The following is a 72,089-nucleotide window of genomic DNA, read 5'->3' on the forward strand; positions in this document are numbered from 1 at the left end:
AGGAATAAGATCCCGGGAATATAGGATCTGGTAAAGATACCCAACGAAAATGGGATGTTCGGCCGTAATGGAAAAGAATCCTAAAAGGACTCTTTTCCATAAAACTGATAAAAGAAACGAGAATCCTTGATATCCTGGGTTGAGTTAGGAATCCTATGGTAACAGGAATGCTTGGGCAACAAGCATTCGAAAATCTATAAATATGAGGTAAACCTAGAGGAAAAAGGTACGCAATACACTGCATTCTTGCTTTCCTACTGATAATTAGGGTTTTGACTGCTGGTATGTGATACTAACTTTGGCATCGGAGGGCCTTTGCCACGAGAGGCAAAGGTGCGCCCACCCCTTGTCTATTTTGCAGATTAGGGTTCCGACGACGAATTAGGGTTCCGGTGAAAAGGCACGAGAGAGCCGTTGCAGTCCAATTGATCCGAAGCATCAATTGTTTTCATCCCCCTACAGTACCAAATCACCCATACGGTACAATACCGTACCAAAATACCCACTCGGTACCATACCGCACCGAAACGGTACAATAGCGTACCAAAAGATAACAAAGCATTCGTACGGTACAATACCGTACCAAAACACCGATACGGTACCCTACCACACCAAAATGGTAGAATACCGTATCGAAGCACCCATATGGTACAATACCATTCAAAAACACCCATACGAAACTATTGCACAACAAAACGTTACAAAATCGTACCAAAACGTATCAAAGCACCCATATTGTACAATACCGTAACAAAACACCCATACGGTACTACATTTTGGTACGATAAAGTACCGTTTTGTTGTGGTATGATATCGTTTGGGTGTTTTGGTACGGTATTATATCATATGGGTGCTTTGGTACGTTTTGGTACGATATTGTACCGTATGGATGCTTTGGTATGGTATTGTACCGTTTTGTTGTGATACGGTACCATGTGGGTGTTTTGATACGGTATTGTACCGTATGGGTGCTTCTATACGTTTTGGTACGGTATTGGACCCTATGGGTGCTTTTGTACATTTTGCTATGGTATTATACCGTATGGGTACTTTGGTATGTTTTGATACGATGTTGTACCGTATGTGTGCTTCGGTACGGTATTGTACAGTTTTGATATGGTGTGGTACCGTATGGGTGTTTTGATACGGGATTGTACCGTACGGGTGCTTTTGTATGTTTTGGTACAGTATTGCATTATTTTGGAGTGGTATGGTGCCGTATGAGTGTTTTGGTATGGTACCGTATGGGTGCTTTGGTACGTTTTGGTTCGGTATTGTACTGTTTAGGTGTGGTATGGTATCGTATGGGTGTTTTTGGTATGGTATTCTACTGTATGGGTGCATTGGTACAATATTTTACCATTTTGGTGTTGTATGGTATCGAATGGGTGTTTGGTACATTTGTATGGGTGCTTTTGGTACGGTATTTACTGTTTTGATGTGATATGGTACCATATGTTGTTTTGGTATAGTATTTTATCGTATGGGTGCTTTGGTACGTTTTGGTACAGTATTGTATCATTTTCGTGTGGTGTGGTGTGGTATGGTATGGGTGTTTTGATACAGTATTGAACTGTATGGGTGCTTAGGTACATTTTGGTACGGAATTATACCGTTTTGGATTAGTATGGTACCGTATGGATGTTTTCGTATGGGTGCTTTGGTACGTTTTGGTACAGTAAATTACCGTTTTTGTGTGGTATGGTACCGTATGGGTGCTTTGGTACATTTTGGTACGGTATTGTACCGTATTGGTGAAGTATGGTACGATATTGTACCATTTTTTTGTGGTATGGTTTCGTATGGGGGTTTTAGTACATTTGTTTGGGTTCTTTTGTAAGGTATTGTACCATTTTGGTGTGGTACAGTACCGTATGGGTGTTTCGATACGATATGGTACCGTATGGGTGCTTTAGAATGTTTAAGTGTGGTATTGTACTGTTTTGGTGTGTTATGGTGTTGTATGTTGTTTTGGTACGGTATGATGCTGTATGGGTACTTTGGTACGGTATTGTACCATTTTGGTTTGGTATGTTACCATATGGGTCTTTTGGTACAGTATTGTACCGTATGAGTGCATTTGTACGTTTTGATATGGTATTGTATCGTTTTGGAGTGCTATGGTACCGTATGGGTGTTTTTGTACAATATTGTACTATATGGGTGCTTCGTTACGTTTGGGTACGCTGTTATACCATTTTGGTTTGGTACGGTACGGTACGGGTATTTCGGTGCGGTATTGTACCGTATGGGTGCTTTGGTACGTTTTGGTAGGGAATTGTACCATTTTGGATTAGTGTAGTGCTGTACGAATGTTTTGGTATGGTATTGTACCATTTTAGTGTGGTACGATACCGTATGGGTGTTTTGGTACAGTATTGTACCGTATGGGTGATTTGGTACGGTAGTGTACCGTTTTGGTGTGGTATGGTACCATATCAGTGTTTTGGTACGGTATTGGACCGTATGGGTGCTTTGTATGGTATTGTATTATTTTGGTGTGGTACAGTACCGTATGGGTATTTTGGTACGGTATTGTACTGTATGGTTGCTTTGGTATGTTTTGATACGGTACTGTACTGTTTTGGTGTGGTATGGTACCGTATGGGTGTTTTGGTATGGTATTGTACTGTATGGGTGCTTCAGTATCATATTGTACCGTTTTGGTGTGATATGGTACCGTATGGATGTATTGGTACGGTATTTTACCGTATGGCTGCTTTGGTACTGTATTGTACCGTTTTGGAATGGTATGGTACCGTATGGGTGTTTTTGGTATGTTTTGGTATGGAATTGTACTGTTTTGGTGTGGTATGGTGCTGTATGGGTGTTTTGGTGCGGTATTTTACCGTATGGGTGCTTTGGGACGGTATTGTACCATTTTGGTGTGGTATGGTATCGTATGGGTGCTTTCGTAGGTTTGTATGGGTGCTTTGGTACGGTATTGTACCGTTTTGGTGTGGTATGGTACTATATGTATGTTTTGGTATAATATTGGATTGTATGGGTGCTTTGTTATGTTTTGGTACGGTATATTACCATTTTGGTGTGGTATGGTATTGTATAGATTTTTTGGTACGATATTGTATTGTATGGGTGCTTCGGTACGTTTTGGTACGGTATTATACCATTTTTGTGTGTTACGGTACGGTATGGGTGTTTTGATTTAGTATTGTACCGTATGGGCGTGCTTTGGTACGTTATGGAACGGAATTGTACCGTTTTGGATTAGTATGGTGCCGTACGGATTTTTTGGTACGGTATTGTACCGTATGGATGCTTTGGTACGTTTTGGTATAGTATTGTACTGTTTTTGTGTTTTACGGGGTGTTTTGGTACGATCACGGAAACACCTGAACTTCACTTTATTTCAATTAAACACCTGGACTTTCAAAATCCCCAAAAAAAATTGAGGCACTTGCTGTTAGCCTCCATCCATTTCCTTTACAAATCGGCTGATGTGGCTCTTTTTTGGCGTTAAAGGGCCCCACTAGACATGATAGGAAGTGAACTCAATACACACAATCTCGACCCATGCCGACCCTACTTCATTTTTAAAGTTTGGGTATGAAATTGGTGTGAAAGTTCAGGTGCTATCTAAGTATATCAAGTCCTCACTCAAATTCAGTATAAAGTGACATAGGCATGAGTCCTCTATTCATATAGAAGGTTTTCCCCCAACATAACTATAACAACTTGCGCCAACTAACCTGCTAACCTAGTGACCCTTAGCCTAAACACACGGCTCAAAAGGTTAACCTCGGATTATACAGTAGCTGGTCAGGTTTCGTTATATACTTTGTAGAGACTCATATTTTAGGGCCGTATTTTTTTTAAGAAATATTATAATTATCGAGTAAGGGCGTAATTTGTGGAAATTCGAATAATGGCGTAGTTACTTGATGTTGGGGGTTAATGTGATAGAATGTAGATGTTTGGGTGTGAGGGTAATATGTGTGTGTGCATGTAGATATTTGTGTGGCTAGTGGCAGGGGAAAATAATTTCCTCTTTCTTGTTTTCATCTGCTGACACCCCACACCTACACACATCACAACCCCCCCCTCTCTCCTGCGTCTCTCGCTCTCTCTGCTCTCCATCCGAAAACCCCCCCTTACCTTTTCTCCTATATTTCATCTACTTGGGGCGTGATTCCAAACAAAGTCCAAGAATTAAAGTAGTTCTACGGAACAAGGGCTACTTATCCATCCAAGAAAAATTACAATCGGGCCACGTGGGAACTCAGTTGACTTGGTCAACTGGTCGAGTTTTGCTCAAAACTCATGAGGTAGGGATTTCTTACTTTGTTATGCGTTTATACGGTGTTTATGTACCTAGATCGTGCCTTGTTTCGTGGTTTGAGATTGCTTCTTTCATTCCCAAATTTCTGCAGAACAGGTCACTGTTTTTGGGAGGTTTTCGTTTTCTTAAACTTATAATTGAATTTTGGTCTCTTCATATGAAATAGAGTAGACTTGAAGCCCGTTCTAATGCCGCTAGAATAACCCGAAACCGTTGGGAACTGAATTGATGGTGGATTTTAGAAATTGGTCACAAATCTGTCATGTCGTCGTTCGACAGATCTGTATTGCATCTTTAAATGCTCGTTTAGCCATATTTCGAGTGCGAATTTGACTAGGGTTCCTTCGTATCTTTTGTACTTCGTTCAATCGCGCAACTATCGGGACTGGAATCACTCAAAAATGTTAAGAACTCGATTTGTAATGATTTTTAGAAGATTGCCCTGCAATCTGAAAATCTGGGCAGCTTACAGAGATGCGTTTTTCATCGCTTGTTATGCTTAAACGATCCTATTGGTTGTGGGTCCTTGTGGGTTTTAAAGTTTGGTAAGTTGGTGATATTTTGGCGTTGGAATCATTGAAAAATATTAAGTATGTGATTTTTAATGAATTTTCGAATACGGACTGCTTTGTTGAAAATCAGGATGTGCTAATGTGTCGATTTTCGATGATTACGGTACCCGTTCATTATCTATGTATTCGGGTGATTATGTGGGCGTTGTGGCATGTTGTGATGAATGTTATGAACTTGTTATGTATTGAGTATGATGTCATTAAGTAATGTGAGAGGTAAAATATAATTGAGACGATAGAACAAATACGAGGAAAGTCACGGATCCACTGTAAGGTGTGATGCCGGAAATGGGAAGCATGGGTTCCTAAAGGCCCGAAATTGAATGAAAAGATCTTAGTGGACGCACGGGGTTCCAAATGCCTGGAATTGAATGGAAAAGATTTTAGTGGACGCACGGGGTCCCAAATGCCCAAAATTGAATGTGAAAGATTTTAGTGGATGCAGGGGGTCTCAAATGCCCGGAATTGTATTAAAAGGGAAAAATGGTTAATACTTGAGAAATACAAGACATAACGATTATGTTCAAAAAGGAAATTGAATGATATGTTTGTATTCTGCTGATAGATATACTCATTGTCATTAGCATATTGGGGTTCGCTGTACATACATAATGTTGCTCACATATTACTATTGTGGTCTAATTAGAATAATTCGAGTCGGTTTTTGCTTCTAGTTTGACGTGTGAGCTATTAGGGTTATCTTTATGAAATCATGATCCCTTGGTTATAGTATGTGTTTTTTTTTTTTGGTGGTATCTCGTCGTATTCACACACTCTAGGTGCATGATTCATCTCATTTTCATATAGTTTGTGTATAGATTTTCCTACTGGGCTAGTGTAGCTCACCCTATTATTTTCAGGTATGATTCAAGGAAGTTGGCATCGCGTACATTTCGTGCTTGTTGATCATGTCTTTCAAAGGTTAAAAAAAGAAGAAGAGGCGATTGTTTGCATTCGAATCGAAAGAAGTATTTTGGAAAGACATTTGTTACAACTGTAATATTATTTTCTTTGGATTTGGCATTTCGATAACTTGGGGCCATTGAGTCAAAAATGTAATATTTGAATCTTATTTGAGAATAGGGGAAAGGGAGATCTTTTGGGTATTAATTGTATTACTGCAAAGACTTTATTTATCAAAAGAATATTCATTATTTATGTTAAAAATCGAAGGCGTGACATACTAAACCATTTTCAATTGTTGAGCACATGAAAACACTAAACCACAGTGCATACAACTAAGAAAGAGCGATATCGGTATATACCACACACGGTAGTGAACAAGTGATTGATGCACGCAGCATGACAAACATAGTTGAGCAAAACCATTCTCGTGCTCGGGGCTCTAGGCAGATTCCACATTCATATTCTCTCTCCAAAACCTTCTCTCCTCTCATCTCTTCTGACCAATCGATACGAAGCCATAAGCTCCATATGGGCTGAGAAAACCTGAAGAATGAAGGGAATCAAGTCATCAACTAGTTTAAACTATCGTTTGTTTTCTCGACTTTGGAAACACATGAGAACCCCACGTCCAAACGAAGAAAACGAAAGTTCTCGTGTTGTTATACAATGAAGAACACAAAACAAAAGCCATCAAAAGGTCACATAGAAAGGAAGCAGAAAAATCAGTCAAGTACAGAATCTCACAAATCCAATAGAAATGTGGGATTGCTGACACTTTGAACCTACTCGAGTAAGAGTGAGAACCTACACATGGCATTAACACCAGATTTACTGACTTAATAGTTGGGTGGGGTTCAGGTCCTTTCTGTAACTTCTTATCAATTTCCGTGCATTTTCGGACGTTGGATCACTAAAAAAAATCTTCGGTGTTAAGATTTTCACGTGCCGAAAAATGGACAGAACTTTGAACGTGCCCAATAATGGACAGAACTTTGAGTACAAACAAGCCTTCATACATTGAAGGCTGCCATTTACTAGGTCCCTCCAACTACTTCTTGGTTGTTATCTACCAAAGTCATTATTCTCACCTCCCTCATTTACTCCAGCAGCTGCAAATGTGGACCCTCCCAGTACATCAGCTTAATTATTTCTGAGGTTTCCTGCATACTCACATGGATGAGCTTAGATTAAATTTTGATCTCCTTAATCGCTCACAAGATTTTTAAGTTCATGTGTCTTTTAGCAATCATATGGTACCATGAGCAAGTGGTAAGTAGGAAAAACTTCCACATGAATAACCATATTTTGAATAAGTAAACTAAAGGGGAGTGATTTTCGCACCCCAAATTGTTAACCGCCCCCCAAATTGTTAACCGCGGGAGTGCGAAAATCAACTCATATTGATTCTCGCCCTCACCAAAAGAACAATCAACTAGCCTTGCTCATATTGATTTTCGCACTACCCTTGGGAATAGAGTACGGTTCGTGTGGAGGCTTCGGTCATGGTCTCGGTAATCTAACCGGACCACCATTAACCGAGGCCTCATATTAACACGGGCCAGTGTATACCTTTCTGTTTACTCGCTCGGCGTCAGGTCTCCTGTTGACACTTCGGTAATTACTGAGGTGTGCATTCCGTTTGGGCCTCTTGGCAGAATGCAGCATAGCAGGAGGGGACCATGAGCGACACGTGGCGAAAAGGATCATCTGGGCCAGGCCTGCCCATGTGCTTCGTAACTGTCTTATCCCGTGCGTCATCTATGATGTCAATGAGGGCGGTTACCTAAGCGTGACCTCCACGCACTGGCTTGGAGCCCAAGTTAACCTAGGTCTATAAATACAAAGGGATATTGATCTTTGAGAGGTATGCCATCTTACCCTAACCCTAGACCTAAAAGCATCTCTCCTGACATCTAACTTGATCGTCGGAGGGTCACAAGGCGATTCCAGCCTTAGTGACTTGTTGCAGGGTCAGCGGCGGAGGAACGGAGTAACGGAAGTGAAGTACTAGTTCAGGCGAAGGTCCCTCCTCCTAAATCGAACCCCCACAATTGGCGACTCTGCTGGGGACCTAGCCATCCTTTCAACTTTCACCTCCCCCCTTCTGCTCCGTTAAAACATCCAGAATCAAACATGATGGAGATCGATGACGTACATCACGGTGGTACCGCCCATGGGCTCGGTTCCCTCGTGGACCACAGCCTGGCTTCCGGCGGAGCGGCGGCCCTTGGAAAGACCCACATATCCATCGGAGTTGGCGCCGGAGCGTCAGCTCCAGACGCAGGCCCATCCTCCGAGCTCCACTCCTACATTCGCCATCTCGAGCGCAAAATCGACGATCTCACGACGGTTGTGGACCGCGACAGACACGTCCGAGACGAGTTGGCGGAGATCAAACACCTCCTCATCTCCCCATCTCATTCCTCCGGGAGCCGCGGCGGAAGAACAAACCGTCGCACCCCCCCACGCAGTCACGAAGCCGGTCACCTGCTAGAGCACAGACCCCGCCCTTCAGTCAAGGATCGTCTTGAGTCACCAAGAGCGGTGGACACACGAGCCCCAAAAGAAACATCGCGCAGGGACCGTTCTCGCTCTCCTGCGCAACTTTGAAGGAGACCATCGGCCTTTGACAGGCTCGGTGGTGGGAGCGTCTCTGCCTCCTCCACCCACTCCGTCCTTGTGGGCAGGACAGGCCGGGAATCTACCCCTAGCCTCACAAGGGCATCCAGGGGAGATGACAGCCTTGTCGAGATCCAGACTAGAGGATACCGCGAGCGCCTGAAGGGCCCCCGAGCCAGAAGTCCCATCGTCTCGCACCCCGGCGGCGCAAACAGCAGGAGCCCGGTCACCGAGCGCCTCGAGGCTTCCGCTCGGGATAGCTACCGACATCATCGCCAGGAGCGTTTTCCCAGAAAATCGGTTAGTATCGATCCAAAGAGAAAGGAGCACGAACGATTGGACAAACTCGTCCCCAAGAAGCGTACAACGACTGGGCGTCCAGACGGCCCCGACCGTTCGATCCGACCTCATCGCGATGCGCGACTTGCGCGACTCACGACCTCTCCCTTCACAAGAGAGATCGACTCGGTTACCCCCCCCCAAAGGATTCTCCCAACCCAAGTTTGCCAAATATGACGGCAAGACCGAGGCGTACACTCATCTGGTCCAATATAAAACCGTCATGTCTCTGTTTCTTCGGAATGAACCCTCGGACGACGCTTTCCTGTGCAAAGTGTTTCCAGCAAGCCTCGGCAACCTGGGCCTCACCTGGTTCAATCAACTCCCGGCTCGGTCAATCTCCTCGTTCGACTCCCTCTGTGACGCCTTCATGGCACGGTTCGTAACGAGCAACAAGCACGAGAAGGAAATCGACTCCCTCTTAGCCCTCCGTAAGAGGAACGACGAAATGCTTCGGCAGTACGCCGGCCGTTATTGGGAGTTGTTCAATGAGATAGAAGGTTGCGACGGTGTCATCTCTGCCCGAGGATTCAAGCTCGGTCTCACCTCCCAGGACGGGCAAGTCTACGACGACCTCGCTCGCCATAAGCCGAACTCTATGAAGGACCTTATGACTCGAATTGAGGGCTGGTGTCAGCTCATCGAATCCAAGGCAGAGAGAGGCATCGGGAAGCCTACAAGTTCAAAAGCGTTGAACACCTCGGTATCCATACCGGCCCCCGCACCTGTCTCAACACCGAAGAAACAGGTCAACACAATCAAGCAGTCGCCGAGGAGGGGACCGAAGCCAAGTGACTTCAACGCCGAAAAGACCGTCTTCACCATTCCCATTTACCGGATCATTGATCAAGTGAAGGATCAGCCCTTTTTCTCCTTCCCCAATCAAAAGCTCGGAACCGAAAATGGGAAAATCAAGAATCCCATCGTTCGATGCAGCTACCATAGCGAGCAAGGTCACTTCACCACAGCATGCAAGCCCTTCAAGGCCTACTTGGAACAGCTTGTTGCTGGTGGCTACCTCGGCAACTTCATCGATCACGAGAAGACTACGGCTCGGACACAGCGGACCGAATCACATACCGAGGAAGAGGTACAGACAATCCACGTCATACACGGTCCATTGATCCCCGAGGCCGCTCGAGTCATTCGGGCAGAGTTGAATGAAGCCTCCTCCTCCAAGCAGGTCATGTTAGTTGGCCCCGAACCAAAGCGCCCCAGAACCGACGACGGCTCCAAATGGACGATAACGTTTACCGAGAAGGATCTCGACCGCGTCCAGCTTCCCCACAACGACGCCCTCGTGGTCACGCTACGCATCGGCAATTTCAACGTCCGTCGCGTCCTCGTAGACCAGGGTAGCTCGGCCGAAGTCATGTACTACTCTCTTTTCAAGGATCTGAAGATTCCCGAGACCGACCTCCGTCCCTCCGAAGTTCCCCTTATCGGCTTCAACGGAGCTCCTGTCTGGCCCATCGGTATGATCACTCTTCCTGTCCGTGCCGGCTCGGTAACGCTCGAAATAGACTTTGTGGTGGTCGACGTCCCTGGCCCTTACAACGCCATTGTCGGTCGAACCTGGCTGCATAGGCTTAAAGCGATTGCCTCCACTTATCACCAAGTGGTACGTTTCATTGGCACTCACGGGCACCAGGAAGACTTATACGGAGACCAGACCGCGGCCAAGCAGTGCTACGTCAACGCCGTCCGAAGCACCAAACAGACCCCCTGGGTGAATCTCATTGAAGCCCCCGAAGCCCCAGTTTTGGAGGACGTCGGCAGATCCCCCGACGACAAAACCGTTGAAGATGTGGCCACAATCCGAATCACCGAGGACGGCTCCCGCTTCTTCCTTGTCAGTTTCTCACTTAGTGATACTGATCGGAACGAGACGGTAGCTTTTCTCAACCGAAACATTGAAGTGTTCGCCTGGACCCCCTATGAGATGCCGGGGCTCGACCCCTCTTTCATCTGCCACGAGCTCAACATCGACAAAGCCAAGCGACCGGTAGTACAGAAGGCACGACGGTCCTCTCCTATTCACTCCGAGGCCGTCATTGAAGAAGTCAACCGACTCCTAAACGCTGGGGCAATCAGAGAGGTCCAGTACCCCAAGTGGTTGGCTAACACCGTCGTAGTCAAGAAGAAGAATGGCAAATGGCGTGTCTGCGTCGACTACTCCAACCTCAAAGACGCTTGCCCGAAGGACTTCTTTCCTCTTCCCCGTATCGACCAGCTCGTCGACGCCACCTCCGGACACGAGCGACTCAGCTTTTTGGATGCGTACCGGGGCTACCACCAGATCGCCATGAGCGAAGGCGATATCGAGAACACCGCCTTCATTACCCCCCACGGGATCTTCGGTTACCTTGTCATGCCCTTCGGTTTAAAAAATGCCGGAGCAACCTTCCAGCGAATGATAACCAAGATGTTCGAGCGATTACTGGGCGACACTATGCTGGCATACATTGACGACATGGTGGTTAAAAGTCTTCGCGCTGGTGATCATCTAACTCACCTCGCCGAAGTCTTTGAGATACTCAAGAGCCACAAACTCCGCCTCAATGCCGAGAAATGCGTCTTCGGCGTCAACTCCGGCAAATTTCTTAGCCACCTTGTCTCCCGACGCGATATTGAGGCCGATCCTTCCCAAATTCGCGCTATTGATCAGCTCTCGCCTCCCCACAACAAGCGCGATGTTCAGCGTCTAACCGGTATGGCTGCTGCTCTGAATCGGTTTATAAGTCGCTCCTCGGACAAATGTCAGCCATTCTTCGCACTACTAAAGGGCAGCCGACAAAGCTTCAACTGGACAGAAGACTGTGACCGAGCCCTCCAGCGACTAAAGGAGTATCTTTCCACGGCTCCACTCCTCGTCACTCCTAGGGACCAGGAAGACTTGTTCCTCTATCTAGCTGTCTCTCCGCACGCCGTAAGCTCGGTGCTCGTCCGACAGGAGGGTCGGGAGCACCAGCCAATCTACTACTCCAGCAAAACCATGACTCCCGTCGAGACGCGTTACCTCCCCATGGAGAAGCTCGTGCTTGCCCTCATCTCAGCCTCCCGAAAGCTTGCCCCGTACTTCCAGTCTCATCGCATCATCATCCTGACCGAGTTCCCCCTCAAATCTCTTCTCCGGAAGGCCGATCTCTCCAACCGAATCTCACAATGGGCCGTTAAGATTGCCAATTTCGAAATCCACTTTCAGCCTCGGACAGCAATAAAGGCTCAGGTGCTGGCTAACTTCATCGCAGAGCTTACACCGCCCAACGTATCTGCTTCGGCACCCACACCGAGCATCGAAGCAGTACTCCAGGCCAACCCTAGCACAGCATGGCAGCTCTTTCACGGAGATGTTTGGAAAATGTACGTCGATGGCGCATCCAACAGCCGAGGCGCAGGTGCAGGCGTCGTTCTTCTCTCACCTTCCGGTGTCTTGCACGAAAGCTCCTTCTCCATCAATTTCCCAGCCTCTAACAACGAGGTCGAATACGAGGCGTTGATCTCCGGACTCAAGACTGCCGAAGCCATTGGCATCGAAGAGCTCGTCGTTTACAGCGACTCCCAGTTGGTGGTTAACCAACTCTCTGAAGAATACGAAGCTCGGGATGACCGCATGCGTACCTACCTCAACGCCGCAGTCCAGCTCATTCAACGCTTTAAAGCAATCAGAGTCGAGCATATTTCAAGGGAACAGAACGCCCACGCCGACGCCCTGGCAGGGCTCGCTTCGGCATTCTCATGTACCGGGCACCGATCCATTTCCTTCAATTCTATTGACAAGCCCAGTTTTGAGCTCGAAGACCTACAGAAGGAAGTACTCAACATAGAGCTCGGTCCGAGCTGGATGGATGAAATCGTCCTTTACCTGAGGGAAAACACCATTCCCACTGACAAAAAGGAGGCTCACCGACTCCGAAACAAAGCTGCTCTCTTCTGGCTCAATCCCAACGGCAAGCTTTACCGAAGATCATTTACCGGGCCGTACTTATTGGTTGCGCACCCACATCAAGTTCCGGGCATCATCGAAGAGCTTCATGCCGGTGACAGCGGTTGTCACTCCGGTGGACGATCGCTCGCCCACCGAGCCCTCACTCAGGGGTATTGGTGGCCGACAATGAAAAAGGATTCTGAAGAGTTCGTCAAGCGTTGCAAGAAGTGTCAGATGTTCGCTCCCATTATCCATCAGCCAGCCCGGAACCTTAGCCCTCTTACCAGCCCCCGGCCCTTCTCCCAATGGGGCATGGATATCGTTGGAAAGCTCCCTGTCGCTCCGGGTGGATTCAAGTTCCTCTTGACCGCAACCGATTATTTCTCAAAATGGGTCGAAGCCGAGCCCCTGGTCACCATTGAAGAAACAGACGTCATCCGTTTCGTATGGCGAAACTTAATCTCTCGCTTCGGTGTGCCGTTCGCCATAATTACAGACAATGGAAGGCAGTTTACAGGGCAAAAGTACCGGGCCCTGCTTGACGAATACGGTATCAAATGGGATACATCCACCCCGGCTTACCCCCAGGGCAACGGACAAGCCGAGGCGGCAAACAAAGCAATTTCATCCGGACTAAAGCGACGACTCGAGTCACGGCGAGGAAAGTGGGCCGAAGAGCTGCCCAGGGTACTCTGGGGCTACCGTACGACGCCTCGGCGATCAACCGGTCGCACACCTTTCTCCTTGGCATTCGGAATGGAGGCGGTCATCCCACTCCAAGTCGGACTCCCAACAATGAGAACAGAAAATTTTGATGAGTCGGTCAATAATAACACCATTGCTTCAGACCTCGATTTAGCCGAAGAAGAACGGGACAACGCAAGGATCAAGCTCGCTTCATACCAACAGGAGATTGCAAAGGGTTACAACCGGAGCGTGCGCCTCAGGTCGTTCAAGCCTGACAATCTTGTTTGGAAAAAGGTGGTGGAGAAGTCCAAAAAGCGAAAGCTAATGCCCAATTGGGAGGGTCCTTACCGAGTTCTCAAGCACCTCGGTTCGGGTAATTACCAATTGGAGAAACTGGATGGTTCCCCCATTGCTAAGTCATGGAATGCAAACAACTTGAAGAAGTTCTACGGATAGTGCTCGGTTACCGAAGCCTGTTTGGTCCTTATTACGTTGCATTTTCTTTTGAGAAAGTTTTGAAGGCAATCTGCTTATGTATTGACAATACTCCGAGTTTTAATGAGAATTCTCTTTGGCACTGTTCGTACACTGATTGTTTAAATTACTTATACTTGGTCTATTGTTGCCCGGACCATTTTATACCGACTTCAGGGATATTGTTCTCCCATAGGTGATACCCTCGGACAAAATTTCCACCAAGTCGCCCAGGCCTCTTCGGTCGTCTGAATTTCTGGTCACTCGCTGTAAGGATACTCGGCCTTTCTCTCCGAGCCCCTTACACCGACCCACCAGAAATTTCTCACTGTTCGGACTCGCTGCGTCACGAACCTATGGCAAAAGCCATACCCCTTCGTGACCCCGGCCTACGTCCCTAGCAGTAATACCATCCCGCGTCTGCTCGATAAGCTCATTTCTATTAATAAGCAGGGGCGTGCAATGTCAAAAATTCATTAAAACAGGTGCTTCTGATTCGGTCCCTACCGGCCCTCAAACTAGCTGGGGCTTCGGAACGAGTCACCTTTTCTTGATTAATCTTTTTTATGCTTGGCAAAACGATTCGGTTAACGCTTCGGTTTAAGTTGTTTCTACAAACTTTTCAAGTCCCACCGAAGCAGGGGCATCATAACCTAAGGAGCAAACCAATCAAACAAGCATTTCAAAGATAAAAACATTCAAGAAAAGAAGAGCATTCATTCACGAACAATAAACAAAAGGGTGCTGCTTCAGTATCAAACAATTACAATCCCTGAAACGGCAAATTCCAAATGTCCGGAGCCGTCCAGTAAACCGACCATTTAAGCAAAAAATTAAAGTACTTTTCAGAGCTGCGAAATATAAAGTTCCTATGCTTCATCAGGAAACAGGGGCGCTAAGGTCAGCTGGCTCCTCGGTCGCTTGGGGCTCTTGGTTCGGCACCTGCTCGCTTTCCTCCTCTGGTAGCACGAGCTCTTCAGGAGGGGGCTCAGGCACGGTTCGAAGCTCCGAACCCTCTGGCAGAGTAAGCTTGCTTATCAAGGCCTCGTGCCCGTACCGAAGTCCGTCCAAGAACCGATCTCTGAAGAGCTCGGCTTCTATCTCCCGGACCTGCTTCTTATATTCTACTCCGGCAGCATCCCAGCCTTCATCGTAGCCTTTGTTCCTTGCAAACTCGACCTCCCGGGCTCCAGCAACCCTCAATGTGTCAGCGTCCTCCTCAGCTTTTGTGGCCCTCCCTTCAGCAATTACCCGCTCCCGGTCGCACCTCTGAAAGTCGGCCAAGTAGAGGTCACAAGTCTCCCTCGCCACTTTCAGGTCGTCCTCTCTCTGAGCAAGGGTTTTCCTCAGCAGCTCCATCTCCTGCTCTCGCGCCTTGCATTGTTCATTCACAGCAAGCACCCGAGCGCCGGTCTACCAACACAATTAAAATTGATCAAAATTCCAACAATCGATCAAGGGGGTAAGAAAAGAAACTTTCAGAAGTAACTTACTTTCAAAAGTGCCTGCGCTATCTCTCCTGTCAGATCTACGGTGCACCCCTCAACAGCTCGGGCGTCCTTCGGAAGAATACACGACCGAAGCAGCCCAAACGTCGTCCCAATGTTAGAAGACGCACTATCGGCGTGATGAATTAGGCGCCCCGAGTAGTGACGAACCTCGGGGGCCCAGGGGACCTCCCTCGTCGGAACACAAGTCCCCGTTTCGGTTCCCCCCCGGCTCTCCACATCTCCCTCGTCTCCTCTGGTTCCTGTCTCTTCTATCAAGATCGGCTCCCCGCTCCTTCCTTGTCCGAAGCCTTCTTCCTCGGTCCGAGCCCTCTTCTCCGGAGGCTCCCGAGGAGAAACAGGGATCACCCTCGAGGTTTCGGCCCCCGGTGAGCCAATCCTGAAGCCAGCACCCCGTCCTCGTGGCCTCTGGCGCCGAAGGTTGAGCACTTCTCTTCCGCGACCGCTCATCTCGCCACTAAGTCCCGTCCTTTCTGGGGTCTCCCGGTCGATTTCTTCTCGGATCACGCCTCGGGGACCAGAATCACCAACTTCGTCTTCTGTCGCCCCAGCTCCTCCTCTCCTACCTTCTCCTCTTCCTTGGCTTCTCCCTCGGCCACGTCCTCGTCCCGCTCGAGAAACACCTTGCTGCCTCGGCTTCTTTTTCAAATAGCCGGTATAGGTCGGTTTGTATCCGAGCAGATCAGGTGCATACCGACTCATAATAGGAATGGCGTAAGCAGCTGTTATTTGCGCTCGGTTAGCCCTTCCCCGAAGCTCTGCAACGATGCCCTCGGCTAAAAGATAGGCAATGGAAGAATCAGTATACAATGAGGAAAGAAAAATGTGCAAACATAATAAAGCTAAAAAGATACTTCTACCGACCAGGAGCCTCGGTTTCGAACTGAACTGTGGTGGCTGTGTCCGCGCTTTCCCCGGGCCCAAACATAAAATTCCCGGTGACCGATACATAAATACTCGCCCACTCTTCCGAGTCGGGAAGATGGTCGATAAGGAATGTGTCATATCCCATCCTACAGGAGAGGTAGTGACGGTCGCTCTCCCGGTTAACTCCAACGAGGTATACACCGAAGAGCTCCTCGAGTCCGAACGTGAGGTTGTATTGCCTCCTCAGCTCTATAATGCTCGTGATGATCCGGTAGGAGTTCACCGTAAGCTGAGAAGACGTGAGGGAGAGGGCTCGGAGAACCCTTCGGACAAACTGATGAAGGGGGAATCTAACGCCCCCCTCTGTGATGGCCATCAAGGGGAAGATGAGAGCTCCCTCCCGGTGTGGAAGGTCCTTGGGGTCGCTGTTCGGTAAAATCCGAACGTCAACGTCTTGAGGAACACTGTATACCCTCTTGAATTCAGCATAAGAAGCCGAGGAGCCGTCAAAGTACTGGTTTCGATATGGGCATGGCCTCATCGCCCTCCTGCGTCCCCGTACCTCCTCGGGGGCATCCGCGAATGGACCCGGACCTTGGTTAGAGGTACTTGGGGCTTCCATCTCTTGGGAGTCAAACGTCGTCACCTCACGAGGAGCTCTCGAGGGTTCAAATGGTTCAACGCAGTCGATTGGAGTCCGAAAGAATGCCCTCTCCCGAAGTGTCTGGCGAATGTCCTCGGGAATTTCGATAGGAGAAGAGCCTGAACTACTGGAACTGTCCGAAGAGAGCTCGATGACCATTCGCTTCTGCCTAACCAAGGAAAGGAATACAAAAAACCCGTTAGCTATATGCTCAGGGAAAAATCAAGGTCTAACGCTCGGTGCGGAATGGTCATCGCTCCTCGGAGTCCTCGGGCAATCGTTCCCTATGAAGGCGCTTCCCTCTTGGAAGAATTTTTAAAGATCAGAAGTCCTTTCCCTTGGGATCAAGATGAATCTAGGTCTCGGGATGAGTTTTGGCCTCGGGATGAATCTAGGTCTCGGGATGAGTTTAGACCTCGGTAATAGCATGAACAACGCTGGAGAAGCCCAGCGCCGCCTTGAACCAGACAGCGGCAAGCGGTTGCTCAGCCAGAACAAGCGCAAGAAAACGGCGAAAAACTCAAAACAATGATCAAAACGTGAAGAATAAAGCGAGGAGGTCGACATACCTCAAGTTCGTGCAAGATCTCCCAGCCAAAATGATTAAAATCTCGATTGAAAGCTGGAAGTATACGGCGGCGACGGTTCGACTTCAGAAGCGGAAGAAAAGGTGACGATCTCACCTCTGTCTCTCCTATTTATAATGGTAGAGATGGAAAGCTGCGCGGGAAACGAAGCGTCGTGCATCGAGCCGTTAGATCATCGACATGTGTTATCATCGGACGGCTAGTATCAAGGACTCTGCACCGAGGACAGGCGCCGGGTATTCAGACCTCAGGCATGTTGACTCGTGTCACCGAAGCGACGTTTCGTACCAATCAACTGACATGGCACGTGCCGAGGCAGCTTTTTGATTCTGAGACCTCGGCAACAGCTGACACGTGGCTCTTCTCTGGCGCGGGTTGAACGGAATCTACCGAAGCAATTTCACTCTTCGGTTATTCTCTAAAAAAGATCAAGGCCTGATATCTCATACGATGGGATCAAGACCCTGAAGCAGAGGTGCAAAGCTCCAGGGACTTGAGGGGCTATTGTGGAGGCTTCGGTCATGGTCTCGGTAATCTAACCGGACCACCATTAACCGAGGCCTCATATTAACACGGGCCTGTGTATACCTTTCTGTTTACTCGCTCGGCGTCAGGTCTCCTGTTGACACTTCGGTAATTACTGAGGTGTGCATTCCGTTTGGGCCTCTTGGCAGAATGCAGCATAACAGGAGGGGACCATGAGCGACACGTGGCGAAAAGGATCATCTGGGCCAGGCTTGCCCATGTGCTTCGTAACCGTCTTATCCCGTGCGTCATCTATGATGTCACCGAGGGCGGTTACCTAAGCGTGACCTCCACGCACTGGCTTGGAGCCCAAGTTAACCTAGGTCTATAAATACAAAGGGATATTGATCTTTGAGAGGTATGCCATCTTACCCTAACCCTAGACCTAAAAGCATCTCTTCTTACATCTAACTTGATCGTCAGAGGGTCACAAGGCGATTCCAGCCTTAGTGACTTGTTGCAGGGTCAGCGGCGGAGGAACGGAGTAGCGGAAGTGAAGTACTAGTTTAGGCGAAGATCCCTCCTCCTAAATCGAACCCCCACAGTTCGGTTAACAACTTGGGGGTGCGAAATCCCCTAAACTAAAACGTCATTAAGAAGAGCAAGGCTAGCTGTAATTTCAGTAGGATGGGATTATATATAAAGCCCAGAAAGAGCATTGCCTGTGCAACAAACTCTAGGTGGAAAGGGCTTTGCTAGAAGAAATGGCCCTTCCCTTCACTTCTCTCTCTTCCCAAATTGCCCTCATCACCATCACCACCTCCATCTTCTTCCTCTCATCTTCTCTGCCTCCAGCTTCTTCTGCTACCACTCCAACTCCAAGCCACCCCCGCCCCTTCAAAAAAAATCTACACTTTCGGAGACTCGTACACTGACACAGGCAACACAGTATTGACCACGGGCCGAGCGGTTTCAAATATGTGTCAAGCCCCCTTATGGCCGCACATTCTTCCACCACCCCACCAACCGATACTCCGATGGACGGCTCGTGATCGACTTTGTGGCAGAAGCGCTGTCCCTCCCATACTTGGCCCCTTACCTTGGCAAAAAGCTGATAAATCAACGGGTATCAATTTCGCAGTGGCTGGATCCACTGCGATAAGGCACAGCTTCTTTGTCAAGAACAACGTCACACTGAACATCACTCCCCAGTCACTTGTGACCCAGCTCAAATGGTTCAACAAGACCTTGGAGGCTCAAGGCTGTGAAGGGCCAACAACAAGAGGCCAGTGTGATGAAGGAATGAATGATGCTTTGTTTTGGGTTGGTGAGATAGGAGCCAATGGCTATGCTTATGCCCTTGGATCCTCTGTGTCAAGCAGCTCCATTCAACAGCTTGCAATTAAGAGCGTCACTGGGTTTCTGCAGGTAATTAGTTCAGCATTTCATACATAGGCTCCATTCTTGTAAACTCATTTTTCTTTTTTGTTTTGTGGGTTTTGTTCATTTTCTGATTTTTTGTTAGATTCGAGAGATATTTTTTGGATTAATCATCCGCCTCGACGAGAAGAGTCTGAAGAGGACAAAATTACAATGGAAAGCAAAAAAAAAAAAAGTTTACTATAGACGAAAAAAATACCAATTAAATAGCTGTCTTATTTGTCTAAAGTGAAGGAGGGATGAAAAAAAAGTTTACTATAAACGAAAAAAATTATCAATTAAATAGCAGTCTTATTTGATTTTTTTCAACATCAGTCAATATTTTTATACTTTTCCGATTCTTCTTGTCGAGACAAATGATTAACCCTAAAAATTATAAGGAAAAGCTAAACAAAAGTTATGAAAAAGAAAAAATATTAAAATAAGATTCAGACTTATAAATTTACAAGAACGCGACCATAGAAGGTTCCGCAGTAAAATACAATAATATATAAATGTTCTAGGTGAATGTCCAATTAAAAGTGTGGAACATAACCTCAAGGGTTTGGCCAAGTGGGATTGAGATAGCAGATAAGTGCTTGTCCTCCACTAGGTCGCATGACTCGCATGTTCAAATTCAGCGTAGGTCAAACATTGCAAATCTTGGGGTCATTGGAGGTTTTGTTTGGTCGTAAGTTTCATGCCCCGAAATTCGTCAAGGTGTGCGCAAGCTGACCCAGACATCAGAGACAGATTTAGGTGGGGGCATGCGGGGGCATGTGCCCCCACTCCCTCGCGTACCCCCACTAGAAATTAAAATATTTTTGTTATATTTTTGTATATATTAGCATAATTATGAAAATGTGCTAATATATAAACATACACACTTGCATATATATCGAAAATACACATAGAATTAGTTTTATGCTTGAATTCCGTCATATGGTGCATTTGTACTAGTTACTTTACGAGCTATTTGTCTATTTGGAGTTATTCTATCTTATTTTTTTTATTTTTAACCATCTGGACGAAATATATTAAAATGAAGTCATTAATCAAACTAACTCGATCATTCTAAAACTTGTCGATGTTCATTTAAAACTAACTTGAAAATTTATTTTTTTTGAGATTTTGTACTCATTTTTATCTAATTTAACTAAAAGTACGCACTATAAACTTTTGTAGTTAGTTGTGTATGTCCTAATTTTGTACGATCTTACTGTGGTTGACTAAAAAAATAAACTTTCATCATTATGATTAACGAGGGAAAATGACGGTGCAGGACGTGTTTTGATAATTAATACTCGCCAATGATATGTTAAGAACAATTGTTAATGCTGAAAATATCCTTGGCAGGTATTAATTATCAAAACACGTCATTGGCCGTCATTTTCCCGATTAACAAGGTGCCCTCACTAGTTTTATAACAACTCCGATTTTTAGTAAATAAAAATCTCGTTGGTCATTCTAAATTCCTTAATTTCTCTTGAATGGCTTTATAATTTTCTTGTTAATTTCTAGTAATCCGTCATAATTAGATTTGAGACTGCTAAATTATATTTATTGGCTATAAATTCTACTTGGCAAATATAGTTAGATTCTAACCAATTAGTTGGAGAAACCTATCTACTAATCCATTTAGTTACCTTTTAACCATTACCCATTGGACGACAAATGTTAGAAAAATCTTTATTCATCGGACAATAGAAAACCTAGATTTTCTACCAAAAGTATTTACTAGATTTTGTTAAAATACCCATATATAGTTATATATACACATGCCTAAAAGACATATGGTATTATTCTAGTATATATAGTACCCCGCCCTTTTATCCATTGGTCAATAACTACTAGAAAAATTATTACCCATTGGATAATAGAGTTAGTCTTACCAACAAGTACTAGGGTATATGAAATAAATCATTTCTTAGATTGCCCATGTGATGATATACTTATATAGAGGAATTTTCAAGTGAGGGATCCCTCATTTTGTTAAAATGAGGGATTTTCATTTCCCGATCAAATTTTGAAAATCTGAACCGTTCAATGTGTGCAGAACGTAATTTTAAGGGTCCTCGTGAGAAATCAGCAAAAAAAATGACCGGGAAGGGCTTCATCCGAGCAGTTTTCATTGAACGGTTCAAAAAAAACTGCTCGGATGACGCCATTCCCGGTCATTTTTTTTGCTGATTTCTCGCGAGGACCCTTAAAATTACGTTCTGCACACATTGAACGGTTCGGATTTTCAAAATTTGATCGGGAAATGAAAGTCCCTCATTTTGTTAAAATGAGGGATCCCTCACTTGAAAATTCCTCTATATATATATATATATATACATACATATATCGGGGCGGTTCCGGGGACACCTAAAAAAACACCTAAAAAAACACCCCATAGCTCCCGATCAAATTTTGATGATCCGAGCCGCTCAATGTGATCAGAACGTGATTTTAAGGGTACCTCACAAAAATCAGCAAAAAAAATGACCGGGAAGGGCTTGATCCGAACAGTTTCAAACAGTTTTTTATTGAACGGTTTAAATAAAAACTGCTCAAATCAAGTCTTTCCGTGTCATATTTTTTTCTAATTTCTTGCTGGCACCCTTAAAATCACATTCTGCACACATTGAACGGTTCGGATCATAAAAATTTGATCGGGAACTATGAGATTGAGATTTGGGGTGTTTTTTTAGGTGTTTTTTGGGGTGTCCCTTGAACCATCCCGTACATATATATATATATATATATATATATATATATATATATATAGACACACACACACACACACACATAGACTTTCTAGGAAAGTCTTAACTATTTCTTACATTGTGCTGTCACTTTCAAGGAGAAGACTTCTCTCTCTAGAAACCTTGTGTTTGTTCTTTGTTCTTGGTGTTCTTGAGTTTCTTCAAGAAACTCAACCCAAGGCCGCCACCAAACCACCACCCAACCACCCTCTCGATCCAAAAAGTTTAGTTTAGTCAAGATAGTGTTTCGAGAGAAAAAGAAAGTTCTCTTTTCTCTTTCGAAGCTACCGTAAGCTTACCATAAGAAGTCACTTCGTTCGATAGCAACAATCACCTTCCGTAAGCCAACGTATTTTCTTTTCCGTAGCCATACCATCTACCAAGAAGAACGGTGGAATATTTCTACTCACCTTCTCTAGTAAAAATTTTAGTTATATTTTCTTTTTGCGTTTAAAAATGCATGTTAAGTTAAAGTACTAAAAACATAGCTAGCAAACTTGTTTTACTAAAATTTTGAAATGAAATATGATCATGTTGAATATCTCGACTTTTATTCCGGAAAATATGTTGTTTTGAACTTTCCAAAAATGAAGAAAGAATTGATTTTTGAAATGTAAGAAATAATAGTTTGATTGGTAGCATGGTCACTAGATTTCACTTGAAAGAGGTTATTATCATGTATACATGTTTTTAGTTCTTAATTTACTTGTCTTAATGTTGAGTTATGTGCATATCTTGTTGAATTTATAGACTAGTTGATGGATTAAGCATGAAAAATACCATAGAGTTGGATGATCTTGTTGTTTTAATTATTCTAGTTTAGTTTCAAGATTACGATTAATGATGCATGTTTACGAGACACCGTATATAGTGTTCTTATGTAAAAAGTCCGATTGCTGAGTCTTTGCATGAAAACGAGACACAAAAATCGAGAAAGTTAGAAACATAACACGTAGGGTATTGATAATGAAAAGACATGTTTTAAAAAAGGAAATGTTTTTGAAAGTACAATGTGGCCGGATTTAGTAGCCCATTGTGTGTGTGCGCAATGGGAGCCCGGGATGGCGGAACCATTATGAGGATACTCGAGAGCCCGAAACGGCGGAATCGAGGTTGGGTGTGTGACTTGGTTATCTGCAGAGAGGAGCCAATGCAAATTGTGTGCCAATGGGAACTCGGGACGACGGAACCATTGTGAGGATACTCGGGAGCCCGGAACGGCGGAACCGAGGTTGGATGTGTGGCTTGGTTATCCGTGGAGAGGAGCCAATGCAAATTGTGTGCCAATAGGAGCCTGGGACGGGGGAACCATTGTGAGGATACTCGGGAGCCCAAGACAGCGGAACCGAGGTTGGGTGTGTAAAAACGATTTTGAAAATGTTGGTTTGGAAAATGAAAAGCTAAATCGTTAGAAAAAAAAAGGTGACACGATCTACGAAAATGTTGCGTAGGAGAAACTCTGATTACACGGACATTTGCGCCACTTGAATAGTGAATGTGCATGTGTTATTGTTAATCTCTGAATTGGAAGTTGTTGAATGCACATGTGTTATTGACAGGTTATCGCGGATTATTTACCTGCTATAGTATGTTGCTACTAAGTCCTATTATTAGAAATTATGGGTTAGCGGGTATGGGATTATTCTTCTGAGCTTTTGTAGCTCACAATGTTACTGTTGTAACCCTGACATATTATACTGGGGGCGATACTGGTATAATGTGTCAGACTTTGTAGATGAGCAGGGTGAGCTCTACACCTTGGAGGCTTTCAGAGCCGAGGAGCTGGCTAGGATGGCAGAGCAGTAAATAAGAACCCTAGTTTCCCTCCCTTTGTTGAATAAATGTACTATTGTGAGAATTATGCTGTAATAATGAGCCGAACTTTATTTAGGTTTTCAATAAAAATGTTTATTTAAATATCTCTCTCTCTCTCTCTCTCTCTCTCGATTTCATTTCATCTTCTCCTCTCTATAGCTTCCAAAATTAGGGCCTACTTGGGCGGGGGAGGTGCAGCTGCCGCGCCTCCTCCTCCCCCACCTCTCCCTCCCTCCCTCCCTCCCTCCCTCTCTCTCTCTCTCTCTCTCTCTCTCTCTCTCTCTCTCTCTGATCACTCTCCTCTCCTTTCCATCTTCCTGTTTCTGATCTTCTCTCTCATTTATTCAAAAACGATCGGTGGAGTATCGAGGTGGTTGGAAGCAGCGGTGCGGGTGGTCAAAGCCAATGTTATGGATCTCGACGGATGGGCCTTCTCCAAGTCGTTTATGGGGGCCAAACCGACAGTTTCTCGATCATTTTTGGGGATTCCGAACAGCGACGGGGTCAACCTCGGTAACGTTTCTCTCGGTCCCTTTTCTCTATCTCCCTCTCCTCTCTTTGTTCTTGACCCCCACCTCTACTTCTCTGTGAAATTTCACTCTTAACCGTCCCTTTTTGCTGTCCTTGGATCTCGATCTTGCTTTTCTCTCCCCGTTTTTTCCCGTATGGCTTTCTGTTGGGTTAACCGGAGTTTGCTTAGCGGCATGGTGGTCTTGCGGTGGTGGGAGGCAGGTTCTGGCGGGGTCTCTCGCCGTGTGTCGTTGTTGGGCGCCACGATTTTTGCCTAACGGCTTAGGTGAGCATCCGCGGCTGTCAAGTTGTTTTGGCTGTCGGTTTCATTAATCTTTAGGGTTTGGCCGGTGGTGGTCCTTGGTTGTTTGAAGATTGCGGACTGGCGATGTGGCTAGGTTGGTGATTGCCTAAATCTTGTGACTACGGCGGTCGAATAGTGATGTTTGAAATTTTGCAGTGGAGTATATTAGGTTTAGGGTTTTCTTTGGGGTGGGCCTTGCCTACCTTGGTGGGCCTGGTTCTAGTTTTGTTAGCTATGTATTGTTTGATCTGGGCTTTTAGGTCTCTCAGGTGTTTGTGCGCTGTTATTATTTATCCGGGCATTTTAGGCCCTTAGATGTTAAGGGTTTTGCCCTTCGGCTGTATTTTCCAACCTTTGTTTGGATTTCATTCCCTTTCCACTAATAAAATGTTACTTTTGCCGATAAAAAAAAAAACATAAAAATGTTTATTTAACATTTCCAAAATTAGGGGCGTTACATGCAGAGACTCGAGTGGGTCTCGTAACGCAACGGGTGGTAATACGGTGATCTAAGTGGTTAGGGTTCACTGTAACGCAAGGGGTGGAGATATATTAACTCTAGGAATGTCTATACTGTAACGCAAGGGGTGGGAATACAGTCGAAGGAAACATGGGATAGAGCGTCATGTCGTAGAGGTCGAAGTTACTTGTGGTCTCATGGACTATATGATTTATTTGAGATTGTGTCACACATTAGATTGAAACGTAATGAATGTCGACAAACTCGATGTGCATCAAACAACGTATCTACTTGACATCTTGGAGATTGCTTGACTTCATAGGATGTGCCATCTATGTTATCATTAAACGAGTAGTAAGTTGGTTGCCTTTCTTTCCATTGCACTTGTCTCAGATTTGCATATAGAATTGGTAAAAGATTTTTCTACTGTGCTAGTATAACTCAACCTATCTTCATTTTTAGGTTTAAACGTTGGACAATAGCTTGCATGATATGTGTGCTTGGATTGAAGGACCATGTTTTAGAAGCTAACTCAGAGAGTAACTTAGTCATCTTTGTAATGACTTTCTTTTGACAAAGATGTATTTGTAACTTATCTTGCTTACTCTCTTTTGTCTGAAATGTTTGTAATCACTAAACTTAATCGTACTTGTACTTAAGCATTTTCGGGCCGGAGTGCCAATGAGGTAATTTCTTTAAACTTTGGAGTTGGATTGTGAGATGAACAATTGGGAACTTGGAACTCTCTTGTGGGTATTACCTATGTAATGCGGAGATTTTATTTCTAGAAAGGATTATCTTATTATGTTAAAAATCAAGGGCGTGACAGTTTTAGCAATCGATGGAGGACCATCGGGTGGCACATTTAGGTGTTTTTTCAGTTGATCTTACCAACTCCATTTGAGGATTGGCGAGTTCGTGATTATTTCGGGCCGTATGCACCAACTTAGTTGGGAATACTACCATAACAAAAATGAATTTTTCGATCTACCTATTAGCTTGTTGTGCTCGATCCCCAGAGAGCCCTCTATGCACGTCCACTGCAAGAAACCAGGATGGTGTGGGATCTCTGTAAGTTATAGAGGTTTCTATGTGAGACTCTAACTCTATTGTTCGATAGACGAATGACGTTACGAATTACAGGCAGTGGCAGACTACTTCAACAAATTTTCTTGATAGTATTGCTATGGTGGGATGGAGTCTTTCGAGGGGAAAAGGAGTGTTCCGAACTTTAAGGGGCTCCTATCGTAGCTAAGTCAATTGCCTTGAAGATGGAACAAGCATGGGAAGAACTAAAGCTAGCATCATCAGTTTCAGTCTCAGACCCTTCTAGTAGAGCTGCAGCCCCCTCTGTGTAAACCCAAATGGAAGGCCCCCGCCCAGCGAGCCATAAAATTGAACTGTGATGTGTAGTGGAAAAAGCTCGGCTATGATTTTTCAGCCACACAGGTGAAAGTTCTAAATGGAAAAACGATTAAGGTGGTTCACTCTTCAGCTTTTGTTTGCAAAGCAGCTGGCTCCTAGAGAAGCTTGTCTAATGGCCAAGGCTCTGTGTTTGAGATCAGTGGAGATAGAAAGCAACAAGAAGACAGCAAGCTTCCAATCTCATTGAGTGTCTCAACATTGCTACACCTGGGAGTGTGCACGTATTATTCAGGATATTATATCTCGTTTCTGAACTTTATTTAGTTCGTGCATGGATCCCTAGAGAGAGCAAACTAAGCTGCCCATTGGGTAGCATTTTTTTCTTCAGGAACACTACCTCAGAACTGTGTTTCTTTGATCCCAGCCAAGCTATGTGTAATCCTTGTATCTGATGTTTCTCCCTCTTCTTAATGCAAATATGTTTGCCGATCAAAAAAATTTGCATATTGTAATATCTAGCCAAGTTAATAAAATCTTTTTCTCATGAAAAAAAGTCTTACGATGCATACTACGTATCTTACAATAAGTGATGTTTAGAGGAAAAATTGTGCAAACCTGTAACATAACTAATGTCTGAATAACTCATATGCCATGAATTTGATGCAATATGTACCCTAAGATATGGGTCACATAGAGGTAAACCAATAACAATGTCTAAACCTATCTTATGTTTGAAGCAAATATTTTTGCCCAATCCATGATGCAATATGCCAATTTTTTATTACTAGAATGCGTCATATGCTTAAAGAACAAATTTTTATCATTTAAGTTTGTACTCAATATGAGTAATAGATTTTATGTCATACTGGCTATAAAGCACCGACACCTCTCAAGGTTGAAGTGTCGCAGTGTTCGGAGTCTCCGAACACGGGGACACGTATCCAACATGCCACGTGGCGTGTCCAATAATTTACTTTAAATTTATGAGGGGGACACGGTTGGGACACAGATAGGGACATGGCGGGGGTCAAATTGTATTTTTTACAAATTTTTGGGGGTCAAACTGTTGTTACTTAAATATATAAATAAATAAGTACACAAATAAATATACACGTGACATGTCCCCCGCCGATTCTGTGTCCCCATTTTTTAAGAATTTCCATGTCCCTGTGTCCGTGTCCGTGTCCGTGTCCGTGCATCATAGCATACCGGTATAACAATTTTTGTTACTTATATTTACACTTGCTTACATACCTTATGGTACTTGATATGTATCCGATACATAAAATAAAAAACAATACAGAATACCTATCCTGTTATGACAACCTTAGCTATAAATTGACAAACTCAAGTTACAAGAATGCCAAAGTAAGAGTACTCAACAAGTTTTGCTTTCACTTTAAGTCACTGAAAGAGGAGCAAATAACAAGTCTTTTTACAAACGTGAAAGCATTTCTGTACCTAATTAGTGTTGAGATTGAATTCAGCTATCTTCTTCCAGGATTTCACAGTGTCATGTCTTCAGTGTCTGTTTTGTACAAAGCAAGGCTGCTTATCTGGAAGCTGATGCTGATGCTTTCATCAAGGATGTTGGCTTTCTCTTGAGCTTTCTTTTTCTCCTCATCGGATAAATCCCCATAAAGGATACGACGTGTATTAATCAGCAAAACCCATTTTCGAATCATACAGATAAGGACATAAATCAGCATTCTTTGTTCCATAGACGTTGGACATATGGTAAATATCAAGTTAAACTAAGGAAAATAAAAGTCCCACTGTAGCAAACTCTGGTTGTTTCTTTTCTCTTAATATTGAACTGTTAATGCATTCTTACAAATAGCATTACCAACAAAAGTGGTTCGAGACTCGGAATATTAAGAGATCTTAACCCAATGAACTAGTGTTTATAATTTTGTAGATACTAGCAACATTAAGCTTCAGCCTTCAAGTTATTGCGAACAACATTTGTTTTAAGCTTTGTCAGATAATCAATTCAGTCGCGGTAAAAATAAGCATTTCCACAGTACATAGTAATTGATGAGAGAGTTACTTATCTATTAAGGCAACGATAGGATAAGCATTTGCACGAGACCCCACAGCTTCCTCCACCAGCTTGGCATCTACACATTCTTGTCTTGCACAATGAGTTCCGACTGCAAGTGCAAGAAAATCCAGAAGCAGCTGTTCTTTCAACCTGTATAAGCCCAGACATAAGGCATCTCATACTGTCTTTAACAAAGTAAAACTGTTAAGGTTTAAAAGCGCATGAAACAACCTATACTACCCAAATGAAACAAACCTGAGCATCAAGACCACGTTGTGCAAGATGTTCAAAAGCAATTCTGCTTTCTTGAAGCTTCCCTTTTAGCTCTGCATTGCTTACTTCAAGCAAAGAGATCTTGTGCTTTTGGAAAACAAAGAAACAAATTTACATAACACTAAAACTGCTCCCTCTAATTCTAGGTAATGAGCACAGAAATAGAATCGGGTTAGTGCTATACCTGAAGCTCCTCAATTTCTTTCTTCTGACACTTTAGCAAAGTAGCATCTGTCAAGATCTAGCAAAAAGGTTTTCACTGAATTATGGTTCCAAGTAAATAAAAAAATTAACAGTAAGAGAAAAAAACTAGTACACTAAATTAAGTATAGGCATAATATAAGGCTTGGTAAAATCCTTCCGCAGCTTACCAAAAAAGCACAATTCTATTCGAAAACAAACCTCATTCACACAAGCACAATTTGTCACACATAACGCTCTACTGGCAAACTGGAGACTACTTTTAGTCTCATCAGCATGAATCTGCATCAAATAAGCAATTATTAAGAAAAAGAATTTGCAAAAGTAACCTTGTATGCAACAAGTATGATCTAAAGCAACCAAAAGAAACAGTAAGAAAAATAAACATCAACAAACAGAGAGAAGCTAATTTTGGGCCCAATCCTAATATATTCATTTTGGCTTCAAAGCAAACTCTCTCCGTTTTAGGCATATACTAAATTGCCTAAACTTTGAACGGAAAAAACAAAACAAACAAAACCTCGACATAGTAATGAAGAAACAACACGAAGGTACAAAGCCTCCATTGTAAAAATGGTTCTATACCAAATCCTAGTTACATAGCCTCATTTGAATCCGACATTTGACCAGTATGTAAACCCATATTAAGAGTTTCTGGTGATGACATAGATGCGCATTGTGAGGATGAGTCCCATGAACAAAACTTAGGCATGGTGATAAATAAGTCCATCTTCCTTCAACGAAATGCTTAAGCTCGGTGATGATAGCATTGTGTACCATAGTGGTAAGTATTGCAACGATGTATAATTTTCTTGAGGAGATAGGCCATGGGATGATGTTGATTGTTGAGGCATGTTGACAAGAAGTGAGGAACATAATAGCGCTGAATTTACTATTAGTCATGTGAATAATGCAGTCGTATCCCAACATGAACAAAAAGAGATTGGAGTTGGCACTATGCAAAAGTAGCTAAAGAAAATACTAGCGTTACAGCATGCCAGCATGGATTGAAAGTTTTGGACAAAATTCATTTACACTCAAATTCTCAAATCCCCAAGCTGCTCCCTGCATGGCCTCAACACCTAAAGTCTAAAGACAAGGCAATTGGGCCAAGTGGGACCTGCAACATTAAAGTATCTAATACTAAATGTACACAACAACACAGAGACCTAGAATATTTGATTAGCATGTCAGGAGATGGGCCATGTGGGACCACAGGCCACAACAACAAACTTAAGACGCGACGTTGAACATACATAATGTACTAGGACCCAACATTTGATTTGATGTTCGGTATTAAATAACTAAATTAATAGCTTGGAAGAATAGACGTAAAAATCAATTTCCCACGAAGGAGGTGACAAATTGAGAATCAATAAAAATCGGGAAATAATAACATGTTCCAAATATAAAAATAAAAAAAGAAACCTTGAAAAAATGAAGGATGGTAATTAATTGTGAATAATGATTCCATGCTCTTTCAATCCTTATTTGTTAACATGATCGTCTATACAATAAATGCTTTAAAGTTCTTTGATGATTAAATTTATATGATAACCCATATTAAATTTAAAGTTCACTGCTTTTATTACATCTTGAAGAACACTATTCTATTTCCAAAGAAGAAGAATACGAAAAGCATAACATATAAGGTGATTAGCAACATTATTTCAGGAGCTGCTTATCGAAATAAAATCCTAAAGATAGACCATTTTCAAGAAATCATTTTAAATTGTGTTTTTGACTTGTCACATATGAAAAGAACTAAATCACAAGGAAATGAAAGTGAGGTAAAAATATCGTGTTCTGAACTTCATACACAAGTGGTCAATTTTAATCAAATGTTAGTCTGTTTTTATGTTTTGTACGTAACAATCAATGTAAATTGCCAATAGAAGTCATCAAGAATACATAACTGACATAGGTACGAATGAGTTTTCTATGCATGTTGCTCATGCAAAACATGATTGATGCTAGTTAGTATGATACAAATGTCAAGGAGTGATTTTTTTTCTTTAAAGAGCATCACTCTCATGGATTGATGAGGAACCCTTCAAAATAAGCACGTAAGCTATCCTATGGCCATCACCAATGCAGCTACTAACTGTTCGAGTGTTGCATGCAAGATCAAGCCTATGATTATTTTGCTCTAATGGCCCAAAAAGGAAGTCCATGACATCAAACAGTTCGTGTTTATCTACCCCTTCCAAAGTATGTACTTGTATGATTCCTTGGCCTCTTGTTTTTATCTCAGTCTTCTATTTTAAACACCCAAATCAGCCAATGGCCAAATTAATTGAGAAAATGGTATTCTCCAAGTGGAGGGGCAAGGGCTTTAGGCAATGTTTTTAATAGGATCTTTATTTTCATTGAGAACTGACATATTAAATATGACAACATCAATTAGCAAACCTAATGCGTAATAAACTTCCACACTGGTTTCAAGGAGAAAATTTCTGAAGATAAACTTCCAGATACAAACTTATTTCCAAAAACCAACCGGACATTAGTCTTGGAATATTGTTACACTGGAGATTCAAGCTTCAGTGAATATTAATGGAGCCTTGGAATCTAGCTCATAGAACTTAATCTTTTCCCTATAAATGTTCTGCATACAAGAAAGATGAAAACTAGAGGACAAATTACACGTAACGAACCCAGAACTAGAAGTTGACAACCCAAATAAACACCATCACTCAGAGTGTTTTTACACTGTATTCCTTCCTAGGTTGGAGGAAGGATTCAGTAAAAAAATGGGACCCTAGTTTATGGAAGTGTTACCTGAGCAAGTGTGATATTACATATGATGGCAGTATTTGCATTTCCCCCCAGTGCAGGTTGCAAAATACGAGTAAGTTTGCTGTCCCGATAACGAACATGGCCCCTGCATCAGATATTGACCATTGGATAAGCAAATGCATAAATATTCTGAAATTCGTAATTTAGTACCACTAAATATCTTACCCTTTACTCCCAGCACCTTCACTCAGTTTCTTGATTACTGTACCAAGTGTCATCAGACTTTTGTTAATGTGTGACCCCTCTTTCAGACGAACACCTTCCGCACCAGTCTTTGCAGCACGCTCTGAACCAGCAAGGTCGACCAAGTTCTAGAAGCAGACCTCATAATCAAAACGAAAAAAATAAGAGAGCAGAAAGGTGTATATCACCCCGACGAACAATGATAAATGCAAAACATGTACCAAGAGGCAACAGATGAAATTAAAAAAAAGCCAAGGAAAGAGTAGAAAGTCTCAATGGTCATACCAAAACAGATACACGGACTGCATCACAAGAACTGCCAACATCTTTATCTTCACATCTATTCCTACTCTCAATTATCTATCAACTAGAATATAAGGCAGGCGAAATTGCACATGTGCAAAACCAAAGAGCTTCAAGTAAAAGTAACTCATACCATGTGGAAAATTGTATGTGACCTGCTGCTGGAGAGATTCATATTTGTCTCTCCAATATGCCGATGTGCTCTACATCATATCCAAAAGAGAAGGGAATAAACATCGTCTCCAACAATGGGGATCCTTTATTATAGATGCATGACTTAAGACAACTTAAGATATCAAATTTAGAGCAGCAGACAAGGTTTTGTTTTCTCTGGGATCTTTACAAGTCGAACGTCCCTCCAACTTGACAAAAGATGCTAGAAAGTAAAAAACTAAAACAGTATAGAACTTCAAATAAGCTAAGACAAGGGATCACCAACACGTATCTGTAGTTGACACGTAGTTCACTGGAGACAAGGTTAAAAGTGTGTCAAGGTGCACATTGTGTACGAAAGTGCACTTGTTGGGGGGAAGACACAAAGGATAGAGAGTACCCATGAAGAATATGTTCTAGGAAGAAATTTGGAGGATATCAAATGTTAAAAAGCTCACATTCTCCAAACTCCATAAATTCAAGGACTTTTTCAGGAGAAGCTACAGTTTCTTCTCTTAACCCAGCCACAAATATTCCACGCTTCATACATGAAAGAAATCAGAATAAACGATCAGTAAGTACCAGACAGGATATCAACATAAGTTAGCCAGGGCCATAACTACAGTACCTCAAGGTTTTCGTGAATCTGCAGTTTCCTGTGCTCAGGAGCTAACAAATCAATTATTTCCTCATTATAAATTTCCATGTAGGACATTCTTAGAAGAAATTCCCGATCTGTATCCTAAAATACATGCAAACTGAGATTATTCACAGCAACCACCGTAAATGTGTAGCATAAGCTAATTCAAAACCACCACTAGAGGCCCACATAGCTATATGACGGTGATCAGGGGAAAACACCAAGTCAAGTCAATCACATTACTTGGAAAAACAAATACAAGAAAAGTGGTATGTCATACCTGAGGCAGTGTATTTAATTACACTATGCCTAACAGGCAAACGACTGGCATTAGGATGAAGTGTCATTAGGGAAGTTACCAGACACCTTGCGTAGCTAAAACTGACATTTAGACACCATCCTAGGGAATGCCCAACAAAAAATGGACTGCTTGTGCACATGCTAGAGTACCAAAAATTTAGAACTCATGCCCACAATGGTTTGGACAGTCCAACTGAAGACTTCCAATATGTGTTGCTCTTCCAGCAATTATAAATCTTGATGCTCGTTTGAAAGCTTATTCCCAAGTACCAAACAACTCCCAATCATATGTAAAACAGTGACTAACACCTAATGCCCCTACCACAGAAGACATGAACAGCAATGAAATGATCATACAAATGAAAAAAGATAGTTCATCAATACTAAAAGCTTAGACTGTTACAGTTGATGAGCTACCTCTTGTATAAGCCCAAACAAATCATGTACAGCACGAGGTATGACTCCAGGTTCAGCAGTAGATCCCCGCATTGTATGTGTTTTTCCACTGTTTGTCTGTCCATAGGCGAAAACAGTGCCTAAAAGGAGGTAAATGTTGAGTGAGAGAGAGAGAGAGAGTTGAACAGTTCTTAATTAAGGTGTTTTTACACCTTAATTCGATGTAAGGTGTAAATCCTAGGGCACGTTTTACATTAATATGACTCTTTTACATTCAAAAAAAATGTTCTCACAGCTTTTTAACTTCTTGTATCTTAAAGGTATATGTAAACAGTCCTATGAAACAGTCAAGAAGGTGCCATGAGAATCCACAGAAACTGCGTTATTTGAAGAAACTAGTAACAGAAAAGATGAAACATGCACAGAAGTACCATAAAAAAAAAATAAGTGCAACACTGTGTGTCATACTGCCATGCGCAAATGTAAAACCAGAAAAAAGTTGACTGACTCATGTCCTATTGCCTCAATTGTGTGACATATGAATAAAGAAGACTGGAAGTGTGTGAGTTCTCAGGCGGGACAGGGACTAAGCCCTCAAACAATGTTTGTAAGCGCATCAAGGGTCAAGACACTTTGGACAACTTACGAAAACATAGAGCTACATTTCTTGATAATACAGTTTTGCAATGTCTAGTTGAATATGTTTTTTTCTCCTTGATTACTCTATGCCAAAGGAAAAAACTGATGACAAGATTTAAGCATCATCCACTATGGTGCTCCCTTTAGAACTCAATATCAATTGAAAGGACAAAGCTGTGATAGGTCAATAGCCAACGCAGAACTAACAGCTGCACCTTATGGGCATGAAATTAATTAGATAAGACTTCTAAAATAAGTAACCAGAGAACAATATATAGCTGAAACTGGCAAAGGCTTGTGGAGTTCATTTGAGCTTCAAAGTTATATAATGATGCTACCCAGATTCTTTCTTCAGGACATTCTTCAAAGCTAAATAAATGTTCTTCATCACTTAGAAGGTAGGCCTGGTTTCCAAGTCCTCTTCTTTCCTAGTTATGTTATCTACAATGAAAACCTTGATAGGTACAACTCTTTCTGTGACACAAAGAATTTTTTGCTGTACTTCCACACCTTAACACTTTGTCTGTCTTCTGAATTTGTCAAGGCAAATTTAATTGAAGTGACAATGAAACGAAATGGAAATTTCCTGCTTCTTGCTTCTGTTTGGTTGGTGGGTCAGTCTAAAGTATTCACTGTTCAGAACAAAATGAATTAAGAATCCCGTAGAACTCCGTTTATTCATTTGTTTAGTATATTGCAAAATACACAGACACAAGTACTGTTGTTTCCTTTTTCCTTTCCCTCGACCTAAAATGGTACTCTGTGAATAGCAATATAAACATACTAAAGTTAGAGAACAATGCAGAAACAAGAATTTCTAAACTCGTTAAAACATACACACGGGGTTACAATTTTCCACGAACACGACAATGATGCTAGTTGATCTGTCCTTCGATGTTCACATTCTAGTACTTAGAGATATAGGCTGGAAATTCTTCAGTAATAAAAAATAGTTCACCGTACCATTGTATCCACAAACAGCGTCAGCGACAATATTCTTGGTACGAGCTTCGTAAACCTCTTGCGTCTTGCAGCTTTCCCCAAAAATCCGATCTAAAAAGCAGGAGGGAAAAAAAAAAAAAAAAAGAAAGGCGAGCACATCAAACCCTAGAATAACAACTTCAGAAGAGAGATGAAATCCAGTATACACTTATACACAAACACGTGTATTTACCTATGTATATACAGATAGAAAGATAGATTGAGAGAGAGAGACAGAGAGAGAGAGTACCAAATTCGAACTTGGAGGAGTGATTAAGGTTGGAGATGGACTTGCCGGAGATTCGCCAAGGGCTGGTCTTGTCGTCCTCCGGAGAGAGAGGCCTCGTCCTCACGGTAACGTGTATTCTCTCCATCGTGAGAGAGAGAGAGAGTTCGAAAGAATTTTTGAGTGTATTTTGTTTTGATGAGTTGCAACCTTTTCCCGCAGGGCTACAATTGGAGCGAGCAACGGTTAAATTACAAGACAGTGGTGTTGGCCGGAAAGAATCAACATTACGATGGTTCGACATTTTAAAAACCCCAATGCATGAGGTGAACAAAAATAATCTCAGATACATGGTAACCACTGATTGATCGGACAATCTAATTGCCACTTTAAAGTAAAAAGATGACGGAAAAACAACAACGTTTTATGCCACGTGTACCCAACAAAACTCAAAGCAAGATCCTAAATTTAGTTATGCAAAATCCCTTGTACGGTTTTGCTCCCTTATCTGATTGTGCTCTATGTTGTATTCTGCATAGAGTTCTCTTCAATTATTACTCACAAATAGATGCAACATAATTTTCTCTATCAAAAAACTAGATATTTCTCAATCATTTATTTCGTTCATCCCCTTCCTGTTTACCATCCAATTAACACCAATATTGACATCTCATTCTTCGGAGATATTTGATTTTGTGGCACATAGTTCAACATTTTGACGTCTAGCGATTGCAAAAAGAATATCATGATTAATTCCCTCATTGCTGAGGAAATAGAGGAGAGGATGGCAGCAAGAATTGTTGCGTTAGAGTAATGGGCTCTCTCGAAAAGTTTAGTGGGAAAAAGACAGTGGAAGCAGGGGAAAGGTGAAGAAGGTTTCGGAGTGTGACTGCTGGCGAGGCAGATGATCGTCAGTGGAGGTGTTATAATACTCCGTATCATAGTTATCGATACCGTTCCGTACCAGCCGGTACATACCGTTTTGACGAAGAACCGGTACCCTAACCCCCCAATTCCGTTCCGGACCCAATACCGGTCTTTACCGGTTGGTACCGGTCGTTTCGGGAAATACCGGCCAAGACAAGGTTACCGAAAATTTCGGCCGAAATTTTGCAGAGCGTTTTTTTTTTTTTTTTTACCACCACGTTATCCTTTTCTGGTAAAAAAAAAAATGTTATCATAATTTTTTTTGGGTTATCTTAACCCAAAAAAATAAAAAAACGTTTTTCAGAATTTTAGCAAAACGTGAGCTTAACTATAGTACATGCGTGAGGCTCAAATCCCAAATTTGCACCCCCCCCCTGCGTGCGAATAACCCGTGACGCACACCCGGTTGATTGGTTTTCGAATCAATTTTTCCAAATTGCCTTCGGCCACAGCCCATTTTTCCTAGTGCGAGAGAACTCTCCTTGGGTCCTCATTTACAAGTCTACTAGTATGCAAAGTCATTTAAAATGGAAAAAAGTTTTGTAACTAGGCAATGTGGGACAAGATGCAAACACATAAGTATTTTATGATGAATTGCATGGTATATATGGAGAATTTTTTTGAATTATAATTATATATAATTATTATTTATATTGTAGTTGTGGTAAATCCGAAATGGTACCTGGTATCTGATCGGTACTGGTACGTATTGTACCAGTAGGAAAATTGGTACCATGACCAGTACGGTATTCAGAACATTGCTCCGTATTGTTCAGTCGAAGGAGGAAACTGAAAGAGTGGTAGCTCATAGAGATTATACTTACACTTATACATATTGATCTTACACAAAATAAATATATGACTTCCACCTATAGCACAGTAGCAATTTTAATTTTCATATTTCTCGATGTGATTTTACTTCCACCAAACACATAAACAACTTGCACTAAATGTGTAAATAAATTAACTTACACAAAAATAAAATTACTTGAACCACATACATAGACACTGTGGAAGTTTTTTTACGTTCTACTTGCAAGTGATTTACGTTTGAAAGTGTCAATCATTTTATATAGTGTTTTACTACATATACTCTTATTTTAGCATACCAATATTACAAAAGATATTGCGTTTGTTAGCTGCATAGGTGCTACGACACATGTCATATGTGCAACAACTCTAAAGCAACAAAACACCATTCGTATCGAGACAAATTTTGCGAAAAAAAGTCAGTCTATTGAATTTTTTTTTTTGGTACCTATGCTTTAGATTGTGACAAGTATTTGAGATAACCTCGCCTGCATATGCAGTGTCCTAATCAGTAAGGATCATCCATTAGGTTTCCACACACTCTCTCTCTCTCTCTCTCTCTCTCTCTCTCTCTCTCTCTCTCTCTCGTGTGTATATAGCAATGATCTTTTCATCTACTTCCGTTGTTGAGATCCAGATATATATTCTTCGTCCACTTTGCTCTTTGCAATTGCACTTTTGATATGAATCGATGGAAAGGTATCATAAAGGAATCAATCGACGCTTTTGATAACTCTACTACCTTTGGCTTATTATGAGGATTTGAAATGCTCTTCATGTTTTCGCTCGTCCTTTACACTGCCACATGCTAATTTTTGGCCTCACATGGTTAATCGAGTATATTACATGGTAAGATGTCTGTCAGCATCTTCTTCTTTTATCACTAGGTGCGGCCACGTGCAAAGCACGAATGTCATGTGCCGTTGTAGAGGACATGTTTGCGTGAGGGGAGTAATGGAATTTTCTTTTTTTTTTTGTGAATTGTGAAGGTGGAAATGTAGGAATGATAGTAGAGGAGTTTTGTAGATATATTACACTATTTAGGTAAGGTAGCATAGAGTTTTATGCAGGTAGTATGTTGCTTGAATTATCTACAGATGAACAAGACATTTCTTTTGCGTTAAAGTCTGTGTTGTTTGGGATAGGATCACAATAAAAGTTGTAGAGACCCGTATTATTTTTTTTAGGCTATATATATATATTTTTTGTTAATGTATAGCCCGTCAAGATAGACAGTGCGGATATTCGGTGTGACGTGTTCGTGAGAGGATATAAGGGTAATTGTGTGAAGGGTGCACGTGTGAGTGTGGTGCGAGAAGCGGGGGATTGCTCCCCACTTCTACAATTTCCCCAGGAGACTACTTTCTCCCATTTCTCTTTTCTCACTCTCTCGGCACTCTCTCTCCTCCTCTCCTCCGAAAAACTTCCTCCTCTCTTCTCTCTTCGATTTCATCTACCTAGGGGGTGATTCCGGACAAGGCCCGAGAATTAAAGTTGCTATACGGCGCATGGGCTTTCCGAATATCCAAGAAAAATCATGATCGGACCGGTGGGAGCTTGGTTGACTTGGTCAAAGGTTCGGGTTTTGCTCAAAACCCATGAGGTAGGAATCTCTTACTCTTGTTATGCGTTTATACGGTGTTTATGTACTTAGATCGTGCTTTGTTTCGTTGTTTGAGGTTGTTTGTTCCATTTCCGAAATTCTGCAGAAACAGGGTCTTTGTTTTTGGGGTTTTACGCCTTCTTAAACTCATGATTGAATTTTGGTTCCTTCGTATGAAATAGAGTAGACTTAGAGCCCGTTCTAATGCCGCTGGAATCATACGAAACCGTTGAGAATTGAATTGATGGTGATTTTTAGAAAACTGGTCTGCAATCTGTCTCGTGTTCTGGATGTCAGCCCACTTCGAATGGCCATAACTTCCTCGTCCGATGTCCGTTTCATGCAAACTTTATATCGATTCGAAGGTCTTGAAGTCAGCTTTCATTTGCCACTAGAATCGTCTTAAAACTCTTAGTACACAGAAAGTTATGTTCGTTTGAGTGGAGGTGTGTCAATCTGTCATGCTGCGCGACAGATTCGTGTAGCCTGGGAAAAACCCTGTTTAACCACCCTTTGAGGGCAGATTTGACAAGGGTTCCTTCGTGACTTTTAAGCTTCGTTCAATCGCGCAACTATTGGGACTGGAATCACTCAAAAATATTAAGAACTCGATTTATAGTAATTTTTAGAAGATTGAACGAAAATCTGAAAATCTGGGCAGGGTATCGGGCTGCGTTTTCTTTTTATTGTTTGTTATGGTTAAATGGTGCTATTGGTTATGGGTCCTTGTGGGTTTTAAAGATTAGTAAGTTGGTGATAATTTGGCGTTGGAATCATTGAAAAATATTGAGTATGCAATTTTTAATGATGTTGTATAATCGTTTTAACTCGATAATGGGTGTGAGATTGATTATGGATGGATTGTGCATAATGAAGGATGTTTATGGACCTATGATTCGAGTGTTACGGCTACGTGTGACATCGAACTTTGTATGTATCATGGTGTGGCATGTCATAGCATATGGACAATGGATGGAGTCGTATCCAACTTCGGATGTCGACGAAGGTTACGGGGCCTAACACCGCCCGGAATTCACGTCAATATGGATGGAGCCCGGTTCACCTCATTGGTGGGACCTTGGCGAGGGTTACGGGGCCTAACACCGCCCGAAATTCACGTCAATATGGACGGAGCCCGGTTCACCTCATTGGTGGGACCTTGGCGAGGGTTACGGGGCCCAACACCGCCCGGAATTCACGTCAATATGGACGGAGCCTGGTTCACCTCATTGGTGGGACCTTGGCGAGGGTTACGGGGCCCAACACCGCCCGGAATTCACGTCAATATGGACGGAGCCCGGTTCACCTCATTGGTGGGACCTTGGCGAGGGTTACGGGGCCCAACACCGCCCGGAATTCACGTCAATATGGACGGAGCCCGGTTCACCTTCTTGGTGGGACCTTGGCGGGGGTTACGGGGCCCAACATTGCCCGGTGCATTGCTTTGCATCACATATCACGCATTGTTGATTGGTTGAGCTAGACTTATGACCTGTGTTGCTTGAGAAATGAAAAGAGAGATAAAGTTGTTAATCTAATGTTTGGCTCGTCGTTCGACTTTGAACCGTATCTTGGATTACTATTCTTCCTCACTGAGCCTCTTGTTCGGTACAAATCAAGGAAACTAGTTCTTGTTGCATGGAGTGGTTAATACTTGAGAAATGAAAGATAAATCAATTATGTTAAAAAAAGGAAATCCAATGATATGTTTGTGTTGTTTTGCTGATAGATATACTCATTGTTATTAGCGTCTTGGGGTTCGTTGTACATATATAATGTTGCTCACCTACCACTGTTGGTGCATGATCATCACATATTCGTATGGATCGAGGCAAAATGGAGTAATCGCGTAGCGATGGACAAGTGACGGTTGAGGAAAAGTTGTGGTCTAATTAGGATAATTCGAGTTGGTTTATGCTTCTAGTTTGACGCATGAGCTGTTAGGAATACCTTTATGAAATTATGATCCCCTGGTTGTAGTATGCTCGTTTGTGGTGGAAAACTCACGTTTCTTTGTGGTATCTCGTCCCATCACTTAGTCTAGGTGTATGATTCATCACATTTTCATATAGCTTGCGTATAGATTTCCCTACTGGGCTAGTGTAGCTCACCCTATCATTTTCAGGTACGATTCAAGGAAGTTGACATGGAGTACATGTTGTGCATTTGTGACCAAACTTTTAAAAAGGTATTCAAGAAGGATTTCATAGCACAAGATCTGAAAGAGCATTTTTTTTTTGAAAAGATAGTACTTGTAAATTGTAATAATATTTCCCTAGGATATTGGTATTTTGATGATTTAGGGCCTTCGAGTTGGAATGTAATATTTGAATTTTATTTGAGAACAGTGAACAAAAAGATCTTTTGGGGTATTATTTGTATTACAGCGAGGACTTTATTTATTAAAAGTGTTTATTATTTATGTTGAAAATCGAGGGCGTGACAAAAGTGCAGGTGGTAAATGTACTAACAGCCATAGAAGAAGGTGTTGCGAGCGATGTTCCATATATTGTGTAAGTGATAAGTGCTGGGGTTGAGCATTATGCGGAGACATTCACAAGCACAGGCAAACATAAGGATTATATTTACAAAAAGTTTGTAGTAAAGTTCATGGTAGATACATGGTCCTAAAGTATCAGAAAGCAAATCATGCACACCAAAAGAATTACAACTCGAGATAGTGGGTCGTTTGTTGAGTCTCTCAAATCAGCCACACAGATTTTTGTAGGGTCAGTTCTCGCGCCAGCTCTCGTTGCAGATAGAACTTTGGAACTCTTACACACACATGCTGCAAGAAGTCCAATCTATTACACATAGTATGAATCAAGAAATCATAAATTGAAGAGTAAAGTACCTCTATCATATTCACAAGGTATTTGAACTTATGATAGACAATAACTGGAATGCAGGTAGTTAAAAATACTTTTCGACTGAAAACTAATCATTCACAAGTTCCAACCAACGAATTCTCAATCATTCACAATTTCCAACCTACGAATTCTCAGAACGCATCATTTGTAGGGAGGTATTCCCGAACAGGCCCAAGAAGAGCCCGAGCACGGTGAAAGAAAAAGTCAACGCGCTATGGACCAGTGACATGAGAAGTCGTGGGTCCAGAGAGGTTGTACGAATCTTGGTTCAGTAAAACACGAGACGTTATTGGACCAAATACAAGGAAAGTGACATGTGATGCCACTGTTCAGGTAACTTGTTCGGCAAAGAGAGAGCCGAACAGGAGGAGAGCTCCTTAGAAAGGAAATGGTCCAAATCATTGATAAAGGACCAGTTACATGTGAAGTAACTGGTCCAGGCCATCTATTCGGCCATGAGATGGCCGAACAAAGAGAGAAGTCCTATCAGAGGGAACACTCTGGAAGAGTCCAGAAACAGTGGTTTTCCATTAAAGAGTAAGATCCCGAGAATGTAGGATCTATAAAAGATACGCAACGGGAATGGGATGTTCGGCTGGTTATGGAAAAGAGTCCTACAAGGATTAAGGAAATAAACTGATAAGGGAACGAGAATCCAAGAGATCCTAGTTTTCCTATACGAGGTAGGAAACCTAGGGCAATATGGATACTTGGGCATCAAGCATCCATAAATCTATAAATATGAGGTAAACCTAAAGGTAAAAGGTACGCAATACATTGCATTATTCATTATTTTCCTACTGATAATTAGGGCTTCTTGAGTACGAGATACTAACAAAGGCATTGGAGGGCCTTTGCCACGAGAGGCAAAGGTGCGCTCACTCTTTGTCTGTTTTGTAGGTTAAAGGTTTCGTTAACGAATTAGGGTTCCGGTCAAAAGGCATGAGAAGCCGTTACAATCCAGTGCTGTTCAGAGCACTACTTGAATTTGTCCACCTACAATTGGCGCCGTCTGTGGGAAACGAAAGAGTTCCCTTTGAAATACGACCATGGTGGAAGTAGATCCAGCAACACCACACGACCCAAAGGATGTGTTAGATGGAGGAAGGGATAAATCTCCACCCGGGGCTCCGAGAAAGCCCGAGGGAGGACACAAGAGGACCACGAGTAAGGGCCGCCCCCTTACCGTCCACGGCAACTCCAAAAATAGAGAGGGAGAGACAGCATCGAAATCCACGAGAAGGACTAAATCCCATCGAGGGGATGAATCGATCGCACACTCCAGGAGTGTGTACCGTAGCGAAGACGTTCTTGATAAAAAGAGGCAAGAAATCGAGGAGTATGCTCGATTGATTAAAAAACGAGAACATGAGATCAAAGAACTAGAGAGAATCAGGGAACATCCGGAGGATTCCGGACTGTCTCGAAGAAATTCTAGAGGTAGTGGGTATGCTATGGTACAATACAGAAAAGCTCCTTCACGAGGAATAAGGAGCAGAAGCAGAAGCAGAAGCCCAAGGCGACGTAAAGCTTCTCCACGAAAAGAGAGGAGCAAGACCCAAACGCCGGAGAGAAGGAGGGTTTCTCCTAGAAAGAGGAGAAGCAGAGGTCGAAGTTCTACCCCTAAGGAGGAAGGGAGTAGAAAACATCATAGGGACAGGTACGAAAGACCTGATTCCGACTGGGAAAGAACTAGACCCAAGAGAGGACCAGAGGATGAAACCATGACTGCACGAGAAGCAGCACGGAAAACACTTCAGAATATAGCATCCTCCCTTTTTGCAAAAAAGTTACAGGAGGCTAAGTTGCCGACCAGAGTGAAACACGGAACGTTCATCCTCTACGAGACAGATGCTGATCCCGTGGCACATATACAGCATTATCAGCAGGCAATGTTTATGCATGAAGGAGATGATGCAATTATGTGCAAGATGTTCTCGTCAAGTTTAGGGAAGGTGGCTTTGTCTTGGTTTCATAGGTTGGGTTCACGCTCCATCAGAACATGAGTGCAGTTGGCCGAAGAATTTACTGCATGGTTTTTGACGAGTAGGAAAGCTCCAAAAACTTTTGAGAGCCTTTCCTTTATGAAGCAAGGCGAGGACGAGCCGATCAGGACGTATGCAAAAAAGTACTGGGAAACCTTCAACGAGATTGAAGGTTGCAGCGAAGAATACGCCATAGCCACATTCAAGACAGGTTTGCCTGTTCGGGGGGAGTTGCGTAAGTCCTTAAACATGAGCCCAGTGCAGACACTGGCAAAGCTGATGGAGCGAATTGAGCAGCATGCCAGAAACGAGGATGATATTCTTCGGGAAGATGGCAAGCTGGCCGCCGAGCAAGTAAAGGGGCCTATAAAGAAAGCAGACAAGCCAGAGCCCAAAACTTATCGTGAAAGGAAAGATTATGGGCAGGCAAAGAAAGAGCAGTACAAGGACAAACAAGCTTCGGATCCAAAGTCATTCTTCTCAATAAATATGGTCTGGAAAGAGCCCATTTACAGAATTCATTATCGAATAAAGAATCAGCCCTATTTCAAATGGCCTCCAACTCTAGGTGGGAATAAAGATGCAAAACGTGCTACGAATCAGCACTGCAGCTACCATAAGGATTGGGGCCATATGACAGAAGATTGTGAGATGTTTAAACGGGATCTTGATGATTTGGTCTCACGAGGTTATCTCAAGGAATTTATCCAAGAAGATCTCAAGGACAAAGAAAAAGCAATGGAGTTGGATTACGAGCAGAATCCGAAGGGATTAATCCGTATGATACATGGATTAGCCAAGCCTTATACGAGAAATGAGGTGAGATTGCTTCAGAGACAAATAAAACATGACCAACATGTGATGCAGTTGGGAAAGAAGAGAGGGCGTAACGAGGAAGCATGCAACGAAGGCATAGTTTTTACAGATGAAGATCTGGGAGGAGTCCAGATACCTCATAATGACGCTTTAGTCATAACCCTACGAGTTGGGGAATATGACATGGAGAGAATCCTGGTGGACTCTGGGAGTTGCACCGAAGTGCTATACTACGATGCATTCAAGAAACTGGGATTAACTCAAGAAGACTTGGTACAATCAGTAACCCTTTTGGTCGGATTTGGAGCAGGAGTAGTTTGGCCGTTGGGAAAGGTAACTTTGCCTGTTCGGGCTGGTTCAGTGGTGCTACGAACCGACTTCCTGGTGGTGGATGTACCATCCTCCTATAACATGATTATAGGGAGAACATGGTTACATAAGATGAGGGCAGTCTCTTCTACTTTCCATCAAATGGTAAAGTTCCCAGGGTCTAATGAGATTGAACAGATCAAGGGTAACCAAAAGGTAGCTCAACAATGTTTGGTATCCATCATAAAAAGAATCCATAACGCCCACCATGTCAACACGGTGGAAATTCCAGATCAGCCGACCATTAAGGATATCGGTAAGGACCCAACCGAGAGGGTAGTTGAGGGTTTGAAAAAAATACAGATCAACGAGACTGATCCAGATAGGTATTTTTTGATTGGGGAATCGCTACCAGCAGACGAAGAGACTGAATTGATAAGTTTCTTAAAGACTTATGTCGACGTATTTGCCTGGACACCAGAAGAAATGCTTGGGGTAAGTGCAGACGTAATTTGCCACCATTTAAACGTTGATCCTCAGCATAAGCCAATCGTTCAGAAAAAACAGAGGGCAGCCGTGCAGCATGTGGATGCAGTTATCGAAGAGGTCGATCGTTTGTTGGAGGCCAAAGCAATACGTGAAGTCTACTACCCAGAATGGTTATCCAACACCGTTGTGGTGAAGAAAAAGAATGGAAAGTGGCGAGTCTGCGTAGACTTCACAGACCTGAACAAAGCCTGCCCAAAGGATAGCTTTCCACTTCCAAGGATAGACCAGTTGGTTGACGCAACTGCTGGGTACGAGCGAATGAGCTTCCTCGACGCATATCGGGGATATCATCAAATTGCCATGTTCGGACCAGATCAAGAAAAGACTTCTTTTATTACACCACGAGGGCTGTACTGTTACAATGTCATGCCCTTTGGATTGAAGAATGCAGGGGCAATATATCAGAGATTGGTAACCATCATGTTCAGAAAATTGCTCGGCAAAACTATGGAGGTTTACATAGATGACATGGTGGTGAAAAGTAAAGCTGGGCAAGGCCATATTGCAGATTTTAAAGAGGCTTTTGAAATCTTGAGGAAATACAAGTTGAAACTCAACGCCTCGAAGTGTGCATTTGGAGTCGGTTCTGGAAAGTTTTTGGGCCACCTTGTAACCTTGAGGGGGATAGAGGCGAACCCCGACCAGATAAAGGCCTTACAGAATCTGCAGAGTCCTCGGACAACGAAAGAAGTCCAGTGGTTGACTGGGATGGCAGCGGCTCTTAATCGATTTATTAGCCGGTCAAGTGACAAGTGCAGACCTTTCTTTCAGCTGTTAAAGAAAAGGGAAGGATTCGAATGGGGAGCAGAGTGCGAACAAGCCTTCAAGGATCTAAAGGGATATTTGGCTTCTCCCCCACTTCTTTCAACTCCGGAACCAGGTGAGTCCCTAGTTTTGTACTTGGCCGTTTCTGAGCATGCTGTGAGTGCAGTCCTCTTAAGAAATAAGGGATCCGAGCAAATTCCTGTTTATTATGTGAGCAAAACGTTATTGGATGCTGAAACAAGGTATTTGCCCCTCGAGAAATTAATCCTGGCATTAAGGACGACAACCAGAAAATTGCCACATTATTTTCAGAGCCATACAGTTGTGGTTTACACTGAGTTCCCATTAAAATCACTGCTACGAAAAGCAGACTTCTCGGGAAGGATCTCAACTTGGTCCATTGAGTTGAGCCAATATGACATTGAATATCAGCTCCGCACAGCAATCAAAGGTCAAGTGTTGGCTGATTTTGTGGCAGAATTCTCGCCCACAGTAGCACCTTTGCCTCCTACGAGAAAGGAGCATGAAGCAACGCCACCTGTAACGAAGAAACAGGTATCAGCCGAACAAGATCCCCTGGAATGGAAGCTATTCGTTGATGGGTCAGCTTGCAACACCGGTTCAGGAATTGGAGTTGTGCTTTTACCCCCTGAAGGATCAATGTTGGAACTATCTGTTCGGCTAGGGTTCAATGCATCAAATAACATGGCAGAGTACGAGGCACTCTTAGCTGGTTTGAGAAGTGCAAAAACCCTAAAAGCAGAACGTGTTAGGGTGTATTCTGATTCACAACTCCTAGTCCATCAACTGTCCGGGCAATATGAAGCCCGGAGCGAGAAGATGGCGGCCTATGTACAGGCAACCAGAGATCTGCTTGATACCTTCGAAAGGGTGTATATTGAGCAAATAAGTTCTGGAAAGAATGCTCACACAGATTCATTAGCATGGTTAGCTGCAGCTGTGCCAACAGAGTTTAAAAGAAAGATAGCCGTGGAGTATCTGACTGAGCCAAGCATTGGGAGAAGCATAGAGATGGTCTTGGACGTGAACCAGGGACCAAGTTGGATGGATCCGATTGTGGAGTTTTTATGAGATGAAACACTCCCTTCAGACAAAAAGGAGGCTCATAAAATAAGGACCAAATCTGCTCGGTTTTGGTTATCCCCAGAGGGAAAATTGTATAGGAAGTCTTTTACAGGACCCTACTTACTTTGTGTGCATCCTGAAATGGTGCAAAAGTTCCTCCACGAGATTCACGAAGGAACATGTGGAAGCCATGCTGGGGGCAGGTCTATAGCCCATCGAGCAATCACCCAAGGTTATTGGTGGCTGTACATGCAAGAAGATGCTAAGGTATACGTAAAGATTTGTGAAAAGTGTCAGAAGTTTTCACCAATGATACGAAATGCCAGCAGAAGATTTGGTACCACTAACGAGTCCTTGGCCATTTGCCCAATGGGGCATGGACATCGTGGGTCCACTACACAAGGCAACTGCGAATCGAAAATTCCTATTAGTTGCAACTGACTATTTCACTAAGTGGATTGAGGCAGAACCATTGGCCAAAATCACTGAACCTATGATAGAAAGGTTCGTGTGGAAAAGCATCATTACTCGTTTTGGGGTTCCATACTCATTGATTACAGACAATGGATCACAATTTCGGAAGAAATTGAAAGCATTTTGTGCTCAATATGGAATAAGGAATTATTACTCAACTCCAGCCTACCCCCAAAGTAATGGACAGGCAGAAGCTTCCAACAAAACAATTCTAGATGGAATTAAGAAGAGGTTGGATAAAGCAAAGGGGAAATGGCCTGATGAATTACCATTGGTTCTATGGGCATACCGAACAACGCCTAGGAGGTCTACGGGAGAGACCCACTATTCATTAGCATATGGAACAAAGGCTGTTATTCCATTGGAAATAGGTCTGCCGACCAACAGGACCACATTGGTTGAAAGTGGAGGAAATGATAGAGCCTTGGAGATTGAATTAGACCTTGCCGAGGAACGACGAGAACGGGCCCTGGTGCACTTGGCCTCATACCAAGAGCAGCTCATCAAAAGTTACAACAAGAATGTACACCCACGAGAGTTTGGTGTTGGAGACTTTGGGCTTCGAAAGGTGCTCGGCAACACTAAGGTCACCAATGAGGGAAAGTTGGGAGCAAATTGGGAAGGCCCATATCGAGTTACTGAAATTGTGGGCATTGGGGCTTATCGATTGGCAGACTTGGACGGGAACCCTGTGCCAAGACCTTGGAATGTCCATAATCTGAGAAAGTTTTTTATATGAATATGTTTTTCTTTATGCACATCGTGATTGTGTGAGAGTTATGAATAAAACTCTCTTGTGTTCTAGTTTCGTTATTTTAGTTGCAAGGGGTACGAATAATGCTCTCTTGAGTTTTACAGATTATGAATAAAATCACTTTTTTCGGTATAAATGTTATAAATACGAACCATGAGATTAGTTTCCCTCATTCGTATTGGGGAGCAGGGGACTTACACATTTAAGTATGTGGAAATTAAACGCAAGTACGAAGCACTTGTGAGCTTTTCAAAACCTTTGAACACTTGTATGCCTTGTTTAAGTACGAGAAACTTAAACTAAGTGCTTTTTAAAACCTTTGAACACTTGTATGCCTTGTTTAAATACGAGAAACTTAAACTATTGTATGCCTTGTTTAAGTACGAGAAACTTAAACGCAAGTACGAAACACTTGTGTGATGATTTAAGTACGTGAAACTTAACGAATACAAGTATGAAAACACTTGTATGGAATTTAAAGTACGAAACACTTGGCTTGGCTTAAAACATAATGAGTATATGTTAGCCACAAACTATTCAAGTACGAGAAACTTAGACTACGAATAAATGCATAAGTACGAGATACTTAGACTACGAAATAGCTTAGGGAAGCATACGAATACATGCATAACGTACAAGAAACTTAAATAAGTACGAAATACTTAAAGCATCAAGACAGTATTCCAAGACCACAACACCCATGTTAAAACCCAACATTTGGAACTTGTACCATGAAGGGAACAATTAAAAACAGATGCCAAACAGAATGTCAAAAGAAGATTGAACTCATCCATCTTCCGTGCGATCTTGAACAGTTGTAGGAGCAGTTGTAGGAGTAGCTAGTGCAGTCGAATCTTCCGTGGAATTTTTATCTCCAGGTTGACCACCACTGACTTCCTTTTGGCCAGGGTTGGTCATATCATTACCAAGTTCAACATCAGCAACAGGTGGCTCAGACGTGTGCACTTCTTGCTCTTCATCTCCTTCCTCTGTGATGTCTTCCTCTTGACTAGCAGCTAAGCTTGGTAGTTCAATGTTGGTCCAGAGGGGAGATGACTCAGGTATCTCAGCTTTTGCAAGGCAAGCTGTCCAGGAGGCCACCCAAACTTGATCTTGTATCCCAGGCATCTGTTTCGTGTAGCTTTCCGTAGCTACTTTGATCCCTTCGTTGTATCCCTTTTCAAATGCAGCTTTGGCTTCATTCTGGCTTGCCTCAAGTTCTTTCAAAGTTTGATTCAGACTGTCCTCAGCCCCCTTCAGTTGTCCCTTTAAACCATCTGCTACCCCCAGGGCTTGGTTCCTCTCTTTCTCGAGCCTGATAATCGTACGTTGCAATTTGGTGTTCTCACTAACAAGCTTGGCACGTTGGGGCTCGGACTGGCTGAGCTTCTGAGCCATAGCCACCATCTTTTGCATTATCTGGAACATTCAAACAGATAAACATAGATACCAAAGATATGGTTTACAAAAGGAAATTTTACCTTGGCATTATGGGACATGAACGAGCTCAGAAGGTTGTCAGGAGAGCTCGCCACTTCTTTTTGCATGTCTCCAGGCAGTAGAAAGGCTTAAGACAGGGCAAGAGCAGTGCCTTTAGACTCAACACTGTCCCGAGCAGTGATAGCTCGATTCCCGTGAGAGAAGGAAGGAGCCCATGTAGGAGCCGGAGATGAGGTGGCTTGTGGGGGTCTATCTTGAGGTTCTTCCACCCGTTGACGTTTTTCTCGGTGGAGGGCTTCAATTTCCTCTGGGGAGAATCCTGGAGGTGCATCGGATTGAACCTGGGCACGGCGCCCATGACCTTGAGGACCACCTTGTCCCCGAGCAGCATTCCTTCCCCGACCAGGAATAGTAAGAAGGCTTCCTAGGTCAATTGGCCGGTTCATTTCTGGAGGAGAGGGGGTGAAACCGCTAGAAGAAGAACTAGATGGGGAACTGAAAGCCTCCTCAGCGAGAGTGATTGGTTCGTTAGAAATTGGAGGTGTTCGAGAACGCCTCTCTTCTTGCTCGGGGACTGGTCTTGAAGGACCAGCTATAATGGGGTTGTCGGCTGCACGAGTTCGCCGATCAATAAAACCACCGTACGAAGCTTTGTAGCTGAGTAGTACCTGAGCTGCTCTTGCTCGGCCTGCAAGGTATGTCCCTTCACCGTTGAAAGCAAGTGCTCGTCTGATATCTGCTACGTGAACTTGAGGGGTTATGATATTATATCCTCGATTGATGTTTGATGCTGAAACATAGCAAAGCACAAATAATCAGAAGCATGAAAAAGCTTTTCTTTTGAAAATGGGACGAAAACCCAATAATACCCTAAAAGTAAGGTGGCGTATGTGAAACATCACCCCAGACGCCGTTTGAGTGTTCCGTTCCCCAAAACACGTCTGTCCGCATTTAATGTAAGCAATACAACGATCGACACGTGTAAAGATTAGGACTAAAACCTGTCCCGGCCAAGCGAAAAGATGTTTTCGCCTTGGCAAAATGATGAATGATTGCACCAAAATATGAAATAAGGTGCAGGAGCAGAATCAATTTGCTCGGTAAAAGAGCTTTACTCGTCATCTGAGTAAAACATAATGAGTAAGGCTGGGGAGCAATTGTAGGGAGGTATTCCCGAACAGGCCCAAGAAGAGCCCGAGCACGGTGAAAGAAAAAGTCAACGCGCTATGGACCAGTGACATGAGAAGTCGTGGGTCCAGAGAGGTTGTACGAATCTTGGTTCAGTAAAACACGAGACGTTATTGGACCAAGTACAAGGAAAGTGACATGTGATGCCACTATTCAGGTAACTTGTTCGGCAAAGAGAGAGCCAAACAGGAGGAGAGCTCCTTAGAAAGGAAATGGTCCAAATCATTGATAAAGGACCAGTTACATGTGAAGTAACTGGTCCAGGCCATCTGTTCGACCATGAGATGGCCGAACAAAGAGAGAAGTCCTATCAGAGGGAACACTCTGGAAGAGTCCAGAAACAGTGGTTTTCCATTAAAGAGTAAGATCCCGAGAATGTAGGATCTGTAAAAGATATCCAACGGGAATTGGATGTTCGGCTGGTTATGGAAAAGAGTCCTACAAGGATTAAGGAAATAAACTGACAAGGGAACGAGAATCCAAGAGATCCTAGTTTTCCTATACGAGGTAGGAAACCTAGGGCAATATGGATACTTGGGCAGCAAGCATCCATAAATCTATAAATATGAGGTAAACCTAGAGGTAAAAGGTACGCAATACATTGCATTATTTGTTATTTTCCTACTGATAATTTGGGCTTCTTGAGTATGAGATACTAACAAAGGCATCGGAGGGCCTTTGCCACGAGAGGCAAAGGTGTGCTCACTCTTTGTCTGTTTTGCAGATTAAAGGTTTCGTTGACGAATTAGGGTTCCGGTCAAAAGGCACGAGAAGCCGTTACAATCCAGTGCTGTTTAGAGCACTACTTGAATTTGTCCACCTACATCATTCAAGGTATAATGAAAGACCTCTGCAAGTGTAATAATTTTCCAAACCCTATGGCCATGAATGCTATTATGCACTCTTGCTCAAATAATTAAACATGGCAATTCGCAAACAACCATACATGTGTCTATCACACGCATGTACGCAAGCATACTGTGTCCTATCTTCATGTCTATGTTTTCAATGCAGTCAAACACAAAATCAGAGTGGCAAGAAAGAATTTCTTCTTCAGAGGATGCATCATATAATAACACTTTTGCCTCAACAAGGCATTCTGGGAATACTGATAAGAAAATGCTTCTTTAGGCAATGGGCTTTTGGGACACCAACATTTTCTCTTGCCACAATAGCGTGCCTATTTAGAGATGAAACCGACACATAATTTAGGTCACATAGTAGTATTAGAAACGAATAAAACATATAAAAAAGTAAAAGCTAGTGTTATATGCACAACAAATAGTAGCAATTGTCCCTAACGCACATTGTCTAATGTTAGCAACTTCTCAACATATTGTTTGCGCAAGTGAATGGACTGACAATTAAGGGCAACTCTTGCACTTTTCGCACTCATGGCTTGAACTTCTCAACATATTGTTTGAGCAAGTGAATGGACTGACAATTAAGGGCAACTCTTGCGCTTTTAGCACTCATGGGTTGAACCCATATGGATTGAAGTTGCAGAAGTTTGTAAACTTAACTAAAGAGCCCATTATAAATAGTTTATCTTCCCACTTTAGCTTGTGTAAATGAAAAAACATTTCCTACCATTTCTTGCGACAGCTTGGTGGAATGATCTCTTGAAAAAGAAGCTCAACCTAAAGAAGCATAGAAACATCTAACGGTCTTATGTTTCGTTCAAGTCCTAATAAGTTGAAACTTAAGGTTGGATGGTATGTGGTGAACTAAATTAAATTAAGGCTTTTCGAACTCAGCTTCTGGGGCTCTCAAATATTTCAGACTATAAGCAGAGCCAACATTAATCAGTGAGTCTTCAAGATTCACAAGGGAGGAAACAAAAATCTTTCTCTCTCTGTTACTTACAACTTCCAATTGACCAATAATAAAGAGATTTAAAAAGAAACACTAACCACCATAAACATTCAATATTAACTTGGAATATCAGAAAAAGTTCCCAAAAATCAAGGAACAAGTTCAAGACCAATATATCTGAATAATTAACGGAGTAGCAAAGTAAACTGAAATCCAAGTAACCCAACAAGCATGAACGCCTATAAGCATCAAAGTAATTGAAACCAACAATCAAAAAGAAAAAGAAAAAGATGACTTAATATGAATATATTACACAATTAAAAATGAATCGCACCAAGAACCAAAAACCATCCTCCCGTATAAACCATTACATAAGTCAATAATCTCTATACCTAAAAGGCTCCAAACAAAAACTATAACAAAGAAAAACTTAAAATCTTAAATTCTGGCTAAGCTAGGAAACTCCAAATCACATCTAAAACGACATTGCGGCTGCCAAATTAATGTTTGCAATTGTAGTAAAAAAAAGAAAGAATCAACACTATTTCAATTGTTAGTGGCCTTTCTAGGAGAATATAGGGTCGAGATTATCCCAATTTTGATGCAAGAGGTCAGTTATTACTATCTACTTGTTGCACCCGTCAAACCAAAGATGACATACTGCGTGAAAGATATGGCAAAAGAAGCACTCAAAAAAGAGAGTTGCCTAAGAAAGAGAGATTGAGACACAGAGGGCAATCAGAATTGTTTTAATTTTTTCCCAATCAATCTCCACATATCAAAATGAACTCCATTCCCCACACCTCATCCCACTCCTTCACCGGGGGGGGGGGGAGTGGCATTGGCCAATCTGAATGGTATTGCTTGCATTGTCCATATAAAATAACATTCACTCAACACAAGTACTGCTATTGACCTTGAATATAAGTTGCCATTGTCAAAGAATTCCACCATAAAAAAAAGAATGAGTTACACTTGTCTCTAAAACATGTCCATAGAGAGGCACATAACCAACAAATTACTGTTGAAGTACAGAACTTTAACACAGTCTATAAACTATTAACTTTGAGCATCTAGACATGACATACAAAACCTTAAAATAAGCTAAAGGGCGAAGCAATTGCAACCAAACGATGCTATAATCAAGCATATGCTACAACGTAGACAGTGGGACACAAAAGAAGTAAAAAGAAAATTTTACTTTTGAAGGCTGAATTTGATTTGCACAAACTAAACAAAAAGTTGTTCTTTTGTGAAAACGTTTAACCCAAAACTAATTGCCCATGTAGTTAAGAGACGAAAGCGTATCAAATTCTTACCGCAAGGGTAACAAAAATTAACCCAAAGCAACAAAATTTGTGGTCAAGTTCCCTTTCCTTCAATTGAACAGGAATAAAACCAAATTCTAGGAGAAGATTTCACCATACAACTGTTGGAATTGGTGAATTGAGTTCAAAGACTTCCGCATTGTTTTACAGGATCATATACATTCAACTCTCATAGGAGAAGCCCAACAATGAAATAAAATAATTTGCGTTTCCATTTGTGTGCAAAACACCACCGGGCACACAAACATGAACAATTAAAAAGATAATAAGGAAAAAAAGAGGAGTAAGACATCATTGGGCTCTAGCATCTAACAAAGCGAGTAGAAATGAAGTAAATGCAAACTAAAATCTAAAATATCATACCTCATCAAGTCTTTTCATCACTGCCATTTTTCCTGACTTGAGTGTCCTGTAATACATATACATTTGTAATAAAGATACTCAATACCAACACTAAACTCAATAGTATAGAATCATGGGAATGCTAAGGAGTTGACCAAACCAAAGCTAATTGTCTACCCTTTCATTGTCCTTTACAGCATCAAAAGCGACAACCCCTACCTGTACATTTGGCAAAATCATAATGACAATGTAGTCAAGGAAGTCAAATTAAGCAAACAGATGCAACAAAGTCATCAAACATAGCAGAAACTTATGAAACATAATAGCATTAAGATGAATACTGTAGTTAAAGAAAGAGTATCAAGCAAGTTTGATTTCCCATTCTATTAAAAATGCTCTTCAGATTAAAATGTTTAAAAAGTGGTTCAAGTCTACATTGCAATTTGTGTGTTGCTATTTATTTAGGAATATATATATATATATATAATAAAATGGAATCTAATGCATATCTGTAGGTGGATAAATTCAAGTAGTGCTTTGAACAGCACTGGAATGCAGCGGCTCCACGTGCCTCTTGAACGTAACCCTAATTCGTCAGAGAAACCCTTATCCTGCAAAACAGACAAGGAGTGAGCGCACCTTTGCCTCTCGTGGCAAAGGCCCTCCGATGCCTTTGTTAGTATTTCGTACTAATGATCCAACCCTAATTATCAGTAGGTAAGCAATAAGATTGCAGTGTATTGCGTACCTTTTACCTCTAGGCTTGCTCTGTTTATATAGACATTCGGATGCTTGGTGCCCAAGCATCCCTATTGCCATAGGATTCCCAACTCGTATAGGAAACCCAGGATATCAAGGATTCTCGTTTCCTTTATCAATTTATGGAAAAGAGTCCTTTCAGGATTCTTTTCCATTACTGACCGAACATCCCATTCTCATTGGGTATCTTTCTCAGACCCTATATTCTCGGGATCTTATTCCTTAACGGAATACCACTGTTTCTGGACTCTTCCGGAATGTTCCCTCTATTTCATCATCTGACAGGACCTTCTTTCCTTGTTCGGCCGTCTCATAGCCGAACAAATGGTCTGGACCAGTTACTTCACATGTAACTGGTCCTAAGGAAACAATTTGGACCATATCCTTTCTAAGGAGCTCTCCTTCTGTTCGGCTTTTCTCTTGCCGAACAATGTATCTGAACAGTGGCATCACATGTCACTTTCCTTGTATCTGGTCCAATAACGTCTCATGTTATTGTACCGAGAATCGTACAACCTCTCTGGACCATTGACTTCTCATATCAGTGGTCCACAGTGCGTTGACCCTTTGTTGACCGTGCTCGGGCTCATTTTGCACCTGTTCGGGAATACCTCCCTACAATATCACTTTGCTTATACCTGCAAATAGTGTGTTGCAAATACACATTGACAAATTTGATGCAAGATTAGTATAAAAGCAGGAGAAGTTACCAATAAGTTAGAACTATGCACTACGTTGAAAAAATGTATCTGCCTGTTCCCTGGACTCCAACCCCAAGAAAGGTGAACCATCTGACTGTTGATTACAACCTCGGTAAGCCTCTGTATTGCATCCTCTACGATATTTGTGCAATTATAAAACCACAAAAGGGCGGACATATAGTAGTTAAACAGTGAAATTTCAAACGCAAGTAGCCGCCATTTCAGGAATAGCAATTACAACATTCAGTGCTTCATTTATGGGGAATGTCTTGAGAAAATGGGTACGACTTTCAAAAGAGATTTATGCTTTGTTTGGATGAGATTTTGAAAAATTTTGAGTTTAATTTTTAGGTAATGAGTGGAGAGAGAAAATAGGATAATGATCAGAGATAAGGGTAATGAGTAGTGGGAGATAAAGAGAAATGAGAATAATGATTAGAGAGTGGAGAGAGAAATGAGATTAATGATAGAAAGTAGAGGTAATGAGTGTTTTTTGAGTTAGAATTTTTTTTCAAATTGGCATCCAAACAAGACATTAACTTCTCTGCACTGATTGAAACAAATAGAAAAACTTCTTGTTCATAGCAGAGATTAGAAATCAATAATTTCATTACTTATATCCTATCAAGACATTTTTTTTTTTTTGTACTTCGGAATATCCTATCAAGACATTCATTCGAAATATAACAATGGCGAATAGTTGCACCTGTTGGCAAATTGAACAAAATTATATCCTTTCCGAGCAGGTATTTTCAGAGATAACTTTGCCATACTGAGAAAAGGTTTGTCTGAGCACTTCATCAGTGACATCAGAGTCGAGCCCTCCCACAAATAACTGCAACAGAACACAGGTTAAATAAGAAACTATAATTTCTACAATTACATGAGCAAGTAAAGCCCATCCTACTTACTATTGTATTCGATAAATCAACATTAGATTGGGCATTTTGGGGCATAGCACCATCCGCTACATATCCACCAGTAAATACCAGAGCTATCAAATAAGGTAAAAATCAGTTTCCAGTTTTTACTTTGTAATTATGAAATCGACAGAGCATTGGAATGATAATACTAGTAACGAGCAAAAAGATTACCTACTCACTAGTTAAACAATAAAGATACATTTTTAAAAACTCTCTCAAATTCTTATTATGTCAATACTCAAAAGGTATCCATACATATCAAAGGAAGCTCAAACCATTATATACAAGATGAAATGCAAAATGATGCCTTGCACCTAAATCAAATCCTCAAAAATTATGTGCGGAATGATGCTTGCAAACCGTAAATTGCTATTTTCTTGACTGGGAAAACCAAATGACATAAAACAGCAGAACCAAATAATACCATGATCACAGAACATGGAAGAGAAATTTGGAATAATAATTGGTATTTTTTTTGCTAGGAAGAGACCAAAGGCAAACACCAGTAGATATCAACTCCTAAACAGAACGCAAAAGGAAGTAATGAAAACAAGGTATATTGATGCACAAAAAAAAGGGCACTATACTACACCCTGAGAAGAATACTGCTGTTGCGCTGATTGCTTCCAATTCATATTCTATTTAACCCGCAAAATTGATATCCCCTGATATAGTAAATATAATTTATACATAATCCCCCATCCCCTAAAAATATATAGAAAATCATTGAGAACTTCAAATTTCTAATTGAGCACCAAATCGATGTCTTTAAATCATGTAAACAAAATTTTCTTCAATACAAAACCAAAACTAGGAAACCCACAAATTGAGCTTTCAAATCAACATTTAATCCCAAACTTTGTCAATATATTTGGTACCTAACCCCCAATGTAGAAATCCATAGATAAAGAAAATTTTGTAAGAAATAAGAATTGAGATATTAGAACTAAAATTGAGCCAAAAATCAATGTCTCAAAATTATGTAACCCAAATTTTCATCGGTAGGAATTTTATTTATTTTATTTATAACTCAGGCGTCCGGGCACCTCAACTAATCCTTGGGGCCCAATCTCAACCAATAAACAAAACTACCTACATCTACATAGAGAAATCTGATTACACCATAAGAACAAATTAAATCAAGCCGTACCGTAGTCTGTAGCTATTAAGGGTTTGGTCATCCTTCAAAATCCTGCCTTTGTAAATCAACCTCTGTTGCTCTGCAAGAAGAAAGTAATTCTTAGCAAGAATAGGCTTGAATGATCCCACGCTCGATTTCTGCTTGATCTGCACGGAGCACCTGGATCCGTTAGAGCATCCCACGTGTATTGTCACGTCTCTGCTGCCCTTTGCGACGACCAAAGTCCAAAACTAAGAGATCATCAAACTCCACATACTACAAACCTAGATAGTCCATAGCAATAACATAAATGGTAACATGGAACACGAACTGGAAGAGGGAAAACCTTCAAAACTATAAACAAAAAACCCTCAAGCACAGTGGAGAAGTGTTTTGTCCTACGTCTTCAACATGATGACAAGGCTCAAAGAAAAAGTAAAAAGAAAAGAAAAGAACAACAGTCACAATGGTTACCTCTTGATAGCAAGCGGTAGCACAAAGGAATGAAAAGGATCCGCAAAACTCACCCCAAAACTCTTCTCTCTCTCTCTCTCTCTCTCTCTCTCTCTCTTTCTCTCTCTCTCTGTTTTCCTCTGAACCAGACGAAGGAAAGGAGAGGGGGAGACGTGGCCTAATATCGTTCACGTTTTTTGCCTAGGGTGGGAAGACGAAATTACCCTCATACTCAGAACCAGTGGTGGTTCAATTGAGGGGCAAATGTGTGCCAAATTGAAAAATGGCATCTGAAAAATTGCTTCTTATTAGTAAACGGTAGGAAATGGCAAAGAGTAATATAAAATTACTCCATTGTTCAATTAAAACAAAGTGCTCATTTGCGTTTATCTTTAGCATGCTTATTGTGTGTTGATGCCCACTTGTAACATCATTAGTTTTACAACATAATACAACTAACTTGACAGATTTTTGGTGCTCCCTCGAGTAAAAATCTATTGCTTTTAGTTTAAGTTCCCCAATGGCCTAATTTTGTTACATATGCAGAAATCACAATTTTAGATTTTGGGACTGCATGCATTTTAAAAATTGGATACTTATAGCACCATGTAGTAAAAAACTGGTTTGTAGTAAAGGCATCCAGTGGCTCTATCAGTTGACACAACAGCAATTGTTCACGTTCTACCAATGGTTTCCACAATAAAAAACTCCATTCGGGGCCAGATGGCTTTGATGTTCCACACGGATCCAATGCGCAAAAGGGACTTGAACTACCATTGGCATGAAACAACAATCAAAATATAAATTTAGTGAATCAATACCAAGGGTTTAAGCCACACACAAAAAAACCACACACAAAAAATGGCAGGGGAGAACACTATTTAACTAAATCAATGACAAATAAACAACTATAAAAGATCACAAAACTATACACACTTTTTCAAACCCGCATCTACACCAAAACACGAAAATCGCAAAATTCCAATCGAAGAATGCACCAAACATGAGTGAAATCACCATAAGAGCACATATTAAAGACAATGACAAATAATATAAATAGATGCATCTAAGAAACCAAAGAACCACAGCAAATCGAAAAACCCTAAACACTGAAATAGCGAAAAATTTCCCAAATAAAAACTCAGTGAGCACACGACAAGGACAAATACAGAGGCACAGAGGAATAAAAGGCAAACCAACAACTCCATGCTTTCATGCATCCACAAAAGAGCACGAATTCAGTAATGAATCCCAAAATGCAGAACCTTGGAAAATACCCATGACCCGTGAACCAAAACAAGGAAATATAGCACAGGGATGGGGAAGAAGTAACCTAAACAATCCTGGCCCCAGGAAATTTTGGAGAGGATTCATCCTCTTCACTATTACACATGCATGCACATTCCATACCAAACATAAAATAACATATACAGAACAACAAACAAGCAAAGCACAACAAAAAAAGGGCAACACCACAGATCCAACTCAGCAACGACTACACAAATAGCAAGACGACACAACAAAGATCACGACGACAGATCAAGGACCATAAGCACAAATCCCAGCTAAACCCAACCCAGTAAACCCTAAGGTATGGAACATAACCACCCCAAAGAAAGTGAATCCAGGGAAGACGCACGACCAAACGATCCCCGAAAACCTAGGTACCTAAGTGCAATGCCAAAAACTGTCACGCCCTCGATTTTCAACATAAATATAAATGGTTTTTCATAAATAAAACCTCGACATAATCCGTACGATAACCAAAATAATATAGCATTCTCATTTCCATAATCACACTTCCATCATTTAGTAGTTCCCAAAATATTACATCTTTGGCTCTGAGGCCCAAAGTATCACAAGTACAGAATATTCAAGAGTTAAGGATTTACAATATTCCGTAGTCAAAAGATTTACTATTAGAGTTACAAATACATCTTCCAAAAGAGATTTACAAAGATGACTAACTCCTCAATCGTTAACTTTCAAAAATAATTCCACCTCCAAGCATTTCAACCATGCACGTTATTGCCCTGTGTTAGTACCTGAAATTGATAAAGGGCTTGAGCTACACTAGCTCAGCAGGAAATTCTAATCTAACATTATATGCAAAAGAAATGCAAGGATGATCATAGGATGAGAACGCAAACAAGGACAATTTGGTAATCAATACTCTTGGCTTAATAACCTCGAAACAACAACTTAACAATCACCGTTTAACTAACACCAGAACCATTCTCACCTTTTATGTGTTCAACACCATCTCATCGTATGTGTCTTGAGCCGAAGCTTCTGCCGAGCTAATTATGGGACCCCGATACCCCCTACCAAGCGCCCACCTAGAAGGTTGGGCCTTGAGTGTTCAATATGAGCATTAGCTTTTGCCGGGCTAATTATGGGACCCCGATATCCCCTGCCAGGCACCCACCCGTCAATGGGCCCCGAATGTTCTCGTTGTGTCGAAAAGTGTCCAAGAATCTCGTACTCATATAATTTTTCATTTCAATTCAATCAAAGTCCATATGGAAACCAACGTCCAATTATACCAAACAAGACGCGAGGGATGCACAGATACTCCACGAACTCAATCAATATGATTTATCATGTTATGGGATGATTTGGTGATGTTTAGAACAAGTTAGAAGTAATCGGGGGTCAAAACAACGAAGTTTGAGACAAGACAGCAAAACTGGCCTTAAACACTGTTGTATAGTTACTGGCCAAATCAGTATCGATACAACAATGCCTAAAAACGTTCCAGAGATTATTGTATCGATACTAATTAAATCAGTATCGATACAACAATGCCTAAAAACATTCCAGAGATTATTGTATCGATACTAATTAAATCAGTATCGATACAACAGTAACTAAATTTATTCCAGAGATTCTTGTATCGATACTGAGCAGAGCAGTATCGATACAAATGGGTGTTCGAGAAGATTTTCTGCAAAATTCGACGATTTCAACAACAACAACAACAACCAAGGACACGATTTAAGGCTAGAAAACACTTCTATTACATATATTGAGAGGTAGAATCCCTACCTCAAGGCTGAAGAACGAAACCCAAGAATTTCAAGCCCTAGCTTTCTGAAAACTTCGATTTCAACTGGAATACACCACACCGAGCCCCGACTAATGAAGAGCAAGCTCAAAACCTTGAGTAGAAGGTGAAATGGAGGTTGATTGGTATGGGTTTTGAGTGAATGAGAGGAATTTTGGGTGAAGGCAAGAGGGAGAGAGACAAACGCCAGTGAGAGAAAGAGGAGAAAATAATTCTCTACTCTCTCACCCTCCTATATATACTCACCCAAAAATATATCACACTTTACAATCTTTTCACAATTGATTCTATCACTTTAACCCCAAATCACATAAACACACCACATTTACTATTTTCCTCAATTATAATCATTAAAATTAATTAAATTAAATATGGGTCTCTACAAAACCAACGACAAAAGACATCCTCCCCAAACAAGTACACCGCAGAAGCCACAGAGCAGGCGAAAAGAAAACGGAAAGAGAAAATAGAAAGGGAAAACCCTAGTATGAACAGTTACCTCTGGACGGGAAGCAGAAACACAACCAAACGTAAAGAATCCAGAAAATCACCCCATAAATCCTCTCTCTCTCTCTCTCTCTCTCTCTCTCCCCACTTGTTCTGCCTCAACCAGACGGAGAATGGGAAATGGGGAAAAAGGGAAAGGAGGGGAGGGGGATGTGGGGCAATAAGATCCATGTATTTTACTGGGAAGGAAAAGTCAGGAATACCCTCAAGCCCACAGCAAGAGAGAGTTCAATTGAGGGGTAAATGTGTCCCAAATTGAAAATGTGCCATCCAAAAAATTGCTTCTTTATATATAACGGTTGGATATGGGATTATGAGTAGCGATATTGATGTGTCACATATTTGCATTCTCCTATTTCAGTATTTCTTAGAGTCTTTACATTTTTCCTTGAGGAATAAATTGGAACTTTAAGCACAATGTGTACATTGATCAGATGAATATGGCAGGTCGAGGAGGAGATTGGTATTCGTTTGAATCCGAAAGACATGGTCAACCTCACAGCCTTTCTAGATCCATCAACTGGTTGCAGAGTTTTTCCTTCTCTAGTAAGTACTTTAGATCTCTTTCTTTTCCCTTCCAATTTTAGATTTGAATACTGTTTGGTGCCACAAGTTAGAATTCGCCAACTTTCAACGTTAACTAGAATTTTAAACTCGTACATGTCATTAAAGTTCCTACTTCTGCGATAGATAAATCCAGCATTGTTAATATTGCATTTTATAGAGATGAGCTAGTTCCTAAAGAAAATCCAGGAGTGATTTCAGAAAAGCAAATACAGAAAATCATTATGACTAAGGATAGAAGAGAAATCTAACTAGATGTGCACCTTTGACAGCCGTGTTTGGTGAAAGCCACAACCCATTTTTATTATAAAATCATGGAGAATCAATCATCCCTGTGGAGCCTTATGTTGTTGGTAGATTCCAGGATGACAATAAAATATTGTTTACATGGGTGGCTACTCTATTCTTTCAGAGGGTTCAAGCGAATCCTCTAGGATCAAAAAATGCACTAAAAAATATATTTTTATAGATATAGTTTGATATTTCTTTCATATTGTCTGCACAGAATCATTCGAAACAACCATATTAAATGAAAATTTACTAAAATTGTGAGTAAGCAGATCACATAGCTCAACAAAACAATATTAAACTATGCCTGATAACTTTTAACCAAAACAACTACCTTTATTTTGTATAGTGTTGTGTATGCAAAATATTTTGTTTTACGTTTTTGTCACCGCTAAAATCCTGCAGGCCCCCTGATTATTTTTGGTGTTCTAGTAACTTGCACTCTAACTCAACTAGAGAATTCTAAAACACCCATTCACATGCACGTAGATTAGTAAAGGAAGAGGTTGTAGAAGGAAAATGGAAGAGCCTGCCATACAAGGCGAATACCCTAGCGGCCCAGCCAATATAACGAGGATAAATACCACTTGACCATGAACACCAAGACAGACAATAAACTGATAGCAAACCGAAGCACTAAACAAGGAACCTGTTGGGTAAAAAATACCCGATCACCTACCAACGGAAGCATAACAAAAAACAATCACACACAAAAGAGACACAAGATTACGTGGTTCTCCAAACTCGGGTATGTCCACGGAGAGAGAACAACTTCCACTAATATTGAATGAGTACAATGATATACAAAATGGCCTACTTTAGCTCTCAAGCTCTCGGTATCTCTCCCACACTTACCAATATTCTCACACAATTTGCTCTTTCTCACACACTATGCTCTCTGCCTTTTTTTCTTTCACACACGGCACACACTTACCACACATGCACCTCTTTAAATACACATAGAATTGGCACTAGCACAAGAAACTCTTCCATTACCGAGAACTCTCTAGAGCCAAGCTCAACAAAGTTTTATGAGACTTGGAGAATTGCACCACCTAGAGCCAATTAATTGTAACACCTCGTCCCATATTGGAAGTCTACATGGATGATCTTGGGCATATAACAAACCTTGTGGGCTACTACAAGTACCTTGGGCTTAAGCTTTTGGGCCATGTGGTGTGGCTGGTGGATCAAAATTAAGGTATTAGGCCAGTGGTCCGCTTGGGGCATTACAGGTGGTATTAGAGCCATCCATGTACATGACCATGTAGGGCCTTTGGAGTTTGGTTGGATTTGGTTATTGGTTTGATTAGTATCGGTGATTATAGTGCTCAACCCCTCGCAAGGGAGCGAGGCTATAAAGTTGGAGAGATTGTAACACCCCGTCCCACATTGGAAGTCTACATGGATGATCTTGGGCATATAACAAACCTTGTGGGCTACTATTAGTACCTTGGGCTTAAGCTTTTGGGCCATGTGGTGTGGCTGGTGGATCAAAATTAAGGTATTAGGCTAGCGGTCTGCTTGGGGCATTACATTAACTCCACCGAACTATCTACACTTTCAATGCAAACTAATGCCATTAAATACACAACTAACCAGCATTTTCTTTCTTTTTGTTTTTCAACAGCTTTTCCCACATGGCAAAAAAAACCAACAGAACCAACCCCAGGAAAAGAGAAACAAAGAATAGTACACAAAACATCGCAGAAGTGGTGTGGGCACACGCCCCAGAAAATAGATCGCGATAAGCGGGTGCGCCCCTTTTTGGAAAGTGCGGCGAAATGCTCAATTCAGAGTCGCCACTTGAGTTTGAAACGCTTGCTACGTTTGTTTGATTTGAAAAGGCTTGTAGACTGGTCCGTCGTCACCTTGATATCTGAGGTTCGGGAGCCAGGTTACGAGAGGGGAAGCGTTTTAAGGCACCCATCTCGCCCAATTCGGAGATCGGTCTCTACTCGGGCATTTGTAAAGCATTTGTGATTCTCTCTCATTAATCATTTTTTAGCCAGTTAGGGCGGGGGTACAGTTTAAGGGGATTAAAACTGTAACAGATTTGTGTGGGCAACGTGCCATGGAAAATACCCCCGCGCACGGACGCGGGAGTATTTTGGGCAGATCAACGAGTGCATTACAGACAGAGCACTCAATTCAGAGTCGCCACTTGGGTCTGAAGGTCTGACACCTTGAAACGGTTGTTGCCCTGTTTGATTTGAAAAAAGTGAAGGCATACTACTACAATAATGCTTAATGATCACAGTTATTACCCGTGATCTATTGATTTTAATCACGGTTATAAAATCGTGGTCCATCGGGCCGTTATTAAAAGTCTCCTACTTTTAATCACTGTTATAACTTGTGATACAAGCTAATAAAAAATCATGCTTGATAGGTAAGAACCGTGATTGTTTGCAATTAAATATCTCAGTATTCTCATAAAATTGTGATCATTTTGAATGAACTAACCACAGTTTTTACTCAAACCGTGATTGTATCTTCTTTACCGTGATCATTTTCAATCAAATAAGCATGGTTTTCTACTAAAACTGTGGTTAAAAATATTATACCATTACGGTTTGCATGAAAAACCGTAATTAAACTTAAAGCCGTTGTTAAATATGTTATAAGATCACGGTTATGACATAAAAACGTGGTTAATAGTCAAGTGAAGAGAACGGGTTTTATGAAAAACCGATGTTGTTCTTACGTAAAAGATTACGTTTTTAAGTGAAAACTATGGTTTAATGGTTTATTATGCATATTGACATAATCTTCCACATTCGACATTAATAATTTTACGCCAAAAGAAAGGAAAAAAATATTTGTTAGCTCCCCAATTAAAAAACAATGACAAGTAGATAAAAAAAGACATTAATTAAACCCAAGTTTCTAAATCAATCTTTGACAATAAGATCTATTAAAATAGACACCGGTAGCTCATGAGTTATAATAAGCCCAAACATCGTACTAGGGGACTACAAAAACATGAAATTAAAAAACAAAAATCTCTTCAAAATAGCTCAACCAACATGATCTTCGTCGATCGGTTCAGAAAACATTGCACGGTCCGGCATATGTACTGAAACAAATAGATAAAATGCTAGTGTTAGAATTTCTAAGACCAATATAACCCAAAAATATAGCACATACATATGTAGTAACATTGCAGCACCAACATACCTAATGCCTCGTACACACAAAAATAGCACCATACTGTAGCAACTGCAACAAAATCTATCCTGCATATTAATGCACGATTAATTTGACACTGCATAACTAGTATTATATCTTCTGTGCATTATAATTATAGAAACTGTATGTAAAAGAAAGTATAATACAAATTACGGAAGCCCTGAGAAACCACAACACACTCGAGTAAAAAGTATCTCGAAGTCTTCATAATTGATATTGTTCTAGAGCCCCATTAATCTATACAATCTACATGGGTGGCCTCCCCTCATACTTTACAAAGTTCCGCTCATCAGAGGGTCACCGCCAATAATCCCATATAAGGACCTCAAAACACCCCAGAGTAATCTTCTATCAACAACACTATTAGCACCATATACTACTGAAATATAGAAATAAACTAAAGATTGAAGCAGCTCAACCCTAGCGGTGATACACTGGCTATCCACCAACACAGGAGTCACATTAAAACAGGAGGCATTCCAAGCAACAACACCAGAACTAACACTATGAATAAAACTCCATTGAGAAGGGAACAATGACTCATGGTTGCATCCAAATTATTTAGCCTAACTTTTGTCTCAATCAAACCAACAAAGATAATTGATTCTCATATATCCATTTCCTCACCTGGTTTTATTTCAGGAGACCATTCAAACCCCTTATGTTCCAAGAGGCAGATCTAATCATTTCTTCTTAGGGTTCCTGCCCTTTTTTTCCCCAGGAGGCTTTGAGCCAAAACATTAAATTACCATTCATGCATTGATCATCCAGTGCAATTAGCTACAACGAAAACAAATATCGCACACATTTCTTTTTTTGAATTCAGAGCCATCTGCCATCATACTATTCGGCAGAAATTTCTCTTTTCACTTTCACTTTCCATTACATTGGCACTCCCAATTAGAGTCTCGGTCTAGTGGGGGGCAAGTCCTATGAAAAAGACCAATTAACTTACGTGAATGAGCTGATTGCGACCTGCTGAAGGCGCAGTTTATCCATTCAACACATGTTTCATCAATTTCGGTCTTCGTGTAAATCATTTTCCCGCCAAACTACAAGAAAATGATATGACAAAGTGAGGAAAAATTATCCTACTACAGATAGAGTAAAATTATGCAGTAAAGGAAAAGAAGAAGAAAAGAAACTCACATCCCGATTGCTTAAGTTGCTTGGGTCTTTTATCACATCTTTCATGAACCTCATCACATAAAATCCACATTCCACCTCAGTTGGTTGTTTCGGGCACTACAAGAAAGCATAAAGAGAAATTAATAAGGACACGACTCACACTTACCAAGCAAATAGTAGCATAAGATTCAAAATTGCTACCTTAACTACTTTCCAATATGGATTTCTCATTCAGTTTCGTTTGCTGCAATCATAAATTTTGAGTGCACTTCATGAAGAAATTTTTTCTTGTTATAATCAGTCGAAGAAACAAAAATCTTAGTAGATTGTAAGAAGTCAAATAACTTACGTTTCTATGATGAGTTGAAGGTTAAGATTGATCTTACTATAAATTGAGTCAAAGTAATATATTATAGCAGAAGACAAGTCAATGACAGCCAACATCCAATGGTGCCTAAAATTAATTAAGACAAAGTTTGAGCACAAGTACGGCACTCATATAATCAAACTATTCATGGAATAACAAACAGAACCAAGCACAAGTACAACACTCATATAATCAAGCTATTCATGGAATAACAAACAGAACCAATACTAACTCCAAATTATAAGGAACAAAAACTAGTTGGCCAGCCTTGGCTTCCTGTAGTCTATTTGACAGCATTGTTGCTTTTGAGATAGACTTCACCAGCCTTGAATTTTCCATTGATGATGGAGGGGTTAACAAATAGAAATCTAGTATCCAAATCGGTTTCCTTTATAGCCACATGAAGATAACTGACAGAGAAAGAAACAATTGATATAAACATCTAGAGTGTAAAATCTTGGAGTTCAGCCATCAAAGTACTTAATTATGTACGTATACTTGATGTACAACATTATACATGAGATAGATAATTATTTAAATTGACAAATGAACTCCATGTCTTCTCTTGTAAGTGAAAACTCAAGCTCGACACCAAATATGCCCTTCTCTAGTATAATGAACATGGTATCTTCATACTCCATAATCGCAGCATATGAAGCAAAAAGCTAAAAAGACTCCAAATACTTGTCCAAATCAACATTTTTTAAAGTTGCCTAAGTTGCAAATTTTTAAGAGTACATAAGTAGAAGTTAACCATAAGTATGGAAACAAAATGTTTACCCCATTAAAGTGCAAGACATGATATGTTTACCTCATTGGCACTCACTTGAACATGCTCTAGAGCCCTCTGAATTAGAAAATTCCCATAATCAAACAAATGTTATGCATCCTTCACATCAGGGAAATCATGATAAAGCTTTCAAGATTGGAGATTATACCTTGTTGGCTTGTTTTGGCAGATGTTTTGAAGCTCTTTAAACAAACAAACAAAAAAGAAGAAGAAGGATTTCTCACAAACCAAAGGTAAGCATATGTTAAAAAAAAAAGATAATAATAAAAAGAATTACCTCATTCTTAACCAACACAAGATTTTTGGGCCAAGCCAATTCATACCCCACTGCCTCGCCTACATTAGTCACATCTCTTGGAATAGGTATGGGAAGAATGGCATGTGGTATTATCACAAAATCAACGTATACCTGCACATTAAGCTCCCCTAGTGGTAGCATATGTATTGTTTCATCACTGGAAACTCTCTCATACATTCCACCATGAGCTACAATGTTTTCAATGGATCCCACTATTAACTTACATTGTTTGCTCTACCACAAATAAGTAAATATCATGTTAGCCATCAAGTAAGATTGAGTTATAAGTATTAATGGACTCAGCAATAAATAAAAGTTAAATACCTTTTTCCCTTTTGGATATGGGTTCAAATGTGGCAAATCACTCTTGGTTCTCAACTTGTTTTGTTTTGGCAGATGTTTCGGCATTGCCTAAACATAAATGATCCTCACAGTATAAGGATTTGTTCACAAAAAAGAAGGGACGTAACAATAAAAAACTTTACCTCATCGTCAACCAACATGAGGTTTTTGGGCCAGGCCACTTGATACCCCACGCCCTGGCCTACAAGAGTCACACTTCCTGGCACAGGTATGGGAAGATAAGCATATGGTACTATCACAAAATCAACGGTGACGCACACATTAGAATCTCCTAGTTGCGTATGTATTGCTTCATCACTGGAAACTGTCTCGTACATTGTACCATGTGCTACAATGTTTTCAATGGATCCCACTACTAACTTACATTGTTTTCTCTTCAACGAATAAGGAAATTAAATGTTAGCCATCAAAAATGAGTTATATAAGAATTAATGGACACTAACGAGAAACAAAATTTACATACCTTTTTTTACTTTTGGCCATCAATAGTGAATTATGAGTATCAATGGACACTAACTAGAAATAAAACTTACATACCTTCTTTGCTTTTGGATTCTGGTTTGGAGGTGGCAAGTCATCCTTCATTCTTGTCCTAGTCTCCGTCACAATGGGATCGCGTTGTGGACTGATCCATATGTCATCACTTCTCCAATTGTCCAAACCAATATGTTGAAATTGGGGTATATAAGGGGTGTGCCCTCTCAATGCATCGAGTTGACACTACAAGAAAAATGAGAATATGTGATGAAATGGTGGTGAGGAAAGTAGTTTTCATCTCCAAAAATACCTATTTTGTGAGGAAAATATTTTTTCGTCACCAATTAAGAGGGCAAAAAAATTTAAGGTGAGGAAATTTTATTTTGTCGCCAAAAACAGTTAATCAGTGATGAAAAAATAAATTTTGTTAGCAAAAGAGTGGACAAAAAAATAGAAGGTGACGAAAAAATAAATTTTGTCACCAATCCGTTTCTTCCACATACTTGCAACCATTTCATGACGAAATAATTCCTCACAAAAGGAAATGCTTTGGGTGACAATTCTTTTTGTCTTCCATTTTAAAGAGGGGATTTAAACAATTAAAAATAAAAAAGAGGCGGAAAATTTTGGTGGGTTTCAGGGGCGGGGAAAAATTTGGGCGTTCATCCCAAAGTTCCCCCCTTCATCAGCATCAGACCGCTCCATCTTTCTCCGACTGCTCTCCAGCCCACATCTCTGCAACTTCGACTCTCTCTCTCTCTCAAGGTATGGTGTTCATCTTCTCTCTCTTCTCCTCTTTAGGTCCCCTTCATCATTTTCATCCCAATTTCTTAACTGCATTCCTTTTTTCTTAACCCATTCTACGTTTTCTATATAGATTTCCCATACGTGATTAGTTTATTCATAATGTGAATTTTTTGATTATTTTATCTAATTTGTTCCTTTTGTGTGCTGACACAGTGAGATCGTTTAGTATTTCTCTGATACTTGTACCCTTATAACTTATGCCCTAGTTTTTTAATGGAGCTAACTTTTTTATTCAGTAAAAAATGATTGTAGTTAATAAAGGAGGGATAAGGGTTGGGCTATGGTTGCTTGAGGGTTGTTTTGGGACTGGTTTTAGTGATTTTTTAGGGTTGTTTTCGAGCTTATTTTGGGCTGGTTTTAGGATTTTTTTGTAGGGCTTTTTTAAGGGCAGATGGGGGTATCTTGGGGTCAAATTTGGGGCTGGTTTTGGCTCTGATTGTAGGCTACTTTAGGGATCTTTTAAGACTATTTTAGGGGCAGAATTGATTGTAGGCTACTGGTTTAATTTGGTGCTGATGTTAGGAACGGATGCAAGTTATGTGTTCTCTCTAATACCTCTTTCCATCTCCCAATCGTGGGACGGCTAAGAGGCCAGATATTGTGTCATTTTCCATCATTTTAATCCCGTGATGATCCCCTATACGCGTCTTCTGTTGTTGCTATCAAAACTTAGCTACTATGTTCTTAGTGTGAGAGGTGTGGTGCTGATTTGTAGTCCTTGTTTGGAATATAATGCTGCTAATATCTAATTCAGTCTGCTAGCTTTAAAGATCAACATTGATGTCGTGCATTACTGGCAAGGTTTCATACGGAATTGGTCAAGTGTTGCCAAGAATTAGGCCAACTTGGTGCTAATTTATGCCTTGTAGTGGTGTATTGTACACTTATGTGCAGGAAGATTGGTTTGTGATGGCTATGGGCTCATTCAATTTTCCCATTGGATGTAATGTTCTTTTCTTTGTGAGACTGCTATTCTCTGTTTTATTCATGGAGTTCTCTCCATGGTTTGTCTGTCTTTCTATTGTATTGTTTTCTGGCAAGGTTCTACAGTTACAATTGGATTGTGTGTCTTCTTTGCGTTGTATCTATGTTGTAGCTTTGGTAGTGCTGCCTTCTGTTTTTTCTTTGTTTTATTGATGAAGTTCTCTCCCTTAGGGAGGGGATTGAACCTTTTGAAACGCGTCTAAGAATTTAATGCCTAGCTTCATGGTTAAGATGAAAGCCCTGTAGAAGGATGCTTCTGTATCCGAAGCCCACACATATTTCTTATGGTTCCCACACTATCCAACTACATCTGAAGGCCTTCGTCCTTTTAGAGGAATTTATGTCTTCTAAAGAGAAAATTCTACGTAACAGTCCTTAGCTATCACTTTGAATAATGACATCTGAACTTCATTCCCAAAGACAATGGGTTTATTGTTGGAGAAGTTTCTTTACAACAAGTACTTCCCAATCAAGGTCCTCCCAAAATCTCCCTAGGTTTCCTCACCCAGTTTTCAATTCAAAATTCTCATGGAACACTTTGGTTCCGCACAATATCTCTCCTGGACCCTCCGGACAATTGAGAAAAC

General features: G+C 41.5%; 1 protein-coding gene, 1 long non-coding RNA gene and 1 pseudogene across 4 annotated transcripts; 1 reads left to right on the top strand and 2 right to left on the bottom strand.

Moving 5' to 3' along the window:
• Positions 1–7,143: 7,143 nt before the first annotated feature.
• LOC131316717 (GDSL esterase/lipase At3g48460-like) lies at positions 7,144–19,556 on the top strand (annotated as a pseudogene).
• An 8,165-nt stretch (positions 19,557–27,721) lies between these two features.
• On the bottom strand, positions 27,722–35,990 carry LOC131316718 (kinesin-like protein KIN-7O). Its single transcript, XM_058346150.1, has 13 exons — positions 35,678–35,990; positions 35,410–35,499; positions 33,829–33,947; positions 33,100–33,213; positions 32,930–33,011; positions 32,452–32,519; positions 32,301–32,375; positions 31,998–32,143; positions 31,815–31,917; positions 29,235–29,315; positions 29,017–29,073; positions 28,815–28,919; positions 27,722–28,709 (listed from the first exon to the last, which is right to left on the bottom strand). Exons 1-13 carry the CDS (start codon positions 35,955–35,957, stop codon positions 28,566–28,568), a joined length of 1,464 nt encoding a protein of 487 aa, XP_058202133.1. The 5' UTR covers positions 35,958–35,990; the 3' UTR covers positions 27,722–28,565.
• Positions 35,991–41,556: 5,566 nt separating this feature from the next.
• Positions 41,557–58,545, bottom strand: LOC131316719 (uncharacterized). 3 transcript variants are annotated; one of them, XR_009197248.1, is made up of 5 exons: positions 57,086–57,204; positions 56,184–57,009; positions 54,892–54,933; positions 54,736–54,781; positions 41,557–41,781 (listed from the first exon to the last, which is right to left on the bottom strand). It is a non-coding gene; the product is annotated as an uncharacterized LOC131316719 (long non-coding RNA). The 3 variants fall into 3 exon arrangements; XR_009197246.1 differs by lacking the exons at positions 54,892–54,933; positions 57,086–57,204 and adding an exon at positions 58,248–58,545; XR_009197247.1 differs by lacking the exon at positions 54,892–54,933.
• Between the last annotated feature and the right edge of the window lie 13,544 nt (positions 58,546–72,089).

The sequence above is a fragment of the Rhododendron vialii genome, chromosome 2a (assembly GCF_030253575.1).
Source record: "Rhododendron vialii isolate Sample 1 chromosome 2a, ASM3025357v1".
NCBI classification, from domain to species: domain Eukaryota; kingdom Viridiplantae; phylum Streptophyta; class Magnoliopsida; order Ericales; family Ericaceae; genus Rhododendron; species Rhododendron vialii.

What these genes read in the sequence shown, in the direction of transcription:
- LOC131316718 (XM_058346150.1), bottom strand. Translation starts at nt 35,957, where the DNA reads ATGTCGAACCATCGTAATGTTGATTCTTTCCGGCCAACACCACTGTCT. An exon ending in GAAGGTGCTGGGAGTAAAGG is followed by an intron (nt 31,918 to 31,997) that starts GTAAGATATTTA and finishes TATCTGATGCAG; the next exon opens with GGGCCATGTTCGTTATCGGG. An exon ending in ATTGTGCTTGTGTGAATGAG is followed by an intron (nt 29,074 to 29,234) that starts GTTTGTTTTCGA and finishes CCTTTTTGCTAG; the next exon opens with ATCTTGACAGATGCTACTTT.